The following is a 72,089-nucleotide window of genomic DNA, read 5'->3' as shown; positions in this document are numbered from 1 at the left end:
ACTTAAATCCGTAACGTCCTCGTTAGGGCCCACTTTGTGGGGTAGTGTCTCTGAGCCCACACGGGATTACCGGGCCGGCTCTGATACCAACACTGTCATGACCCAAATCCATGGAACATGAATTTAGATGCATGACTAACCTGCTAAACTTATCTAACTCCATAAACATAATTAATCCAAAATAAATTAAAACTCCAAAGAAACAATACTCTTAAATAAAACCTCTTACAAAAATCCAAACTCCACAAATGGAAAATTAATCTCCACCATAACAAAAACATGAATTACAAAATAAGGGTAACTAAAATCCTTTAAGGCTCCAAGTAATACTAACGTTGCCTAAAACTCCCACGCTCTACCTTGTACCTTACGAAGCAATCCAAAGGTTTTGATCCCCCAACTAAACTTTAATCTGAAAATTGTAATTGATGGGGTGAGCCACACATCCAGTAAGCAATTATACACAGTATACAACAGAATAGAGTCAAGCAAAGCACGAGTTTGATTTCACAATTTCACTCAAAATATTCGATATAGTTTTCCAAACATATAAAGAACCACTAAACACACACACACACACACACACATATATATATATATAATCAAATCTTAAAGTTATTCAAAAACACATACAGATAATTGATTAGAGCACAGTGTCACATATACACATCACATATTCTCACATACAATCCTGTGAGCGGATACCAACATCTAACCCCTGTTGGTGAGGGATCAACACATATTCTCACATACAATCCTGTGAGCGGATTTACACACATATCTGATATATCTGATCAATTCTAAAAACACTTATTTTAAGTCACATATCACGAAGCAAAGTTTATACAAAATAAAATAATTTACTTGATATTAACAATTTATTTTCAAATACAGAGGCATATCAAAGATCACAATATTGAATAGAATATAAATCAAAGGATGCTTGACTCTCTTGGGAAACAAATAGCGACTGAGGAGTTTAAGTAAATATATTACAATTCTTTAGTAAATATGAAAATTAAATTTGCTAAAAGAAACATTTTAAATACCATTTGGAGAATAGGAATATAACCTTAAAATCACTTGGTTTTAACAAATTTCAAGAACAAACACCATTTTGGAAACTTACATTGAAACTCAATTATTTTCTAAAAAGAGTTTAGTTTAGAAATCATCTTTTAAATGAGATTTGGACATTCAAAACATTAATTAAAATTCGAAATTTCTCTTTTAATGATATAAAAATGCTTTCAATAAACTTTAGGAAACTTTAACTTAAAAATATGACTTTTGAAAAACCTTGACATCTAAGAACCTAAATGACAAAACTTGTACATATTTTGCATAATTACTTACAGCACTTGAATCTCTCTGAAAGTCCAGCTGAAACACCCTCCCATTGTCTCAAAATACTCTTAGATAGGACCTAGAATCAATCATGGAAATTACTTAATATCCTCCATAAAATATAAATCTTATTAAACTGTACAAACTGACTCACTAGTAAAATACTTTGCTGAACTAAATGATAGTACTAATGCAAAGCATCTCTACCCAAAAGTGTGTTTCCTCATATTTATCAAAACTAAGAGGCAATAGCCAATACTTAAAGGATTTAATATATAACTCCAACGAAAACTGTGGGCCGAATCTAATATGACTTTGTTCATGGACTTAATATCATTGACCCTAATGGATTTAATATAACAATATTTTGGGATGCAATAACAATTCGGATAAAAATCAAGTCTGTCAATATCCTTCAATACAATTGTAGTAGTGTTGAAACTGACTGGTTCATTTTGTTTGGACTAGTCAAAGTTTAGGCAAAAACTAACAAGGCCATTAATCATCCATAAGAGGACTTGGACTTTGACAAGATGAGATTACATGTGTGGGGTCGGTTGCAATTTCTCCAGCAATTCATAATTAACCCTACGGCATAGATCAATAGCCCAAAAGTTTCTATAGACCTTAAAGCCCTTATAGTCATACAAAATGATGCAGCCTTATTCATGCTTTAATTAATTTCGGCTGTTCTTTTAGACTCCGAACAGTGGCATTCTAAGATACAAGAATAATTGAAACAGTGTAAAAAAATCGTAATCTAAGAAATTACCAATCTCACAGTCTACACATCACTAAAGTTTTCCATGATTAAAAATTCTAACTCTTTAATTCTTGTTTCTAACGGTGAGAAATCATACCTTAAACAATCTGATTGATTCTTCAATTGTATGTGCTCTAAACTCCAAGGGAAAAGTACACCTCCTAGTAGGGGTGTGCATGGGTCGGGTTGGGTCGGGTTGAGGGAATTTTTTGACCCAACCCACCATGGTGGGTCAAAAAAAATTCAACCCAACCCAACCCATCACATAAATTCAACCCAACCCAACCCAACCCACGTGGGTCGGGTTGGGTCGGGTTGAATCCATGGGTTTGACAATTTTTTATTTATTATTAAATTGAGTAGAAAAAAAAATATAAATATTAATATATTAAAAAAACCTAAAGATTAGTATCAATGTAACTCATTGAAGGCTCAACACTAATGACTAAACAACAATAGGAATTTATTAGAATTTGTGTAAACTAATTGGCTTTTATATAGGATAGGAAAAATTGGTTATTTAAAAAAATTTATTAATTATATAATATATTATATATATATATATATATTAAATTAGTATTAGTAGAAGGAATTGAGGAAATACAAATTATTAAATATATAATATATATTTAAATATATATGTGTATATATATATATATAAATAAAAGTGCCCTACAATTGATTTTTTTTTTTTAAAAAATTATTAAATATAAAATATATTTTAAATATATATTAAATATGGGTGGGTCGGGTCGGGTTTGACGGGTTTGTAATTTTATGACCCAAACCCAACCCGACCCACTATAATAATTTTTTTGGTAACCCGACCCAACCCACCAAGCCTTAAAAACCGACCCAACCCGGTGGGTCGGGTTGGGTTGGGTCGGGTTTGGCGGGTCGGTGGGTTTTCTGCACACCCCTACCTCCTAGCTTCCTAAGCGATGAAATCCTTTCTATGAAAAACCCTAATTTATCTCTTCATTTACCTTATATTTGACGCATATGAGATGTGGGCTTAGTGGGGTAGTGGGCTGTAGATTAAAACCCACTTAAACTTATCTCTTTAGTCTCCAAGAGGCCCATAAAACATCTTCCTCTTTTCTTTTTATTTATTTATTTTAATTGCCTCACTAAATTGTATGCACTAAAACTTTAATTTTCTCATCTATTTGTAGCACCACAAAATTGTCTACTCCCATCTTACTATGCACACACATATAGTACCTCAACTCTATATTAAAATTGACAAGGTACAGTGATAATCATAAAAACAAAATTTGGGGTATTACATATATCCTCGGATGATTACTTCCTACACGGCATCGAGCATTTAGCCATCATCTCGTTCAAGTTTGGGGTATACAACCCATTTTCAGGTCGGTCTTATTGTACGCGATACCTCCAATAAGTTCATAATAACATCTTTTTTCTTAGTAAGGGATTTCGACCCTAAGTATTGTTTTCTCAGTTTGGCGTTATTATGCCAGACAGCTCTAGTAAGCTCATCATAATATCTTTTTCTTTTCTTCTTAGTAAGGATTTCTGCCCTAAATATCGTTTGTTCAAATCTGCATTATTATGCCAGATAGTTTCAATAAGCACAGAGCAAGGTCTTTTTATTAACTGGGATTTCGGCCCTAAGTATTGTTCATAGTATAAAAATAAAAAAGAAGTCACAGGGTAGTACGTTTATTCACGGCATAACCATTTCAAAAAGAAGAGATAGAATATACGAAGTAAAGCAATGATGACTTTTATTAATATAAAAAGGTATTACAACGTACAATGAAGGGCTTAAACAAGCCTATATAGAAAACGAATTACAAAAACAATAAAAAACAAAACAAACAAACAGCCAGAAATCTTTTTAAGCTCTGCTCCCAAGTCTTTCCAAATTCTGCCACAGTAGCATCCATATTGAGAGGAGGACCTTCCTTGGTGGAAGAGGAGAAGAAGAGGAAAAAGGAAAAGCACCAGGATGAATCTGGTGATGGGAAAGAAGAAGAAGGGGAGGCAAAAGGAGGCACCAGTGAAGGAAGAGAGGAAGAAGCAGGGATACTTTGTCCCTGCGTTAGTCTTGACTCCTAACACGCTGGTGTCATGTTAGCTGTACTCATAAGAGAGCGGCTGGTACTGATAATGGGTGACCCCAGCTCAGTCGCACCAAAAGTTTGACGCGACGAGCCCCTGCTTCGAATTTTGGCTGAAGGAAGGATGAGAAGTATCTTGAGTCTCTGCCATCCCTGCCTTGACTGAGCCATTTTGAGCTTCAGAAGAACATGGCATCTTTGGGAAGGGTATGGTCCCTTCATTCCCGCTCCTATCTCGAACATATCATAATTCAAGGTGTAAACTAGCAAATAAAGGAAATTCTGGGGGAGGCTAAGGGTTTCAGACTTTAATAGGATTAAAATGCCTTTGTATAAGAGAGGTAACCTCTTACCTTTCTTCTTATATGAAGAGCAAAACGGGAGGCATTTAATCTATCCAAATTTCCAAGAAAATCTGTAAACAAGAGTATACCCACTCCACTTCCCCACGCCGTCAATAACCGTCGAATTTAAATGGTCTCGTAAAGGGAAATCATTAAAGGCGCGTTTCGGATAATGAAACGGCAGGAACGCAGCGTGAATGAATTCAGAAGAATGTCTCGTGGTCCGGTGTGTTTCTTGGATAGATGAAGAGTCACCCACATTGATGAAGGGCAGATCTAAGCAGACCGCAATAAAGACGTGGCATCACCCAAAACCCTCCTCTCCGACCAAGAGGTCGGACAGCAGGATTTTGAGGGGCTATTGTGGGGCCAGAGAGTTTGTGACCCCAGCCCATTTCATGTTAAGGCCCAAGGCCTGCGCCGATGACAGGGCCGAGTACGCATCATAAGAGTCATGGACGGCCTAAGGAAATGGCCGAGGACGAACTCCTGCTCGGCATGCCATAAATGCCCCTAAAAGGAAAAGTGATCACAGTGCGGGAACAACACAAGTAAAAGGTTGCCAGAACTGCAATAAAGCATTCTGCACCTGACAGAGCCATGCTCTTCAACTTTTACAACCACTCCCAACCACTTTGGGTATGGGCTGATGGGACAAGTATTAGTCTTGGAAAAGTCGATCCTACATGTGGACGAAGGATAAAGAATACAGGCTAATATAAAAGAAGGGACAAGCAATCTGGGAGAGGGAGCTGGGAAAAATGGCCAAAAACCAGAGCCTCCCAGCCCGCCTCCAGGAGAAAGACACCTCGAGCGAACACGATTTAATTCTGTATGAACACCACGACAAACCACTGTCTAGTGACCAAGGCTTAGCCTTTCAAACCCACACTCTATAAATGATATTGTTTGGGCCTCTTCACGTACGAACCCAATATTATCTTGGGGTTGTTACAAATTGTATCCTTACAATATCTTATATAAAAAATGTCAATAAATTAAATTTATAATCCGTTACCATATAAAGCCATTACTTTGTACTCAACTATTTACTTCATGCCTTTTTTTTTTTCTTCATAAAACTTTTTTTCAAAATTCACATGATTCAACCGTTTACCAACCCTATGGCCTATTGACATCATATTGGAAAGCACATTAATTAATGTAATAAGATAAACATCCTCACATGGTAAATATTTACTATAAAAGAAATTACTAAAGTACTTAATTATAAACACCATGCCAAGTATTAAAATTTAAAAATTTTGTAGGCCCGTCTTTTGTTTGGATTTTCGCCACTGCAACCTCTCTTTCTTTGATGTCTTCTTTAATTTTCGTTTTAATTTCTCTTTCTCAATTGCAAATCAAGTAAAATAAGGAAAACTCAAAATATAAAACGAGCCCAGTCCATCTTGGATAATAGAGAACTTGAGATAGAGAATTAGAGATGGACCCTTCTGCATTATAAAACGAGGTCCATTTTGTAAAACTAGACCAAACTGTGAGTTACACAATTAACATATCTTGGAACACAAACAAAATCCCAGCAAAGAATTCATTTGCAAACACAAGCAATGAATCAAATTCTTGAGCTGATAACGAGGTGATGACCAAAAAAAGAGACATCTTTCATGACAGGTTCTGCATTAGTTAATAGTTACAAGTCTTTTTAGTTCAAATGCATGTTGGGCAAGAAAGTTAGCTTGTTAAAAAATGAAAAAGCTTCGCAGTGCCTTAGTTTTCATTGGACGGTTACACCTCTAGACTTTTGGGCCCTTTTCCAGATCTCATTCGTCAAGTTACTTTATTGGTTTTATTTTTCTATTATGTACGAGATGCAAGGTCTTGTTATTTATTTATATATTTTCTAGTTCTTTAAATATTTATTTATGCATGGACTTGAAGAATTGAAGATGCATTCTCTTATCAATTAACTAGTACTATTAGTATCATTAAAATCTTACTTTATCATTGGCTTTTGAAGTTAAACGATTCCACTTCAGACTTGTGTCCATATTAGAGCAACCGTCACCTAGATGACAAGTAAGGTATTATGTATCCTTCCATCGTAGAATATTGATTAAGAGTAACCCCATACCCTGAAACTGAACTTGCATAATAACCTTGCCCACATGATTAATCAAACTTGCAAAAATATTCTAGTCATTCAATGACTAGAATGACCTCTCAAGTTTCTTACATCTTGCTAAGTTAACAATATTGGACCATGTGAAGTTTAGTTGTATTTGATCTGAATTAAAACCCGTCCTAATATAAAAATGCTACGATTTTAATGAGATTTTTTATGAGGCTTAGTCTATAGAACGGAGGCTTAGGCCAATAGACTCAAGCATGTTAATAGATAAAAATACTGTATTGCTACATCTTGTAATTTTCTTTGTGAATAGTGAAATTACTATAACTCTGTGAATGTAGACAAACTACCAAACAACATAAATATTTTCTTGTGTAATTGTTTTTTTTGGCGCATATTTTTCTCTATTTTTGCATCTCATAGCGCTGGGAATTTCATGTATATTCCCTACAAACACACCATTTGAAAAGATTTGTGTTGATCTCACAAGACCCCAACCCCCCACCCCCATTTACTTTTCTGGTGGGGGAACCATTCTCACAATAAGGAAAATTTTCTTCTTTATGCCTGTCTATGACCCAACTGATCCTAACTCTGTTCTTAAGTTTAACTCACATAATTTTTGTCGACTTAGTTAAAGGAGAAAGGAGCATACATTCAGTACCCATACAAACATTAAACCTGAAGGATCTTATACATTTTGACAAGCTGATATACCCAAAAAATAGTTTCATAATTATTACTACCTGATGCTCTAACAAAACATGCATCTGGAAGTTCAAACAAAATGCCAATGGATTTCCAATACCCTCAGTTCTCTTTCTTCTCCTCTTGGTCCACATCATATTCATCATCATCGTCGTCATCGTCATCTTCATCAAAGTCGTCATCATCATATATGCTGCTCCGTGTAAATTTGCTGAGCTCACCTTTCCCATCATCTTCACTTAGAAATTCCAGCCCATATTTTGTATCTCGGTGTTTAACCAAAAGCCAACGCAGCAACCTGTCTTCCTTGTTTAGGTAATGCAGCTCTTTGTTGATGTTGGGCGTAGCCATCATTGTCATCTGCATTAATTGGCCCTGTAGCATGTAGAAAAGCAAAGTATGTTTATTGTTTTTTCATAAAAATGGTTCTGATTTTTTTGGTAGGTAATAAATAAAATAATTCTAATTTAGATGCCAAGAGGCAAGAGCCTTGTAACTCAGCTGGCATCTCTTAGTGTTTCTAATAAAGATGTTCAAGGTTCAAATCCCCCCTCCACCATTGTAACTATCAAATAAAAAAATGCTTCTAATTTAGACAATCTTCCCCTTGTTAAAAAAAGGGACTATAAAGTTCAAGGATACATTTGAGAATATAAAGATATGGATTGCAAAAACCCCTACCTAGAATGGGGGAAATGTACAGAAAGAAAACTAGCTAAACATATAAACAAAATTTCTGCATTGATACACCCCCATGAAAAACATCATGCTCAAAAGTTCCAAGAGATTATAGAATAAGGTGCAAACAACCAATGTATAATGATTAGATGAGTATACCATTGAAGTAATTCTAAGACATATGGCCCCTCAATGATTTTAATGAAAGATGCTAAAGATTACAGCCATCGATTCCCTTTAAACCATTTCTCAGAAGAGTGTTTTAAAAAAACAAAACCAGCTTAACAGGGGCAAAGAGTTTAGCCAATTAAGCAGCAAAATTATTAACTCAAGTTTTCATCCATTCTGATGTTTTTCTTTTCACGAAGCTGAAAAGATTCAAGACTAGTCAATTTAGTCCTTGAACTTCACTCCAGTCTGTCTACCTTGTAAATATAGGTCTGGTCAAATACTTAGAATAAGAGTTATAAGACCATGTCCTGGAAAATAGCTTTCAAGATTAGTTTATTAACATGAAAAATTTAGTCAGCAATGATCTATACAAACTTTCCTACATCATGAAAAAGTGCAAATAAAATCTCCAGTAACTCAATTATTAGCAAAGAATATTTTCTTCTCAACCTTCTGAAAGAGAAAGTAAGGAAGCCCATTCCAGGACTCCTAAGAAGATGCACGAGATGTATACTCGAAATCTAGAATCATAATGACACGACAGTAACAAAGAAAATCAATGTGTCTAGATTCTGAATTTAAAAGCTTTTTTCCCAATGTTCCCATACATTTAAAAGAAATAGAACACAAACCATACATTCAACCAAGCATGCACATCCCAGATCTGTTCTGCTAGTTGTATTTGGTCAAGGACTCAATAAATATACTCTATTTTTTGAAAAAAGAGAAAAGAGGGGGGGGGGGGGGGGGGGGGGGGGGGGGCATGCACATCCCAAATAGAACCAAATGCTTCGACATGAAGAAAATGTAAGTCCAACCAAAAAAAGGATAAAAAAACCCTAGAAGATGTTAGTCGTGCTAATTTGAAAGAATTGGAGCTTCAAGGTGCATCAAGCCCCTGGAGGGTTGTCATTCCTTCAGATTTGGGAAGGGCATTGTTTATTCTTCATAATTTTTGGGGGGAAAGCATGTGATGCAGATATTTCATAGCACCTACAAATGCTCCAGACAATGTCTATACAAATTTTGAACCTTTTGTCATGAGGATTGGCTCCCTTACCCTCTATAGGGCCAACCAACTAGCATTTCAGAAGTCCAACCAGTTAGAATATTAAGTTCACAGAACATAAGTTCCACACCATATAAAAAAAATCAGACAATAAAAAGGTCAGAGTAGTGTAAATTCACCTGGTAGTATCTCCCATCAAGCTTTTTAATGCCATAACCCAATTGAACCATTCCAAATGACTTCATATCAGCAAGAACCCCATTTCTTCTGTAAACGTGTTTTCCTATTCGGGCAACCAGTTCCATTAAAGCCTCCTTCTTCACATGGGGCTTCAACAGAAGCATACAATCATAAAGAGGCATGTTTCTCTTGTGCTCTCGTGCACCTGAACCGGTAATAAATTAAATGTAAATAGACGAATACTTTTTTGAAATATAAAAAAGTCCTCTCAATTTGCATTCGAATCATCTTAAAAATGGTTTCATTCTTCATAGACTAAAACCAAATTTACCCACAAGATACTGAAGCTGCAATAATAAGCTAGACCTTAATACTTTTTTTCATTTTGATTGGTAAGTTACTCACACGCCTAGTACATCTTGAACCCACGACCTCACTCTCCATCCCATTATTATGGAAGAGGGAAGTGTCAGTCAAGCTCATTGGCTAGACCTAAATACTTTAGACTAAAATACTTCAAATCTGTAAAACTTGAAGTAAAAGAAATTGGGCATATTAAACAAATTCCCCCAAGTTTTAGACTTGTTTTAAACCCTGGGTTATCTAACTAGGAAGCACTGATAATCTGATACTATTATGGGAAAAATATATGATATGATATGGACATAGCAATATATTAATTCTTGAAAATTTAGGTTTTTTTTTTTTTTTTTAATTTTATTTTATTTTATTTGATAGTTACATTAACAAGGGAGGGGGGATTTGAACCCTGGTCTCCTCATAAAGGAGTGCAGGCAATGCCACTGAGCTACAAGGGTCCTGGCTTAAAATTTTAGGTTACGGTATGGCACAAACACTTTAAATGATTAATATATAAATAAATATTTCAAGTATGTAACTATATATCACACTAATTTTTACTCTAAAGGATAAACAAAAAATGAAAAAAAGCGCAGAACATGTCTAATAATAAATCTAATCAAGAAACTATTAGCTTCAGAGAGAGAGAGAGAGATTATAGAAATATCATGTGGTATCTAAGAGCATCCGTATTGGAAACATATCCAACATGGATATGGCTACTAGTTTGAAGTATATTTGCTTCTTAGTTTCTAATTGTTGCAACTAAACCCTATCATTTCAAAGATGCTACAAATTCCCATTTCCATTAGTATCCTATCAGTTTTAGAGTGCTTTGAAATTAAACCCTGGGTTTCTAATTGATGCAGCTAAAAGCCTATAACTACAAGGATGGAACAGTTTTCCTTTCCATTATTCCCAGTTAATCTTAAGCTAATAGAGAGCACGTAAACTGAAATTTTCACAGGCACCTTTCAAACCCTTTTCTAGTTCTTCAGCTGAGTGCTCCTATTGTTAAAAAAAATTCTAAGAGAACTTTTCACAAACACCTTTCGTACACATTTCACAATGAACCCACATCAAACAGATACAAGCAATTATCAAATTTTTACTCAGTTTTCTCGGCAATCAAACAGGTGTCAAATCGAGAGAAATTTAGAGAGAGGGAGATTTTGAAAATTAAAACACACAATACTCCTCTGTTTGGATGCCAAGAAAACGAAGGGAAAAAGTAACAGAGACCAAACGAATTGCATTGCAAGAGAAGCTTACAGTAGATTGATGATGATTCTCGTTTTCAAGGCGTGAAGCAATTCCTCCGTTGTCTAGAGGAGAAGTTGACTGCCGGAAATCCTGCGTGTACTAAAGGAGGACGACGTGGAGATGAGAGCTTGAGATTTAGAAATGAGCTCGGTTGAGAGAGACTGAGGCGGGTTGAATAGGGTTTTTGGGGTTTTTCTTTTCTTTTCTTTTTTCTTCCCTTTTAGATTTATCATATATATTAAAGTTAACCGATATCCAAAAGTGCAGTTTAGAAAATACTTACAAATTGTTTATGTCAAAAATAAATTAATTTGTTTGACACAAAATGTATCAAAACTTTCTTAAAATATTTATCATCCAACGTCTAAGGCACCCGTTAAGTGAACATTATTTTTTAGTTTTATTCTTATTTTAAAAAAATAAAACTTATTTACTATTAGTGCAGCATTTGGATGAGACAATGATTAGGTTCAATACTCATGTGCACTTGACTCGATTAGTGTTTGACACATTCACATCCTAGCAATTTTAATACATTATTACATAATAAGCACAAAATCAAGTTGGTTTTGGTTCGAGTAATACTAATTCTTGATCCACAGGTCCTAGGCACCAAAAGGAAAGCCTCGATCACCTGATCTCCTAACAGGTCAAGTTCTAGTTCGCAAATGACTTTTTACCAACCCTACTTTGATTAATTCAAGGACATTGTATAGTTTGTTGACTTGTTCTCGTTAACATGAATTCCATTAAGAGCAAAAGTTCAAAGGATCTATCTTGATTGAAAAATACATGAATCATTAACCAATTTTGTGAAGAAGTATACCCAAAAAAAAAAAAAAAAATTTGTAAAGAACAAAAAAATTGAAACCACAGAGGATTAGTGTGCGTTTGGGTCCAACTGATGCGTTTGCATTTGCATTTTTTTGTTTTGTTTTGTTTGTTATTTTTTTTTTATTTTTTTTTTCACGCGTTTTGGAACAAATTTTACTGTTACAACTACTATTCATGCACTGTTCATGAACAGTAGCCGCAAAGTTTGACTTGTCAAACAATTTTCAACCAATCAGTGCACACCGTACACAATTTACGGACTCATAAATTTCACTTTTCAGCAATTTTTTCATTAAAAATGGATCACATGGTACTATTCACATATTTAAAAATTATTTTGCTATAGTGTTTTTCAGTTTTCAGCTGTATCCAAACGGACCCTTAGTCATTTTAGGGAGAAGACAAGTTAGATTTTTTAAGTCCATGGGTACCACATAATACCAATGTTAGGGCATCTTCAGCAGATTCTTCAAATTTTTGTACTGTTTGGAGAATGAACAGTGATTTTTACATTTTAGTTACTTACTTTTTCTATCACATTCTCTATCTCATTTAAATATTATTTCTTCATTTATTCATTATTATTTTTTTATAATCATTTATTCTTCCTATATTCATTCCCAACAATTATATTTTTCCAATGAAAAGTGTTTTATCCACAATATTTTTCGCAATACTTTCACAAGAATCACATCAAAATCTTATGTAAAAAGTTGTTACTAGTTCTAATTTGAACTCACTGCTGAAATTATTTTTTTACTGACCAATATTAGCTAATAACAATCTATTACTTAAAATTTATTGTGAAAATATTATGATAGTATTTTTTAATTGTAATTTCTTATTTTTTATATTATTTTTCCCTTCACACCATCTGTCATCCATACATTTTTTTTTCTCTTGATTTTTTCTCCACCGCACACGTATCCCACTTCTTTCCTCTATCTACCTTCTTTTCTTTTTCTAGTTCTTTCTAGTCATTTCTTCAGCAATCTCCCATCTCTCTCTCTCTCTCTCTCTCTTTCTCTAGCTCTCTCTCTTTTTACTTTTTCTATTTCTACTTGATTCTAGAACACTCTCTCCCTCTATCTCACACAAACAAATTCTCTCTCATACGCACATAGATCACCGGCAGAGATGGAGATCGGCGTTCTACATGGTTTTTTTTTTTTTTTTTGATTAGTTTTATTTTATTGTTTAGATTTCATTAGGCTTATGAGAAAGATTGTTTTTGTGTTTCAAATCTTTCGATTGGGTTTTGTGTTTTTGTTTTGATTGTGGTATATTACCGTTGAGATAGAGAAGCACGAGAGAGAAAGAATTTTTTTTTTATTCAACCGGCCATTATTTTAAGGGGGAATATTGTTTAGAGACGCTACAGTAATTGCTACAGTATTCTTTATTTGTAGAGAAGCACTGTACCAACTTCAAAATAAATTTAGAAAAGTTTTGTGTTTGGAGAATTGGCTGGAGTGTGAACAGTAGCATTTTATCTTGTAAAAATAGAGATACAGTAACTGTTGAAGATGCTCTTAGAATAGTAAAAGCTAAAAAAGACATACAATTGAGACTCTTGAAATCTTAAGTGCTGCTCAAAACCCTTGTTGCTATCTTATACTCATCAACTAATAAACTTCATTCTCTCCATTTTCACAGTTTTTCCGCTTTAAAAAAATATTAGAAAAAGTGAGATATAATTTTGATATCAAGTTAGAATAAGAAAATATAATGGAGAAGTAGAGAGAACAAGGGTATACTTTTTATAACGAAAAGTTTCAAAGCTCTTTGTAGTTTGTATGTTACAAAGAACCCATCAAGTAAGATTAAGATTTATAGTATATATAATGCAAAATTCTTCAAGCTTTCACTTGAATTTAGAAGGAAATCATGATTTATGATTTTCTAGTACAATTTTTTATTTTATTTTTTATAATGAAAAACTTGTAAATTTATTAAGAAGAAGATAAATTTAATACATTATGAGTAATAGTTAACTCAATTAGCGGTAGATTTTCCTCTATTCAAGTTATATAACTATCAATGTTGTCTATTTCTTTGGCATGTTTTGCTAATAAATGTACGAGTTTATTGCCTTGTCACTTTACATGGGAGACTTGAACTGACCTAAAATTTATGGGCTACACTGGTCATAATATTGGACATGATCATAGGCGGGATACATATACCCAATAGAGTATTAGACACAGTCTTGGAATCACTTTCAACATCCCAAGCAAAAAAGCACTCCAATTTCCATAGTTTTTGCCTCAATTTCCAGCAAGCCCAAAGGTTGAAAAATAACAAACTTGGACCAAGATAAATGAATGAATATTAATTAAAATGATACGATGTGTTTGGTCTTAACTTTTTTAACATCATCCCTCAAACTTATATTGGAATATTGAGCCTAAAAGGAATGCCTACAATAAAATTCTAGTACATAACTTCAACTTTTAGTAAAACAATTTTCAATTATCATCTTATTAGAATATTGATATTGGTTGCAATTGCGTTCAAAAAAGAATATTGAAATGGGCGTATCCAAAAAAAAAAAAAAAATCAAAAAGTGTTGCAGATTACTTAAGGGAGAAGAAAATATTTTAATATTTTATGTTATTTTCTCAAACTTATATTGGAATATTGAGCCTAAAAGGAATGCCTACAATAAAATTCTAGTACATAACTTCAACTTTTAGTAAAACAATTTTCAATTATCATCTGATTAGAATATTGACATGATTAGAATATTGATATTGGTTGCAATTGCATTCAAAAAAGAATATTGAAATGGGCGTATCCCAAAAAAAAAATCAAAAAGTGTTGCAGATTACTTAAGGGAGAAGAAAATATTTTAATATTTTATGTTATTTTCTCAATTCTATTGAAATTATAATTTATTTTCTTTTTCAAGTTGAGTTAAAATTATTTTCCTAGTTGAATTAAGATTTTTACCTTTTTTCTTTTCCTAGTTAATCTGTTTTTATTTTCTCAAGTAAAAGTAGGTTTATTATTTATTTTCCTAAAATAAGTATAATAAATTCTATTCCTATATTATCATGATGTGTTTATTAATAAAAGTTCGTTAGAGAAGTTTTCTCTATTATTTTGCTAAGTAGCTTACTCTTTTTGTAAAACTTAAAGTTTCGTGAAAGAGTTGTAATAATTGTGTGTTACTGTTTCAACACGCTTACACTGTTTTGATACCAACTTATACTAACTGTGAGAGTTATGAAAAATAGATGAGTGTGCAGACAACCAATCACAGCTATCACGTATAATAATTGTGGTAAAGCGTGTCTCTATTTGAAGAACAACATTCTAGACATTAGATACACCCAAATAACATAAAGTCATTTACTTTGAATTTCAAATAAACTGTCCTAATAGTAAGTATTAACGACAATGAGTATGCAGATAACAAATTCTCTCTTTGGAGAACAACATTCTAGACACTAGACACACCCAAATAACATAAAGTCATTTACTTTGAATTTCAAATAAACTGTCCTAATAGTAAGTATTAACGACAATGAGTATGCAGATAACCAATTCTCTCTTTGGAGAACAACATTCTAGACACTAGACACACCCAAATAACATAAAGTCATTTACTTTGAATTTCAGAAAAACTGTCCTAATACTAACGACAACAAGTATGCAAATAACCAATCACAGCTACACATAAAATAATTGTGGTGAAGGCTGTCTGTCTCTCATTGGAAAACAACATTCTAAACAATACACACCCAACTAACGTCAAAATCGTTTACTTTGAATTTCCGAGAGACAGTCTTAACACTAACGACGTCCGGTTGATGCCAAGTTGCCAACATTAAACCGTGTAGTAGGATTCCTCGGTTTCATTATCATTGAGAAACCAAACCGCCCAAACAGAGTAATGACGTGTCGATAAGATCAACAATGACACCCATACAAGTCAAGACGCGTGGACCATATCTTTCACAACAATTAAGGTTTCCTTGCACCCTCACAATTACATCGTTGCCCATCATATCATCCACAAAATTACAACATACCCCTTACACCCCTTTGTAGAACACTCTCGCAGATCGTAAATTAAACCGACGTCAAAGTGCAACAACTTCGTAACAAGCACATTAACCGCGTCACACGCTAGGTCAATTGTCCAATCAAATCATGCCGTGACCGCACTCCATCACCATAGCCCGTAATCCTATCTTACCCCACTCTAGGGGCGTTCCAAATTCCAATCCTCACGTGTAAAGCAAAATCCCCATCTATAAATGCACATTTGCTCCCATCATATTCTCCACATTACAAGCTGTTACAACCTCGGAAAACGTGTTAGAGTTTCTCCGAATAGAGAAAGAGAATATATTTTCCTTTTCCTTCCTTTTATTTTTCTCTCCGAAATTTGTTTTCCCTGGAAAGATGGGAACTGAAATCCTTCACTCCCACGATTGCCTTCAAGATAGGTTTCGTAAGGAAGCCCTAACCCTAACCCCTACTTTCAAAACTCATCGAAACGCTAACCCTAACCCTAACCCTAACGGCGCTAACTCTAGCCGCCGGAAGCGTAGTCCGATGAAGATCCAGTCGAGTAAAGATCGGAGTGAGAGGTCCATGGTGGCCAAGTCTCCCTCCCAAAACCTCGTCATGGGGGAGGTCAAGATCCTCAAGCGCGGCGAGGCGTTGACTCAGCCGAAGACGAAGACTGACTTTGGCTTAACCCTCGCCGGCGCTGATAATCGGAAGCCGAAATTGAAGAGCAAAGGTGGAGATGTGGTGGTTTCGGATCTGGGTTTAGGATCCACGGACCGTTTGGGTCCGGATCCGGAAACCGTCCAGAAGCAGATTAGGGTTGCGGAATTCAACGCCGTCGACGGAATCTACGCCGGTTCGGCTTTCGTAACGTCTCCGCCTCCGAGTTCTCTGCCCGTGCCGGGCTTCTTAGGGAAGAACAGCCCCGCCACCAGCGACTTGCGCCGGTTGTTGGGTCTCGACTAGTACCTCTGCATAATTTAGTAACTTTCTGAGATTTGCTCTCATCTTTTGATTTTTCGCGTTGGCTCATGAAGTCTTCCTCGAAATTTTTGACCGGAGGATATGGCTTTGGAGTGCGAGCAAAAAAAAAAAAAAAGGGTAAAAGCAAAAAAACGAAGCCTTTCGCCGTTGATTGCTTATTTAGTTTTTTAAGTTTAGAGTAAGTCTATGTTTGTTTGTTAATTTTAGGTACAGGTTAATTTATGTTTCTGTATATAAACTTAGCCTGCTAAAGAGTGAGGACTGTGAGAGTGGTATTTTCTTCTATTAAAGGGTGTGTGCGTTTTGGGTTGGGTTTATTTTTTACTTAAATGGGGTTTAGGTTTGCTATTTACTTGTTAATCTAAGTGGTGGTGATATTAGGGGTAGTATCAGTTCGTTGGTACTTGTAGTACTAAATACTGATGTTTCTCTTCAAATTATGTAATAAAATATCATATTAGTAGTAAACAATTTCCTTTATATTTGTATGTATATTTTGTTGTTGTGACTTTTTCTATAGCATGGTTGGTGAACTCATGCTTTTTTTGATTTTGGGAAGTGGGCATTTTACCCATGAATGCATAAGAAGAATTATGGTCCATAATGGTTACATCATTACATGAATGATTCTGGTTGTATGTATGAAGTTGTTAATATCTGTGCATTTTCAGATACCCAACCCGCGGCTTTATTTTTATTGATTTTGGGGATCCCCTGATTGGCTAGGTATTGAGAATGAATTTTATTAATTTCTTCCTTTCTTTCTTCGGACTCATGAAATCTTGTCACTCCTCTCTGCTTCTCTCTTTTCTTTCCCTCTGTTTGCAGAATGTTGTCCCGTCTTAATTGTCACCCATCTTAATGTTTGAGGCTTTCAATTGAAGGCTAAATGAAACGGTGTAACATTCCTTGCGGGAGTCACTAACATAATACATTTCAACAGTTTTATATATGATTTCGTGTCTCTATCTCAGTCCTTCCTTTCTCCTTTAAACCAATTTGCATCGAGTATGGATTCTTTGTGCTTCCTCTCCTCTTCCCGGATCTCCCTTCAACTCAGCCACTCTCCATCAATTTGAATCGTGTTACTCTAAATCCCAGCCTTTCTGATAATGGGTATGTCTATCACAAATAGGGCAGTTTTTCTTCTGAAGAAGCATGTTGGGTGGCTTTGATTTCACCTGCTAATTCTAATTCAGGGTAAGATAAGAAATTTGCAGTGTTCTATGTGTGTTATTTTGTTATTATTACTTCTTGTTTTTGAATACCATATGATCAATGAAATTCCTGTTAGACGTGATATGTGATCTTTTGATTTTTTTTTTTTTTCCCGCATCCTGTTATAAATTTGCATGACTGAGCCGTCTGATTAGGAATGATTTAATTGCAAAGTGCGTAGTTATCTGAAGTGATTTGCAAAGCTTTGAAATGTACAAGTTGAGTACTTAATTTGCCAATTAGCCAAATACCTGATATCAAGAGATGATACATAACATATGGGTGTTTAGGACATACACTTTGTTAGTTTAGTCAACTAGAAAAGGCTTTATGGGTTACAGATTTACGGTACAAAATGTATACTAAACTTGAATCTTTTGACTCACTCAATGGCATACAAATGATACAATGATAAAATAATTTGATTTAGCGTTAATGAAAAAAAACTATTAAAATCGAACACTATAAATTATCAATCCTAGATCTCCTCTTCTTAAAGAAAGTTCAATCCAGTGGTGTACTTTAATACCTTATCCTTTGTGTTGGATGTCTGACTTCTACTAGCCCACAAGATGGACAAGTCCTATATGTTCGTGGTTATTTTAGCTGTGATCCAATTGTTATGTGGAACATTTTGTGGAACATTTGAGGGGACGTATCATCTCCAAAAAATCCAGTTCTCATATTAGGGTGAGAATTGCTTTCTTCAAATTGAGCTACATGTTAATTATGATGGTACTTAAACCCCACAAGTCAAGAAAATAGATATTTTTGGTTAATTTTTTGCTGGAATTTCATTGTGGGTTTAATTTACATAAATAAACTAAAATGAGAAAACTTTATTAGCAAATCCTAAATCCTAAAACATAAGAATTAATCTTATCTTAAAACATAGGAATCAAATTGAATACAAGTAAATAACAATACTTATCGTTGGTATTTTATTCAAATAAAGATATATTATTAAGTCTAAATTTAAATACTTTCAAATTAATTCAAATAACAATTTAACTAAGTTTAAATATAGATACTTTTAAATAAATTTAAATAACAGTTTATCTATTTTCAAGATGAATCTTGTTCTCAAGATTCCAAGACATGGAAATAACAGTTTATCTCTTTTGAAGTGTTGTTGATGGATAAGGAAAAGATCATGGATATTTGCACCAGTTCTTCAACCACTTCTACGAGCAATAGAAACAAAAATTCTTGTTTTCTACGTCCTTGAACTTATTGGGAATGACAAATTCAATGCATGAAATTAGAGCAGGCTTATTTGAATTCACGAGAAGATCTTTTTGATCTGTTTTTTCAACTTCATTTTTTCTTTGATCTTTAAATGCAATTTTTGTCACATCTGCACCCTCTAACATATTACTTTATGGAATTGTTGGTGATTCCTGGTGTAGGACATGATTTTTCAAAATTTCATAGGATACTTGTACTTTTAATTGTTTTATATCTCTAAAATTTCATTGGATTATTTATCTAAGATCTCTATCATTTGAAACCATGAATCTTGCATCCTTACTATTCTTTTGGACATGTCCCTGGTAACATCTAACATTTGGTTGACAATTTTCGACATGCTCTCTATTCTTTATTTGTTGGGATTGATGCTCTTGATAGGTAGATGTGATTTGGTAATATCTTGCAAATGTGATCCAATTATTATGTGAAACATTTGAGGGGATGTATCATCTCCAAAAAATCCCATTCTTATGTTCGGGTGAGAGTTGCTTTCTTCAAATGTGGGTTAGAGCTACACATTAATTATGATGGTAGTTGAAATCCACAAGTTGAGAAAATAGATATTTTTGGTTAATTTTATGCTTGAATCTCGTTAGTCATTATGCATTCAACTTACATATACAAACTAAAATGAGAGAATCTCATCAGCAAATCCTAAAACACAGGAACTAATCCAATAATCTTATACTAAAACATAGGAATCTATTTGAATATAGCAAATAACAATACTAATCTACTGCTACATTATTTAGATAAAGATTTATCGCTAAACCTAAATTTAAATATTTTTAATTCAAATAACAATTTTTCATTTTGAGTCAACACATTGCCACATCAATTTACAAGTTTTATGCAGTACTTGTAACACTTCTTATTTAAGTTTCCAAAGGACTTAGACACTAGTGTGTTTGACACTTGATGGGTTATTGCTAATCCACAAAATAGTATTTGGCATAACATTCCTCCCCCATAAAATCGGTCCTTATCCTCAGGAGATTGTTATAGGATATGCACTCAAAGTCTCAAACAAATTTTGTAGCCTAAGATGAAAGGTTTAGGTGGCGTTTACTTATATTTAAATAATATTTATTATTAAAAATTTTTATTTAAAAACTATATTTTTTTTACCTTTTGAGATACAAAATTACTAATTAAGTTTTTGTATTCAAAGTTCGCTAACATTTCTTTTTCGATTGACCATTATTATGACTATTTTCATTATTATCTTCTTGTTGTATAATTTCACTATCTTCTAACTTTTTTTGATGAATTTCTTGTTCATTTATTATAGTTTCACTCATATTTTCTGTTGTGTTTTGTTTAATACTAGTGTGGGGCCCGGCCCAAAATAATGGGCTAGTTAAATACAGGCCCATCCGAGAAGCATCGTGTCCGAGGAGAAGTCATAGGCAAAATATTATTCAAGCCCAACTGCGGTAAAAGAAACCTGTCCGAGGAGTAACACCTCCTCGGACACCACTAAGTCCAGATCAAAAAGCTCGCCCTAACCACTGCAGCTCATCCTCCAATCATATAAAAAAGAATAAAACCCAAAATATCTCACGGAAAGCTGCTACCACCACATTAAATGTATCACAACCACCCTTTTGGCCGCATTAATGAGGAAAAGACCCTTGAACAGTACTACCTTGGCCACTGCAACTCACAAGGGAGTGATAAAGGTGTTTGATAGGACAGGTGCTCAAGTGGGGGCTTAGATGATCAACAAGTGTAAGGTTCAGATAAGAATGAGAGAGCTATATAATGTAAGGGAGTCCCTCAAAGAAAGGGGACGGAAAAAATGTATTCAGCACTCAGGAAATAGAATCTTCTTTGGAGTATCCATTCTGGTGTCTTTATTCCTGCAACAACATTTTCCATACCTCAGACCAACTAAGCTCACTGAGGCTAAGTTCTTTGACCCATCCTCTACAAGTATTTATTGTGTGTTGCGCCTTGGGCCAGGGCCTGCTCAATAGGGTTTGGGCCAGGAAAATCGTGCAACTACAATTGGCGCCGTCTGTGGGAAGAACTAGAGCATCAGCCGGCACAACGGTCGAGTATGGTAGAACTAGGCCCACACCAGGAGAATCCTCACCAGGCAAACTCCCACCAGGCAAACTCCCAACAAACACAACCCGCCGAGTCCCAGAGGCAAAATAACCCCACCAACCCAGGCGGCAGGGGGAATCGTGAGGGAAGTGTGCATACTATCCGGACGAGCCAGAGTTACACTCAGACAGGTAGTCATGTGTCCCAGAGGCGAAATAGTCATCAGGCCATGCAGCGGGAAATAGACGACCTGAAAAGGGAGTTACGACGTGTGCGGCGAAAACGATCCCCCTCTGACTCAGACGAGTCTTCTAGTGCGGAGGATGCGAGTTACTGACGGAGGTCAAGGACCCCCCCAAGTGAAACCTTTTCCTACGAAAGGGAACCACGCCCTGTACGGAAATATGAGAACCTATCCAGTAAGGGTTCAGGGAACGATGTTATGAAGAAGGCGCTGGACCAGGTTTCGAGATCACCTTTCACGTATAGAATTGAAGGGGCTAAGCTGCCTCGGCGCTTCAACCAACTGGCGTTCGCCATCTATAATGGCCGAGCAGACCCGGTAGAGCATGTGAGCCAGTTTAACCAGAAAATGACAATCTACTCCCAAAATGAAGCCCTAATGTGCAAAATCTTCCCATCTAGCTTGGGATCAATGGCGATGAGGTGGTTTAACAGCTTGAAGACAAATTCCATAGGCTCCTACAAGCAGCTCACTCAGGCTTTCTGCTCCCGTTTTATCACAAACACCAGAGTCCCTCGACCCCTTAGTTCATTATTGTCCTTATCCATGCACGAAGGAGAAACCTTGAAAGCATATTCGGATAGATATTGAGAGGTGTATAATGACTTAGATGACAACCATGATGATGTTGCTATCAGCACGTTCAAAAACGGCCTCCCCACCGAGCATGGCTTGAGGAAATCCCTCACTGGTAAACCAGTTGCCGACGTTCATCAGCTGATGGATAGGATCGACAAGTACAAAAGGGTGGAGGAAGATCAGCTGCAAGGAAGGGGAAAGGAGAAGGTCATTCCCCCAAAAGCAAATGACTTTAGGTCGGAACGGTATAACCCTAGCCAGCCGAGGAAAGATTTCTCGCGACAGGCTGGACAGAGCCACCCGCAAACAGTGAATGCCGTGTTTAGGGAGCCAGTACAACAGATGCTAGAGAAAGTAAGGAACGAGCCCTATTTTAGATGGCCGGAGACCCTTCCAAACGTAACCAGGACCTATACTGTCACTACCATCAGGACCATGGGCATACCACTGAGGATTGCAGGAATCTATGGAATCACCTAAATCAGTTGGTCCGAGAAGGGAAGTTACGTCACCTTCTGCACCCCTCGAGCGGACATCCTGGTCAAGCAATACCAGAGTCTCGAAAGGATGTGTCCTTAAGATCCCCTACTGGAACGATACATGTCATCCTTGCTGCACCAGGAAGAACTGGGCCACCCATCCCCAAGGTACTGGCTGTAGATCGGCTCCACTCCGAGGACAGGAATAGGGAACCCAAAAGGTCGAAAAAGCGAAGCTCTTTGATACTGGGATTCTCGGACGAAGATAAGAGGGGAACTATTCAACCTCACGATGACGCCTTGGTGGTTACGTTAAGAATTGGAGGCTTCGATGTGAGAAGGGTGTTAGTAGACTCAGGAAGTGCGGTAGAAATAATGTACCCTGATCTATACAAGGGGCTGAACCTGAAGCCGGAAGATTTGGCAGCCTATGATTCCCCCCTTCTCAGTTTCGAAGGGAGGATTGTTACACCGAAAGGGCAGATCCGGCTACCCGTGCAGACTGGGTCGGAGGTGGTGGAGGTAAATTTTATCGTGGTCGACACTTACTCCCCCTACACCGCAATAGTTGCCAGGCCATGGATCCACGCCCTAGAAGTCGTATCCTCCACACTCCACCAAAAAGTAAAATACCCATCCAGAGGACAAGTAGAAGAAATCCGAGGAGATCAGGCCATAGCCAGGAAGTGTATGGTTGCCGCCATCTTACATCGACCTGTTGCCGAGTCCTCGGCCCCACAGAGCTCATAGCAACCAGCCTCCTCGGCCGGGCAAGGAGATGGGCTAGCCGAGGAGATAAGGTGTGAAAGTTTAGATAAGATCGCTGTCAACAACGACCTGGACAAGTTTTTTCAGGTCGGCTCTGAGTTGCCTTCTCAAGAAAAAGAGGAACTGGTCAGATTTCTCAGAGGAAATGTCGACGTGTTTGCATGGGACGCCTACGACACCTCGGGAGTTGATCCTAGCCTTATTTGTCACCACCTGAATGTCAACCCCTCTTCCACTCCGAAGAAGCAGCCACCTCGACGCCCTTCAAAGGAACACGCTAGTGCCGTGAGAGACGAGGTGGCAAAACTGAAAAAAGCAGGGGCTATTAAAGAGGTCTTTTACCCCGAATGGTTGGCAAACACGGTGGTGGTAAGGAAGAAGACAGGGAAGTGGAGGGTCTGTGTGGACTTCACGGACCTGAACAAGGCGTGCCCAAAGGACCCATTCCCCCTACCCCGAATCGACAGGTTGGTGGATGCAACTGTGGGTCATCCTCGGATGAGCTTCCTGGACGCCTTCCAGGGCTATCATCAGATCCCCCTTGCGCCAGAAGACCAGGAGAAGACGGCTTTCATGACGCCCATCGGAAATTATCACTATAAGGTGATGCCGTTTGGGTTGAAGAACACAGGCTCAACCTACCAAAGGATGATGACCCGGATGTTCGAATCACAACTGGGCAAGATCATAGAGGTTTACATAGACGATATGGTTGTAAAAAGTAAAAGGGTGTCCGAGCACGTGAAAGACCTCGAAAAAATCTTCGCTATCTTAAGGGAACACCGGTTGCGGTTGAACGCTTCCAAATGTTCATTCGGGGTCGGGTCGGGTCGGGGAGATTTTTAAGGTACTTGGTAACCCATAGGGGAATAGAAGTGAGCCCCGATCAAATCAAAGCAATAAACAGCCTACAGGCTCCTTGGAACCCGAAGGAAGTACAGAAGCTCACTGGTATGATTGCAGCATTAAACCGGTTCATATCGCGGTCAGCGGATCGATGCCGACTTTTTTACCTCCTGATAAATAAGTGGAAAGGGTTTGAATGGTTGGAGGATTGTGTTCGGGCTTTCCAGCAGCTTAAGGAATATTTGTCACGACCCCCCATCATGTCCAGCCCTGAGGCAGACGAGGTATTGTTTGCGTACATCGCTGTAACTCCCCATGCCGTAAGCTTGGTACTGATACGGGATAATAATGGGGTGCAGCGACCGGTGTACTATGTGAGCAAATCATTACATGAGGCCGAGGTACGATACCTACCTCTAGAAAAGGCAATTCTGGCGGTAGTACAGGCCACCCGGAAGCTCCCTCATTATTTTCAGGCGCATACGGTCATCGTTCTAACTCAGCTTCCCCTCCGAGCAGTGCTTTGAAGCGCTGACTACACAGGAAGGATCGCCATGTGGAGTGCGCTTTTGGGAGCCTTTGATATTAAATATATGCCCAGATCCTCCATTAAAGGTCAGGTCCTCGCAGACCTGGTAGCAGAGTTTGCTGAACCCTCTATAGAAACAATAACCGAGAAGAAAGACATGGATGGAAAATCGGTTGGCGTAATTTCGGCAGGGGGGACCTTGCAATGGAAGGTCTACGTGAATGGCGCGGCCAACCAGAGAGGATCTGGAGTTGGGATAGTTTTAATATCACCAAACGGTGTTGCCATTGAAAAATCGCTGAGGCTCGGATTTTCGGTTACGAACAATGAAGCCGAATACGAGGCCTTACTTCAAGGGATGACAATGGTTCAAAAATTGGGCGGAAGAGTAATAGAAGCTTTCTCGGACTCCAGGTTGGTCGTCGGACAAGTGATGGGTGAGCTGGAAGCCAGAGATGCTAGGATGCAAGAGTATCTAGGACAAGTTAAACGCCTGCAGACGAGTTTTGAGTCATTCAATCTGACGCATGTTTCCAGAAGTGTAAACACTTATGCAGACTCGCTGGCCACTCTTGCCACGTCCTCGGCGCGTAATCTGCCACGAATGATCCTTGTAGAAGATCTAATCAGGGCGAGTCCCATCAGCGGAAACCCGGCCCAAGTCCATCAGATCAGAAAGAGTCCCAGCTGGATGGACCCCATAAAGAAATTCCTCCAAGACGATATCTTACCGGAAGAAAAACTAGAGGCAGAGAAGGTACGTAGAAATGCTCCTCGGTTCTGGCTATCAAACGACCACAAACTATATCGGCGCTCCTACTCTGGACCGTACCTACTCTGCGTACATCCAGAAGAATCCGAGTCTCTACTCGAGGAGTTACACGAGGGAATTTGCGGAAGTCACACCGGAGGAAGGTCGCTGGCGCACAGGGCACTCACCCAAGGATATTGGTGGCCGAACATGCAAAGAGAGGCTCAAGAATACGCTAAAAAGTGCGATCAGTGCCAAAGATTTGCCCTGAATATCCACCAACCCGGAGGGGTTCTCAACCCATTCTCTAGCCCATGGCCGTTCGCATAATGGGGTCTTGATATTGTCGGATCTTTCCCTAAAGCTGTGGGGAACAAGCGATACATAATAGTCGGAACCGATTACTTCACTAAATGGGTGGAAGCTGAACCTTTGGCCAACATTAGGGACGTGGATGCCCAGAAATTCATCTGGAAGAACATTATCACCCGCTTCGGAACTCCACGTACACTCATTTCCGACAATGGTCTTTAGTTCGACAGTAAGAGCTTTAGGGAGTATTGCCGCGAGTTTGGGATTATTAATCGATATTCCACCCCCGCATACCCCCAAGGAAATGGGCAAGTCGAGGCCGTGAACAAGGTCATAGTGAACGGACTGAAGAAAAGACTGGATGAGGCAAAGGGAAGATGGGTAGAAGAGCTCCCGCACGTCTTATGGACCTATCGGATAACGCCGCGACGTTCAACCGGTGAGACCCCCTTTTCGATGACTTATGGGGTAGAGGCCGTGCTCCCAATCGAGAACAACTTCCCCACACTGAGGTCTAGCTCGTTTACCCCAAGCGGTAACGACGAGTTATTGGGAAGAAGTCTAGACCTAGCCGAGGAAAGAAGGGAAAAAGCCACGATTCATATGGCCTATTATCACCAGAAGCTGAGACAAGGGTATGATGCCAATGTTAAGCTGCGACCTCTAGGTCCAGGTGATCTCGTGATGAGAAAGATTCTCGGCAGCGCGAAAAACCCCTCTTGGGGCAAGTTGGGGCCCAATTGGGAAGGACCATACCGTGTCACATCCGTGGCTGGGATAGGCGCTTACTACCTAGAAGATCTGGATGAAAAAACCGTAACTCGACCATGGAATGTAAATAACCTCAGAAGATATTGTTATTAATGAAAATGGTTTCGCCCATGTTTTGTTTCGTGATTATCCTCTGCCTGCTAATCTATTTACGACTGTTCATAGTTTTAAATAGAACCTAAGTCCTGCATGGCTCCTCGGACCACAGACTTAGGGGAAATTATTACTCATGACAATTTATTCATAGTTTTAAACAGAACCTAAGTCCTGCATGGATCCTCGGACCACAGACTTAGGGGAAATTATTACTCATGACAATTTATTCATAGTTTTAAACAGAACCTAAGTCCTACATGGATCCTCGGACCACAGACTTAGGGGAAATTATTACTCATGACAATTTATTCATAGTTTTAAACAGAACCTAAGTCCTGCATGGCTCTTCGGACCACAGACTTATGGGAAATTATTACTTATGACAATTTATACAAGTTTTAAACAGAACCTAAGTCCTGCATGACTCCTCGGACCACAGACTTAGGGGAAATTATTACTCATGACAATTTATTCATAGTTTTAAACAGAACCTAAGTCCTGCATGGATCCTCGGACCACAGACTTAGGGGAAATTATTACTCATGACAATTTATTCATAGTTTTAAACAGAACCTAAGTCCTGCATGGCTCCTCGGACCACAGACTTAGGGGAAATTATTACTCATGAAAATTTATACAAGTTTTAAACAGAACCTAAGTCCTGCATGAATCCTCGGACCACAGACTTAGGGGAAATTATTATTTATGGCGACTATTCATAGTTTTAAATAGAACCTAAGTCCTGCATGGCTTCTTGGACCACAGACTTAGGGGAAATTATTACTCATGACAATTTATACAAGTTTTAAACAGAACCTAAGTCCTGCATGGATCCTCGGACCACAGACTTAGGGGAAATTATTACTTATGACGACTACTCATAGTTTTAAACAGAACCTAAGTCCTGCATGGATCCTCGGACCACAGACTTAGGGGAAATTATTACTCATGACAATTTGGGAAACTATTACCTAAGGGAAATCATTTTAAGGCGTGCGCGCAGTCTAGCACCGTTGCAACCCTCATTCAAATTCGCTACAAGACATCCTCTTCACCTTGACCGTTTATATCGTTATCAGCGTTAAATAAAGGGATGGTGCTAACATAAATCCATGAAAATGAAGGAAACATTCTATATTAATATTCCGAGATCAATACAAAAAGAGAGGTCCTTACAAAAGAGCGCAAAAGCAGGACGACTCTCGTTCAAAAAAAAAAAAAAATAATAATAATAAAGAGAGGAAGGAAATATAAAAATTAAAAAGCCTAAAAGCTAAGCCTCGACAGGAGGGTCTTCTTTCTGCTCTGACTGAGGAGGAGGAACCTCGATGGTAGGGTCCGCAGCCGGATCCTTCGAGTTGTCAGGCATGGGGACGGCATCTGGCACCGTCAAATCCTGCTCAGAAGCTGCTTGGACGCCGTCAGGATTCTCTCGGATCTCCTGAGGGTAGAAGACGTTCTCAGGCAGTCTTAGCACCGAATCTGCAGGAACTCCTGCAGCATCAAGGGCCTGAGCCCATGAGATGCTGCAGTAGTCCCTGCACACCTCGGGGATCTCCTCGGATAGCCTGGCCTCCGTTTCTTGGACCCCAAGCTGGCGAGCAGCATTCTTTTCAGCCTCCGTAGCCTCTCGGATCAGCTGAGCCTCCTCTTTGACCCGCCGCAGCTCACCCTCGACTTTTTGTAGAGCAGTCTTGAGATCCAGCACTGCCTGCTTCTTGGTGGCGAGGTTGATCTGGGTTGAATATAGCTCTTTGCGCTGGTCCTCCGCCTGGGTCTCGGCACTCTTCAGACCAGCCTCAGCACTTTTGCGCCGTTTCTCCGACTCCTTGAACTTCTCAGTGAGTTCAAGGTGATCGTGCTTGAGGGACCCCAAGGCTTTCTCCATCTCTGTCTGAGACTGAGCCTCAGCCTCAGCCTCAGCCCGACTTCGATTATCACGACAAAATTCCTCAGCCACAAATACCTGCTGAGTAATCTGCAAACGAAACAAAATCGGTTCAGAATTTAACAGGGTTAAATAAATTAATAAAACAGTAAAAGGATTACTTACCATCGCAAGATCCCTTTTAAGAGATAGGAAAATCTCGGGCTGAGAGAACCGCCTATAGGCCTCCATATCCCGAGGAAGCAGTAGGGGTTGCTCTAAGGCATCAGCCACGTACCCTGCTCGGCCCCGGTTGTACTCTTGGATTGACAAGTTGTAAGGGATAGCAACCCCATCCAACTTCAACTTAGGGCTCCACGTACGCGGGGTAGCGCGCACCTCAGCACGGTTCTCCTCGTCCCTGCTCTTAGAGGAGTTTGTCCTCTTACTCCTCTGCCCCTTTGTGGCCTTTTGCTGCTTAGAAGGTCGGGTAACCAGCTCACCCTCCTCAGGAATGTCAGCCTGCCTTTTCTTTTTTAGGTCGGGGATAGCCTTGAGGCCAGGATCAGTAGGGACCTGAGGGGCAATTGGAGGTGGGTCCTGGGTTTGTGCCTTGGCAGGCGCCTTCGAGGACTGACCCTTGCCTCGGCTGGACATCAACTCTAGCAGAGACTTTCCCATATCACCTCCTTCTCCGTCCGAGGAGTCGTCTGAGCAGGTTATTATGATTGGACCACCAGCCACGGAGTTGCGGTCCTGCTCTCCTTCAGGATCAGAAAGCTCAACCACGGGGTTTTGCTGAACTTCCTCCTCAAAATAAAACTCGTCTATTTCTTCCTTCAGGGAAAGACGAGATGATTCGATTTGCCCCTCAACTGGAACAGCAACACCAGGCTCTTCTGGCGGAGGTAGTTGCTCTGCTATATAGAGATGCTGAACGCCGGGTAGTACGACCGGTGGAAGATCACGTTGAGCTAGGAACCCGATCTTGGACACGTCAATCCTAGCCAACCTCGGACTGCCAGCCCTTATGGCGTGACCAATAGCTTGGAAAGAGCGGCTTAGAGGTTGATAGCCCAGAACCAGATGAGCCACACGTAGCTGTCCGTCCTCAGCAACGTAAATTTCCGACCTCAGAAGGTAGTTCAGCGCCGGCACATTCACGAAGTTTAGCCGAGGAGCGACGTGAACTTTATCTACAAACATCCAAGAAAAGTGGGATTAGTTCATGAAATTCTCCAAGTGTAAGGAAAGCAAGAAAAATAACCCCCCAATGCTAAACCCTTTCCCCAAAAGGATTGGCCCTAAAGACGCCGCACCTGGGATTCCTGCCCGAGTCGGACAATGAATACCATCGAACCACTCCCCCGAAGCAATAAGAAAATCATTCTTCACGGTCTTATTGGATACTGGAAGACAAGAGATCAATCTAACAACCTCGGATCGGGATTTAAGATAATACCCTCCACTCTCGAGGCGGTGACACTCATACAGATAAGCCACGTCGTGCCAAGTAAGACCTAGATTCATCCGTTCATCTAAGACATCTACACAGCCTAGTATCTTGAACATATTTGGGGCACACTGATGCGGCATCAACTTATGGTTGAACAGGTACTCCCTTGTAATCCTACGCATGGGAAGTGTCATCCCTCCCTCTATGAAAGCAATCATGGGGATAACAACTTCTTCCTCGCCTCTATTTGTCAATACTCCTTCAAGAGGACAATACTGCAGCCCCACACCCGGGGGAATGTGGTATTTTGCCCTAAAGGCCTCCATAGCGGCCGGAGTATTTACTAATTTTTCGAATCTACCCATCTGAGCTGTACTGGAAGAATGAAAATAAAGACCAAGGGAAAAACAAAGTCCGAGGAGGAAGTCGAAGCGACAAAGCGAACGGAACTTACAGGTATCTTCTCAAATGACCGATGAGGAAATCGGAAAGCTCTTCTATGAAGGGTGCCTCGCAGAAATGACTATGAAGATCTGAAGGAAGGATGTGCTCAAGGATTTCTGGGCGCTGGAGTTCTCTGGAGGTCTCTATTCTGATGTGCGGATAAAAAAAGAAAAAGGGAGCCTGTCTGACGTCTTATATAGCCGGGAAGAGAGAGAAAAGATCGACCTTGCCTAAAAAGTCGAGAAATAATGATGGCCGTTCGATCCACGTCTCACCGTTGGATGAAGGGGACAAGAAGCCTCCGGAAGTAAATGGCCGCGCTTCGTAAATTGTAGCGTGTCCAAAGTAACTGCCCGCACGCGCGCCCCAAGCCTTCCTTACTTCCATCCTCTCACTGACATCAAAACCCCGCTTTTCTTCTCGGAAGGAGATAAAAACCGGAGTTTTGAGGGGCTATTGTGGGGCCCGGCCCAAAATAATGGGCTAGTTAAATACAGGCCCGTCCAAGAAGCATCGTGTCCGAGGAGAAGTTATAGCCAAAATATTATTCAAGCCCAACTGTGGTAAAAGAAACCTGTCCGAGGAGTAACACCTCCTCGGACACCACTAAGTCCAGATCAAAAAACTCGCCCCAACCACTGCAGCTCATCCTCCAATCATATAAAAAAGAATAAGACCCAAAATATCTCACGGAAAGCTGCTACCACCACATTAAATGTATCACAACCGCCCTTTTGACCGCATTAATGAGGAAAAGACCCTGAACAGTATTACCTTGGCCATTGCAACTCACAAGGGAGTGATAAAGGTGTCTGATAGGACAGGTGCTCAAGTGGGGGCTTAGATGATCAACAAGTGTAAGGTTCAGATAAGAATGAGAGAACTATATAATGTAAGGGAGTCCCTCAAAGAAAGGGGATGGAAAAAATGTATTCAGCACTCAGGAAATAGAATCTTCTGTGGAGTATCCATTCTGGTGTCTTTATTCTTGCAACAACATTTTCCATACCTCAGACCAACTAAGCTCACTGAGGCTAAGTTCTTTGACCCATCCTCTACAAGTATTTATTGTGTGTTGCGCCTTGGGCCAGGGCCTGCTCAATAGGGTTTGGGCCAGGAAAATCGTGCAACTACAACTAGTAACAACTTTATCCATTGATCTTTTTGTGATTAAATTTTTCTCTCTCTCCCTCTCTCTTAGTTTTTCATTTTCATATTCAGTTGGACATTTTCTAATACACATTTTATAATTGATAAATATTTCTAAATAAACGAAACATGATTTTTAATAAAAAATTATAATTTAAATAAATAAAATTTAAAGTATAAAACAATAGAACATGATTTATCAAAAGAGAGGTGCTACGTTCATAGCATTTTTATAACAAATCATAAGTGGTTAGTTGTTATTGGTTCAAATTTGAACTTAACACTAAAATTACTTTTTTGCCCCAACAATAACAACCAGTAACAACCTGCCACATAGGATTTGTTGTAAAAATGTTGTGGACATATCATTTCTCTTTATCAAAAATAAGATTACAACTTTACTAAATGATTTGATCATTTTATATTCTAAATTTGCACAAAGAAAAATTTATTCATCACATAACTCAAGAAATTAGTACGAATACAAAGCAAATTATTATAAAAGGATAACTAATAAAAATATACCTAAAAAAATTAAATAAATAATTGGAAATATTAAAAAAAAAAAGAGTAAAAAGGGAAGCAACGAGATGGGAAAAGTCAAACTAATTATTATTATTTTTTTTTAACAAAGTAACAAATCAGTTGATGTGATGTGATAATGATATAAGAGTATTCGCACTCGCTTTTGTGAAAAATCGTGTCTATTTAGTATAAGAACTTATTTTTTCTATTTTATATAATTAATTTTCAAAAATACTCATATCAAATTATTTATTATATATTTTATTTTATTAAAATAATTATTTTTTATTCTTTGTTTATTATTATCTTGAGAGAGAGAGAGAGAGAGAGAGAGAGAGAGAGTTTGATAAGACAAGTGATGAGAGAAAAAAAAAAAACTACAGTAACCATGTAAAACTGAAGTAAATTTGCAAATTTATACATTAGCTTGACTTATTAAACGTGTAAAATTAAATACTTTTTTTTAATATTTTGTATTGTCTGATGCAAATGTTCAATCAACATATGCAAGACTATTATAGTCTAATATTAGTTTAAAAAGGGTATAGGCTATACTAGAGGTGTGTGTGTCAATATGTGTGTAAGTTGACGGTAGATAAATTAATAGGTTTTGTTCAAATTTCAAAATGATAGATAGTAAATGTGGGGTCTTTTTAATATACAATACATTCTTTTAGCCAACAAAAATGGGCCCTATTATTTATTTATTTATTTTTTTCTGGGCAAAGGAGCCTTAATTAAAATATACACATAAATATATTATATTATAGTATCTATATCAATATCTATATTTTATATAAAAAAGGACAGTTGGGATAGTTGTTTGACAAAACGGCTTTTGAAATGGTAAAACGGCAAGAAGTAGTTTGAAGCCTAGCAACAAAAAGTTTGAAGCCCAGCAGATTCTTTGAAACTCTAGAAACATCCACGTTTGATTGAAATTACTTAATTGGTCCTAACTTCATTTGTGAACTAAATAAAAATGGGCCTTTTTAGTCCTTTTGTTGTTATCTTAATGGTGTTGCCAGACATGTACAACTCAAGAGGGCTTGAATTACTTTGTTGCTCCTAAAGGTATGTCTGAGCTAAACAAATTTGGAGCCCTTTTTGGTCTTTTCCTCTTCAAATCAGGAGTAATCCCAGGCACTTTTGACTTTATCTTCATTCTATTGATAAACACAAACACAGCAGACGGTGAGAGGGATAGAGATAAGAAAAAGAAAGAAAAAATTACTGGATCCCGTCCTATTTCGGCAACCTCTCTGAAGGCCGTTTGTGTGTTTAAACAATAGTTTTTAATTTTTTTTTTAAATATTCGTAAGTGAAAAAGCATATAAAAATATGTATAATGCTTAAAAACTGAAAACATGTATTTGGATTCGCATACCAAACGGGGCCAAGTAACTCATTGTTCTCAATTGTTTGTTATGTTGCAGTTTCTTTAGTAATTGGATGCAATCAAATTGGAGTAATTTCAAGTGTTGAGAAAAAGCAAGAGTCTCATTTTCAGTGATAGACCCAAACAAAACTTGATGTACTGAGACATGCCTTTAGTGTTTTTGGCTCGGTCAATTTGGTGAGAAAAAACTCAGTTTCATGACATCTGGCCTCTTTTTTATTTTATTTTATTATTTTTTTTAACACCTACTCCCTCCGTCTCATTTTGTTTGTCCTGTTTGAAAAATCAAACTTTTTAAGGGAACATCATTTATTGTTTTGCCTACCTTTTAAAAATGTATAAGTTTCCAAAACTACCCTTAAATAAATTTATCAAAAAATTAAATTATTAATAAAATAGGGATATAATAGGAACATTAGTAAATTAATGATTTTTATTTTTAGAAACAGGACAATATTTTGGGTTATCCCAAAATGGAATAGAGGACAAACAAAGTGAGACGGAGGGAGTATATGTGTAGTGCTACAAATCACCTTTGAGTTCGGTTCGTTTTTGTTTTTTGTTTTTTGTTTTTTGTTTTTTTTTTTTTGTTTAAATATTTATAGCAGTGATACAGTGTTTTAATTGAGGAGTATAATATTTTTACAATTTTCAAGGTGTCAATTCTTTATAGGTCAAAATAAATCATACTAAGTCCAATCACAACTAAAAATAAAATTCCTGTTAAAAAATTATGACATTTTGGTGTCGTCACAATATCATACTAAGATGTGATCAACTTAAAATAAATGTATTGTGAAAATGTGACATTTTGTTGTTATAGTATTTTTACAATTAGGTGTATGAAACTTGTGAACAACTTAAGTTTCATAGAGCATTCGTATTAGCTCATGCAAAATGATATAAGAGACTATTTTGCCATTTAACACCAAAAATCATCCACGTTAACTTATGCATTTATTGTAGTACTTGTGCAAATATACATAGGCATTGTTGTTGTGAATTTCAGTTTTTATTATTTCTTTTTCGAGAATGAAGGAAGAAAGTGGATGATAGTTTTGTTATTATCACAATATTTTCACAATTGTGGAGTTATAGTTGCTTATAAATCAAGAATAAAATAATAAAATATTATACTAGGACCTACTACAACTTAAATTAAAGGTATTGTGAAAATGTGACATTTTGTTGTTATAACAATATTTCCATAATTGTTAAAGTGTAAGTTCTTTATAAGTCAAAATAAAATACAGTTATTATAAAAATATTATGATATTTTGTTGAGATTAAATTCTATAAGGATGGAGTGTAAAACTCATGTTTTACATCATCCAATAAGTGATTGTCACGTCAGCATTTTACTTAAAATTTAATACGTCCAACCACACCTAATAGCATCTTGATAGATTCCCAATTTGGTTGGTTTTATATATGGGTATTAGAATTGATTAAGTGTGATTGTGTTTATTCTTAAATATGTGATAAGATGATATGACATGTTGGGATTAGAGGGGTAAAACATGGGTTTTACACCATGTCCTTATAGAATTTAGTCTCTATTTTGTTATGTCTCTAAACATTTTTGGTTTAGTCTATTTTTGTGAACCAAAAATCACTATTGACTATCTCTATCTTAAATTTATCACTCCTCTCTGTTTCTCTCTTTTCTTTCCCTTAACCCACAAAACACACACCAACCCCTTTGAAATTTCTGTTATTCTTGTCATTTGATCAGTCTTATGTTTTGGACTTTTGCTAATTAATGCTTCCCTAAACTCCATTATAAAAGGATAAGCACATCAGCCCACAAAACACACACCAACCTCTCTGAAATTTCTGTTATTCTTGTCACTTTGCTTGCAGTTTAACTCTCCCCAACTCATAAATCATTCCTCTTAGCCCGGACTCTCTTAGCCTCAGACATTCCCTTTCCTTTTCTTCACATTCTAAGCCCACAAATGCTTCCTAATCAGTTATAAACAACCCTTTACTCATTAAAGACTTAGTTTCAGCATTAACTCTATCATACTATCACAAGTTTACATACTCACTCATTCAAAACAGCCTATACTACCCCATTCACGCCTCACATATATATTCCAAGAATCTTAGTTCAATATTTGCTGCACTGAGCTGGAATCTCTCTCTCCCTTCACACCATGCCAAATAACCCCTTTCTTCTCACCATGGAACCATTAATTTTTACTTTTTGTTTTACTATTGAAGGATATAATGTATTTGTAACAATGAAATTCTTCCCTCGTATTGATGTAATGATGGCTGAAAGTACAATAGACCTCTCTGACCAGGACACACAAGGACTTCCAAAAGTGAACACTTTCTTAAATCTATTTAATAATTGACTGCAAAACTTAGGTTTAATTTCATCCTACTGCTAGAGAATTTATTTTTCTTGTATTATCAAAACAAGACCACTAATGTACTAATTAATTATTGTGAAGTATTTTTATTGGGTTTTGTTGCTGTTTTGTCAAGGTGCAGCCTTTATTTCTTGCTTGGATAGGCTTATCACCACACTGAAAACCTTTGGGCATCATCTCAAGAGCCCATCGTTGAGTTTCAGCTTGACTTTCCCATATTTTATTCAAAGGCATCAATTTTCCCCTCAATATCACCTATTTGATTATTTTTGTTTAGCTAACCTTTACTTTTCTCTAAATAAATGGCATTATGGAGTACTTCTAATACAACTATTAAAAATACTTTATCCACCACAAATGATTAAAAAATTAACAAAAATTAGTAAAGTCTTATAGTTGAACATCTAAATTGAGCACTAAAAAAAATCATGCTATGTAATATAATAAATACCAAATTATCCAAATCATAATATGTAATAGAATAATATTATATTTTTATATGCTATGTTTAATTCTTTAGAACGCAATATCCATACAGCTTATGGCTCTGTATGGATAAATGTGGCTGAGGCACTACATGCATCCCGGCTGCTTATATCCATACGGCTTATGGCTCTGTAACGTTCTCATCTAGCTCCACTGAATTGCTTATTTCGCCTTCCCCTTTGGTAGGCACTAACTTCTTCCAGAACCAGTGCTTCTTCCATATGAATTTCATCTCTTCAATGGGAACTCCCTTCGTTTCCGGTAGGAAGAAATAAACAAAAATGGTCATGATGGTAATCCAGCCAGCAAAGAAGAGGAAGATTCCAAACTTGAATGCACAAAGAATGGCAAGGAAAGCCTGGGCTATTATGAACGTGAATAGAAGGTTTACAGCTACTGTTATGCTTTGTCCAGCTGATCGAATTTCTAACGGGAATATCTCACTTGGCACTGTCCAGCCAAGGGGACCCCATGACCATCCAAAAGCTAGAACAAAGAGGCAAATCATGACCACCACCAATACTGAGTAACCTTTTGATAGTTCTTGCTGGTTGCCAAACTTTACCCCCAAGATTATAGCAACTATGACCTGTTTCAGATACACAAAGAATGATTAATTTGATAGAATCAAGGAACTCCAGAACTCAGACATCAACTATGGTATTACTTTTTGGATACTTTGTGAATTGGTGTAATTATTTCATTAAGTTTTAGTGTATTTCCAGGAAAACAAATCTTTTTTGGTGTTAAGAAAGGGCTTTAGCTTCTCTCACTAGAGCTGCTGAATTAAAGCATATTACAAACTTTAGGGGAATGTTGCAAATTCCGTGTTCTGTGAAGTAACATAAGTATGACTGTGCTTAGAATCTACGGTACTAGTTTCAATTTTACTTCTCCTGGAAGTATTATTATGTCACAACCTAATTTAGTGTTGAAGTTTTTACCTGGCATGTAATCATTTGAATCCCGCCACTTATAAGTAAAGCCCTTCGACCCAATTTATCAACTGTTGCAATAGAGATGAATGTAGATGAAGCAAGAACTGCTCCAGTCAAAGCTGAGGCGTAGAGAGAGGCATTGCCACCAAACCCCATACTTTGAAACAGTACAGGAGCATAGAAGAGAATTGAATTTATGCCTGTGAGTATCTGGAACATTGGCATGCAGATTGCCATTACTAATTCTGGTCTGTTCCTCTTCTCAAGGATGTTTCGAAAGGGATTCTTTACTAAGTTTGAAAGCTCACTTGCATCCACCATGTCTTCAAACTCTGCATCAACATTTTTGGTTCCTCTGAGCTTTTCAAGGATTTCTCTCCCTTTCTCTTTTTTTCCTTGCTCAATTAAGCTGTTAGGTGTCTCAGGAAGAAGTATTCCTCCCACTGTCATTAACAAAGCTGGAACAGCAGCCAATCCTAGAGAGAGCCTCCATCCCCAATTAAGCTTTTGTGTTCCAAAGTTGATCATGTTTGCTATAAAGATACCAAATGTAGTTGCTACCTGAAACATCATGTTAAGACCACCTCGAAGATGTGTTGGCGCTATCTCTGATAAATATAGTGGAACTGCCTTTAAAACAAACAAGAGGGAAGATTAAGTCATGTGTTCTTAAATATAGAAAAACTATAATGGATCATATCCTGATTTATCTAACACTTGAAAAGGTACGCGAAACGGGATATACCTGATTTGCAAATCCAATGCCAACACCAAGCATGATCCGACCCAAAAGAAGCATTGCCATATTCATGGCAGAAGCATTTATTGTTGCCCCAGTAAGAAAACTTAGCCCACCACAGATTATACTTGTTCGACGTCCAAACTTTCTTGTAACAGGAGAAGCCATCAGAGAAGCAACCAAACCAGCAAGGTATAAAGAAGATGTAAATGCTGCAAGCCCTTGGTTTTCGTACTTGCAATAATTGCTTTCACGTGCTTGCGTCTTCTTTACAAAAACAGCAGGGAAGAATTTTTCAAGAAATGTATCCATGGATGTCACTCCTCCTATTAATCAAAAAGCAGCATTTAGTAACTTGTAAAAACATGAATGCTCTCTCTATGCCTCAGACATGTATGCATGACAAGCACAAGTGCATCATCTGACTAACAAAAAAGTATTAGAATAATGGTTACATTCACTATTTCCTAACTCTTTAAACTTTTCGGACTAATGTTAATTTATCAATTTTCACCGTGTCACAGCGGATTTCCACAATTATGAAATAGAGTGCTTTCAAAATCTGATCTTTTGGATACCGAATACCTCTTTGTTTCATAGCATCCTGCACTTTATGTTGGTTGTATTTTTTTTTTTGTGTAAAATCTGTTCAATTCATATCTTAAAAAAGGAGAGCACTCATCATTAAATTCAGTTAGAGATAAACCATGGCTGTGATCTGTACTATTAGGCAAAGTATAGAATTAGATTCCAAGATTATTTTTTTTCTTGTCTCAAATTGACCAGAAGATTAAGATTTGGATAGTTAGTTCATTGATTTTCTGAAAAAGAAGCAACACGAAGACCTCCCCTTTTTCTGCGACAATTTTATGATATAATTTTCCTCGTAGCACCAAATAAAGGATGAAGTAGACGCTTGAGAAATTTTTCATTGGTATACTGAATTTAAGTTGGGTTCCAAATTTCAATGGACAAATAATAATAATACAAATACAGAGGAAGGAAAATTGGAAGACCACTGGTGTTTTGAGATAATTAACTACAGGATTCAGTATTTCTTGAAGATGTCAGAGCCTTTATGTTGGCTGGTGCATTAGAAGAGATTTCAGGTATGAATTGGAAAGACTACTAATTTATTTGCACTTTGTTTCATAATTTCATCATAGTCATAGAAAAGGTCTAACTCCTACTTGTACAAAACAGAATTTCCCTTCCTCTTGGAAATTCTGATTCTGTTCTGTCCATATATGCACACATGCAAAGTCCATGTGACGTCTGAACTTTTCACTGTTCACTTTTTAGCTCATCATTTCCAGATACCAAAAAAGTTGTTACTATTATTATTTTTTTTATGACAATATTTGGTAGATTCTTCACCACAGTAATCATCGAAAAAGCCAGAACTATAATAATAAACATGTGAAGATTCGGATTCATGAAAGTGAAGTACCTGAAATTCCAACATCATAGCCAAAAATTGCGCCGCCAACAGCAGCAACAGTGCAGGCAATGATCACATAAGAGGTGAGTCTTCCTTTGTACTGTTGTGCTCTCTCTTTGGCCACACCTGCCGGGCCAAAAGATCCACCTGCCATCTTCAAAGACCTTCTCTTCCTCTCAGTTTCAGGCCTCACAAAATATTATGGGTAAGAGATAACTTAACACAAACCAACCCTTCTCTCTCTTCAAGAATAAGTATTTGCCAAACTCTGCTTCAGTTCTTACAATAAAGGAGCTTGCAACTGGGTGGGACACAAACAACCTCCCTACTTTAACTCTGTCAATAAAAAGACCACTGCTTCTTTTCCAATAAAAGGACCACGTTAAGGAGAAAAGTATTAAACTATTTAATGCTTTAAAAAAAAAAAGTATTATTAGACTATTAAGTAAGTACACCATATCTAAAAAAAAAAACGTGTTAGTAAGAATACATGAATTAATATATGGCAACTACCACAAAAAAGGGAAAAAACTTTTAGCATTAAACTTGGTGCAGCATAGATAACATTTGGGTGACCGACAAAAAGAAGGAAAAAAAAGGAACTTTGATATTGCCAAAGTATACCAATATGTTTCACACCCCCTACAAGATAGTATTTGAATGTTGAAGCATTTTTATTTATTTGATAAAGGAATTCATACTCCATTCGGAATGTCATTATGAGGGAGAAAATATCATTCAGTCTACAGTAAATGAATCTTGGCATCTCTCTAAAAAAAAAAAAAAAAATCTTGGCAAGTGCTTTAACTTGGGTGAGAAAAATATCTTTGTATTGGATGGCAAACATGCAAACGAATGATAATTTTGTAAGAACACGTATGTACATATGTACTATGGATAAGTTTGATTTTTTTTTTTTTTAATGGATAAGGACTGTACTTTTTCTTAAAATGAACCGACAAGTTGCAAACCATTATTACAAGATAAGTTCTATTAATATATTTTCAGATGAAATTTAAATTTCGTTAATAAGTCTGTCTACTCTACTTCTTCTTATAATGAGAATCTTTAGTATTCTAATAGTTACAACAGGGGGCGAGGATTCGAACTCTCAATAGTTGTTGGAAACATTAGAGGTACCATTTAAGCTACAACCAAACATCAAGTTCCTCACCAAGGCAAAAAAACAAGTTAATATACTAGTAATTTCAATGTTATATAAAAACTATCAATTATGCACACTAATAAAAATTCTACCAATATTTTGAATTGTAACTCAAGATTTATAGGAAGATTTTCCATGGTAACTTCGATATGGTTTTACTGTTAACAATTTTGCTCAATAATATTACTATTAGTTCTAGCGCAAGAGGTGTCTTAAAAAAAAAAAATTTAATCAACCGCAATATTTTTTAAGAATGCATATAAAAATTATGCTTTTCTTAAAGGAACAACCTAATTGGCTAGGTGTTGAGAATGAATTTTATTAATTTCTTCCTTTCTTTCTTCGGACTCATGAAATCTTGTCACTCCTCTCTGTTTCCCTCTTTTCTTTCCCTCTGTTTGCAGAATGTTATCCCGTCTTAATTGTCATCCATCCCCCTTCAACTCAGCCTCTCTCCATCAATTCGAATCGTGTTACTCCAAATCCCAGCCTTTCTGATAATGGGTATGTCTATCACAAATAGGGGAGTTTTTCTTCTGAAGAAAGCATGTTGGGTGGCTTTGATTTCACCTGCTAATTCTAATTCAGAGTAGGACAAGAAATTTGCAGTGTTCTATATGTGTTATTTTATTATTATTATCACTTCTTGTTTTTGAATACCATATGGTCAATGAAATTCCTGTTAGACGTGATATGTGATATTTTGATTCAATGAAATTCCTGTTAGACATGATATGTGATCTTTTGATTTTTTTTCCCGCATCCTGTTATAAATTTGCACGACTGAGCAGTCTGATGCACAAATCATTAGGAAAAGAACAAGTTGAGTACGTAATTTGCCAATTAGCCAGATACCTGATATCATGAGATGGAGAAATTATACATAACATAATATATGGGTGTTTAGGACATGTACTTTGTTAGTTTAGTCAACTAGAAAAGGCTTTATGGGTTACAGACTTACGGTACAAAATGTATACTAAAGAATCTTTTGGCTCACTCAATTGCATACAATGATAAAATAACTTGATTTAGTGTTAATGAAAAAAAAAAAAAAAAAACTATTAAAATCGAACACTATAAATTATCAATCCTAGATCTCCTCTTCTTAAAGAAAGTTCAATCCAGTGGTGTACTTTAATACCCTTATCGTTGGTGTTGGATGTCTGGCTTCTTCTAGCCTACAAGATAGACTAGTCCTATATGTTCGTCGTTATTTTAGCTGTGATATCTTGCAAATGTGATCCAATTACGATGGAAGTTGAAATCCACAGGTCAAGAAAGTTGATATTTTTGGTTAATTTTATGCTGGAATTTCATTATAGGTTCACCTTACATAAAAAAACTAAAATGAAAAAATCTCATCAGCAAATCCTAAAACATAAGAACTAATCCTATCCTAAAACATAGGATTCAAATTGAATACAAGCAAGTAACAATACTTATCTACTAGAATTTTATTCAAATAAAGATCTATTATTAAGTCTAAATTTAAATACTTTCAAATTAATTCTGTAGGCTCCAAAGACGGCTTGTTGGGCCAAACCATTATTTTGGGCTCACAATCTATTTGTGTGGTGGGTCTAAGTATCCTACCTTGGGTTGTTCTAGGCTTAGGGACCCAATGGGAGCACTTCCCTCTCTTTCTCTAAGTTTTCTTCTACTCAAACCCTCTCTTTCTCTCTCCTTTCTTTTCCCAAAATTCCATCCCCTTCCCATTCATTCGTTTCTCCTATTTATAGCCCTTGTTAATGGGGTGATCATCATTATCTTCTCCTTTAGTGCAAAGAAAGGTCCAATGTCGATAAACTTAAGCGGATTTTTAGGTACGAGTGGCTTTGGGAACGGTTCCCACTGCAACAAATGTGTTCGGCAGTGGAGTTTCCTAAGGTTTTGCCAAGCACTTAAATGGCGATGTGACTGGGCACGTGTATAGAGCTCGGAAATGATTTTCCAGGCAGCATGCGAGCGAGGTGTCCGCTGTCCGCCTTCCAAGTATTCGGACAACACCCAGTTTAGACTAGTAATTATTGTGGGTTTGGGCCGGGGCTTTTGTTGGTGAGAAGGTTGGACCCTCGGCCCATATCATTAATTCATGGCCCAAGGCCCAAATGAACTTGGACGCTAGGTGCCGTACAAATTCAAATAAAAATTTAACTAAGCTTAAATATAAATACTTTTAAATTAATTTAAATAACAATATATCTCTTTTCAAGATGAATCTTGTCCTCACGATTCCAAGACATGGAAATCCATGCTTGCTCACTCCGTAACTTTCTCCTTCGATCTGAGAATACTCATCCTAAAATTTTGCAGTGTTGATGGATAAGGATTTTGATCATGGATATTTACACTAGTTCTTCAACCACTTCTATAAGCGCTAGAAACAAAAAAGTCTTGTTTACCACATCCTTGAACTTATCAGGAATGACAAATTCAATGCATGAAATTAGGGTAGGCTTATTTGAATTCATGAGAAGATCTTTTTGATTTGTCTTTTCAACTGCACCCTCCAACATATTACTCAATGAAATTGTTGGTGATTCCTCGTGTAGGACATTATGATTTTTTGAAATTTCATAGGATACTTGTACTTATGATTGTTTTTGATCTCCAAAATTTTATTGCATTATTTATCTAAGACCTCTATCATTTGAAACCATGAATCTTTCATCCTTACTATTGTTTTGGACATGTCCTTGGTAATATCTAAGATTTGGTTGACAATCTTCGACATGCTCTCTATTCTTTATTTGTTGGGATTGACGCTCTTGATAGGTAGATGTGGTTTGGTAACATCTTGCAAATGTGATCCAATTATTATGTGAAACATTTGAGGGGATGTATCATCTCTAAAAAAATCCCGTTCTCATGTTAGGGTGAGAGTTGCTTTCTTCAAATGTGGGTTATAGCTACACGTTAATTATGATGGTAGTTGAAATCCACAAGTTGGGAAAATAGATATTTTTGGTTAATTTTTTGCTTGAATCTCATTAGTCATTATGCGTTCAACTTACATATAAAAACTAAAATGAGACAATCTCATCAACAAATCCTAAAACATAGGAACTAATCTAGTAATCTTATACTAAAACATAGGAATCAATTTTGTTAGAAATACTGAATGGTTGTATTGTATTTCTCAAATAATAGAATATACATAAGTGCCTTTATATAGGAGGCAGAGTGTGCAGTACAAGTAAGTGTGCTATACAAGTAAACAAGGTGGGCCTAAAGCCCACATACCCTAATACACGTTAACAGCCCCCCTCAAACTCAAGGTGGATGTGAGATCAACTTGAGGTTGTCAACCAAAGTGCGAAGACGTCCTTTAGGATGTGACTTGGTGAAGATATCTGCAAGTTGATCTTTAGAAGAAACTGAGATCAGCTTGAGAGCACCATGGACAAGATGATAACAGATAAAATGACAATCGATCTTGATGTGTTTAGTCCGTTCATGGAAGACATCATTGTGAGCAATATGAATGGCACTCTGGTTGTCACAATATAGAGGAGTAGCAAAGGATGTGGATACACTTAAGTCTTTGAGAAGCCACCGTAGTCAAAGGAGCTCAGATGTGGTATCAGCAAGGGCACGATATTCTGCTTCAGTATTGGAGCGGGCCACATGAGTTTGTTTCTTACTTCGCCAAGAAATTAGAGAAGAACCAAGAAGAAAGCAATAGCCAGTGGTGGACCTGCGATCAGTGGGATCTCCTGCCCAATCAGCATCAGAAAATGCACGGAGAACAAGAGGAGACCGAGCAGAGTAGAAAAGACCATGGAAGAGAGTGCCCTTTAGGTATCGAAGTATGCGCAGAACAACAGCATAGTGAGTCGATCATGGAGCAGACAGATACTGACTCACCTGGTGAACAGCATAGGAAATGTCTGGACGAGTAACAGTGAGATAAACTAGGCTGCCAACCAAGTGTTTGTAAAGAGAGGGATTAGACAACGGTTTTCCCCCTGACGGAGTCAGATGCGCATTAAGCTCAACTGGAGTGTCAACAGTCTTGCTATCAGTGAGTCCAGCTCGAGACAAGAGTTCAGAGGCATACTTGGCTTGAGTAATATAAAGTCCATCTGTAGAATGAGTGATTTCAAGACCCAAGAAGTAGCTGAGATGTCCAAGATCTTTCATCTCAAACTGCTGATTGAGAAAACCCTGGAGTTCTTGAATGCCACTAAGGTCATCACCCGTTATGATCATATCATCCACATACAGGAGAAATAAAATAGTACCTTTGTCAGTGCGATGAAGAAATAAGGCAGAATCATAATGACTGGCCATGTAACCTAAGCGAGAGATGGTAGAGCTGAATTTGGCAAACCAAGCTCGTGGAGCTTGTTTAAGGCCATAAAGAGCACGCCGAAGGTAACAAACCTTATTTGATTCAACAGAGAGACTAGGAGGAGGTTGCATATAAACTTCTTCACTTAAATCCCCATTAAGGAATGCATTTTTGACATCCATCTGAAAAAGGTCCCATTTTCTGGCAGCAGCAACAGCTAAGAGAGCTCGAACAGATGAGATATGAGCAACCGGAGCAAAGGTCTCTTCATAATCAATCCCATACTCTAGTGTAAAACCTTTTGCAACAAGACGAGCTTTGTAGCGCTCAATGGACCCATCAGAGCGAGTCTTAATCCTGTAGATCCACTTATAACTAACCACAGATTTCCCAGGGGGGAGAGTCACCAAATCTCAAGTATGATTTTTAGATAATGCATCAAGTTCCTCTTTCATTGCAATCTGCCACAAAGGGTCAGTGGAAGTCTCACGATAGGTGTGAGACTCATGCAGTGTAGCAAGAGTAGTGTAACAATGATAATCAAGTAAATGTGTAGGAATGGATCTTATCCAAGTTGAGTGACGAGGTGGAATTTCTTGTGCAAGATCTTCAGGCGGAGCAGGAGCAGGGGACCCAAGCTCAGGGTTGGGTAGCTCGTCTTCAACCTGTGCATCTTCCACCTGTTCATTAAAAGGTGAACTAGGAAAGGGATCAAAGGTATCTGGTGGTTGGACAGAAAAGTCTATAGGAGGATCAGGAGCAACTACAGGAGGATTAGGAGCAGTTACAGAAGGAATATGTGCCTCATCTGGAAAAAGATCTAAAACAGAGGAGGAAGATAGGGAGGCACGGAAGTGAGAGAGCTTGACAAAGGAGCGATGTTCCCAAAAGACAACATTGCGGGAGATACGAAGACGATGAGAGATAGGATTATAACACCGATACTCCTTTTGAGTTTCGCCGTAGCCAAGAAAACAACAAAGTCTTGACTGAGGCTCAAGTTTGTTATGCTCATGTGGCTGAAGAAGAACGAAACAAGCAGAATCGAAGGAGCGAAGGTGGTGATAGTCTAGAGGTGACCCAAAAAGGCGCTCATATGAAGTTTGATTTTGAATAACAGGACTTGGAATGCGATTAATAGCATGAATAGCATGAAGGGCAGCTTCACCCCAAAAAGGAGCAGGGACTTTGGCAGAGAGAAGAAGAGCACGAACAGTGTCAAGAATATGACGAAGTTTTCGTTCAGCTCTACCATTTTGCTGAGAGGTACCTGGACAAGTTAGTTGATGAACAGTGCCATAGGAATGCAAAACAGCTTGAAAAGCATATTGAGTGTACTCAAGAGCATTATCAGATCGAAAAATTTTGATACGTTTGGAAAATTGAGTTTCAACCATTTTTGCAAAATTAGAATATACTTGCAATAACTCAGAACGATGTTTCATATTAAAAATCCAGCTATAGCGAGAGTAATCATCAACAAAGACAACAAAATATCGAGATCCACCAATACTAGAGACAGAGGAAGGCCCCCAAACATCAGAATGAATAAGGTCAAAGATATCAATGGATATTGATTCACTAGTATTGAAAGGCAAAGCTGGTTGTTTTCCTAACTGACATGAAACACAATCAAAATTTTATGTAGACACTGAACCTAACAAACCTCTAGAAGCCAATTGTTGTACTCAAGAGGAAGATGCATGACCAAGTCGAGCATGCCAAAGTGCAAGGGAAGAAGTAGAAGAAACTGCAGTAGCTACAACAACAGAAACAGGAGCAACAAGTGGAAGATGAAGGTTGTCCACGGGAAACATACGCCCAACTCTAGGACCGGTCCCAAGCTCCTGTCCCGTCCTTGGATCCTGCACAATACACCCAGAATAATCAAAGATAACGCGATAACCTAACTCAGCTAATTGTCCCACAGAAAATAAATTGTAAGAAAGGTCAGGAACATTAAAGACACCAGGAACCGAGAGATTGGAGGTCGAAATAGAACCTATATTATGACCAGACATAGTGGAACCATTTGCTATGTGAATATTAAGAGGGTGTGGTGTAGGTTTAAGTTCAGAAAATAAGGACGAGTGAGGAGTCATGTGATTACAATAAGCAGAATCCATAAGCCAAGAGGAAGGAGACATACCAGATAAAGCTGAGAGAGAAGAGGAATAAGATGCATTACCAACCATACGAATGACATTGGCGATAATATTTTTAAGGTCATCTGTGGACATGGTGAAAGTGCGTCCTGAAGACTTAGACTGTGCAGAGATAGGAGCCATTGGTTGGACACTCTCAGTGTTAGCAACAGTAGCAGTGGAAATTGACACAACTGATTTGTTGCGATGATAGCAAGTCTCAATATTGTGGCCAAAACGTTTGCAAAAATTGCAAAAACATTTGCTGGATTGTCGGCGACGATTATTGCAATAAGAAGAAGACCTGTCCTTATTTTTCATTTCGAAGCAAAATATGCAGAAATGGACTGCAAAAATGAAATCTACGCGAAAAATTGGGTAAGGAGCACCTGGACTGCAAAAAGTCAACCTTGAGAAAAGTCAACGGTCAAGGTCAAAGTCAAAGTCAACGGTCAACTACTATGATGACGTCAGCAGGATGACGTAAGCTGAAGACCTCAGCTAGGGCTGACGTGGATGATGACGTCAGCGATGACGTCAGTAGCTGCACAACGGCGCGTGAAGCGCGTGAGTCAATTTGACCAGAACTTTGGTCGGCGCGTGAGAGCGCGTGAGGATTCCGATCAGGCCGATTTTTCTTCGGTTATGTAGATCGGAGAAAGACGATTCCGATGAAGGCGACGGTGAGTTGATCAGAGCAACACTGGTGGCACGTGAGGCACGTGGACAAGTTGCGGAATCTTTGTCCGGCGCGTGGAAGCGCGTGAATGGTCAGATGGTGGTGATTTTGGTGGCCTTGTGTAGATCGGTTGAAGATCTACCCGATGATAGGTCTTATGTCTTAATCGGAGATCCGGTGTGGAAGATCCGATGGAAGCAGTGATCTTGGTGGCGGTGATCGAGCTTCTGGCGGTGAAGATTCAACCTTTGCACCTCTGACGATGATGGAACAGTTAGGAGAGGGCACAGAAAAGGTTTACTGACCGATGAAGTCGAGGCAGCGGAAAATACCAACGAAGACAGGACTGCAAGACACAAGAAAATTAGAGCAATGACTCTGATACCATGTTAGAAATACTGAATGATTGTATTGTATTTCTTAAGTAATAGAATATACATAAGTGCCTTTATATAGGAGGCAGAGTGTGCAGTACAAGTAAATGTACTATACAAGTAAACAAGGTGGACCTAAAGCCCACATACCCTAATACACGTTAACAAATTTGAATTTAGCAAATAACAATACTAATCTACTGCTACCTTATTTAGATAAAGATCTATCGCTAAGCTTAAATTTAAATACTTTTAATTCAAATAACAAATTTTCATTCCGAATCATAACACATTGCCACATCAATTTACAAGTTTTATTTACTCCTACTTTTAACACTTTTCATTTAAGTTTTCCAAGGACTTAAACACTAGTGTGTTTGACACTAGACGTGTTATTGGCTTATTGCTAATCCACAAAATTGTATTTTTTTTATTTTTTTGAGAAGGCACAAAATTGTATTTGGCATTACATTCCTCCCCCATAAAAATCGGTCCTTATCCTCAAGATATTGCTATAGGATATGCACTCAAACAAATTTTGTAGCCTAAGATGAAAGGTTTAGGTGGCCTTTACTTATTTAAATATTAATTAAATAATATTTATTTATTTTAAAAAATATTTTTACCTTTTGAAATGCAAAATTACTAATTAAGTTTTTGTATTCAAAGTTCGCTAACATTTCTTATTCGATTGAACATTATTATAACTATTTTCATTATTATCTTTTTGTTGTATAATTTCGCTATCTTCTAACTCTTTTTGATGAATTTCTTGTTCATTTATTATATTTTCCCTCATATTTTTATTGCGTTTTGCTTAATACTAGTAACAACTTTATCCATGGATTCTTTTGGAGATTAAATCTATCTCTCTCTCTCTCTCTCTCTCTCTCTCTCTCTCTCTCTCTTAGTTTTTCATATCCAGTTGGACATTTTCTAGTACACATTTATAATTGATAAATATTTCTAAATAAATGAAACATGATTTATAATAAAAAATTATACTTTAAATATTATAAAATTGAAAGTATAAAACAATAGAACATGATTTATCAAAAACAAGATTGCAACTTTACTAAATGATGTGATCATTTTAACCAAACTAGTGGTACTCTTTCTCATTGGTTCATGCCTTATAAGGTAGAGAGAGGAAAGCTATCTTTCCAATATGGGACAAAAAGGATTCAAGGCAAGGCAAGGCAAGGCAATCAAGCCAAAAAGCCAAAGCCAAAGCCAAGAATTCTTGAGTACCTACAATGACATTAGAGCATTCGACTAGCTCAAAATTCTTGTATATTTAGTATAAGATCTTATTTTTTCTATTTTATACAACAATTTTTAAAAAATACCCACATTAAATTATTTATTCTAGATTCTGTTTTATTAAAATAATCATTTTATATTCTTTGTTTATTATTATCTTCTGAGAGAGAGAGAGAGAGAGAGAGAGAGAGAGAGAGAGAGAGAGAGGGAGTAATGATATATAAAAGTAAAACTATAGTAATCATGTAAAACTGCATCAACTTTACAAATTTATACACTACCGTGTAGAATTGAGCATTTATTATTATTATTATTATTAGGATTAATATTATTTTATTTTGCATCGTCTGATGCAAATGCTCAATTAATGGATGCAAGACTAATAGTCTAATGTTAGTTAAAAAAGGGTACACACTAGACTTTAGACATCTGTATGTAGGCGTGTAAGTTTTTTTTTTGAGAACCCAGACCAAAATGGCCGGGGGAGAAATAACCATTACTTAAGAAATATCAAACAAAAGAAGAGGGGCAATGTCCTCTGGCACCTCTTCGAGCCAAACAGCTAAGCTTCGAGAGTTTTTAGCTTTCTTAGCGAGGGCATCCGCAACAACATTACAATTGCGTTTAACATGACTAAACTGAATAAAATCAAAATCTGCAACTATTATCTTGATGTCTTCAACGATGTGTCCATACTCTGCTAGTTCTGAGTTGCCATGGGTAACGGCTTGAATGACCATGGCAGAATCACCTTCGAAGACCACTTGTCTCAGACCGATTTCTTTGGCAAAGAGGAGAGCTCTACGGCAAGCTAACGCTTCCAAGACAGCAACTGAATTGGATAGAGGGATTGGCATAGATAATGCACCAACAGCTTCGCTCCTGTTGTCGTGAATGATTACACCAATCCCTGCCGAGGAGCTTTGTCTGAAAACTGCTGCATCGAAATTGGCTTTGTAGTACGGGAACTCCGGAGGATGCCATTGGTGATAAACAGCAACTGTGGGGACCTCGGTCGGTCTGTCTTGAGCAGCCAAGAACTCCTGAAGTAGAGCTCTAGCTCTTGGGACGATGTGTCCATTGAAAACGTCGGGTGGCCAAACTTCACAGCATTTTGGCGATTCCAGATAGTCCAGACCACCATTATGAAAATTTCCTTCCTGAAGTCCTCCTGTACCTGCAAGAAACAGTCCAATAAATCGTTAAAGCTCAGTGGGCGAGCATGAGTGGCAACTTGTGTCTAGGACAGCATGTTCTAGACAACTTTGAGCTTACTACACGCCCACAGAGCATGAAGAGTGTCCTCAGGGGCTGTCTTGCACAGCTCGCAAACATCAGATGGGCTAATGTTCCTGTGAGCAAGATTAGCCATGGTGGGGAGAGCATTGTTGCATGCATGCCAAGCGAAGTGTTTCACTTTTTTTGGCACCCTTAAGCTCCATAACTTCTTCCAAAAATTGCACTAAGAGTCAGAATTAGAGCTTCCTACAACACCATTATTATCCAAGGCAACAATCAGTTTGTATGCACTTTTGGTTGAAAAATCACCATTTGGAGTTAGGCCCCAACTAATACTGTCATGTGGCAACCTATTACTCAAAGGAATTCCTAAAATCATGGCTACTTCATGAGGGAGGAAAAGCCTTTCCACCATCTCTGTTTTCCACACTCCAAGCTCATGGTTTATCAAAGAGCCCACCTTAGTCTCGGGTTGGACAGTTGTGAGGGGGGAAATCACCTTGCTATTAGCTTTAACTGGAAGCCAGTTATCTTCTTTAATTCTCATTGATTGTCCATTCCCTATCCTCCATGCCATACCCTTACGGATCACATCCCTAGCACTAAGGATACTCTTCCAAGCGTAGGAGCCAACAGTTGAATCTTTAGCCTCTAAAATAGAGCAATCTGGGAAAAAAAGGAGCTTTGAACACACGATGGCATAGAGAATTAGGATTATTTATCATACGCCACACCCCAAATGCTACCCACTGGTTGACCATTCAAAAGGACAGCATAAGAGACTGAAGACATACATGACCTAATTATTTTAATCAATCTGTCAGCAAACACCAAATGCTTCATAACTTTCTCCAAAAAAATCCATTCCACCCGGTCATAAGCTTTACTCATATCAAGGTTAAAAGCCATAAAACCTAGTTTCCCTTGGGTCTTTCTTTTAAGGTAATGGAGGGTCTCAAAAGCTACTAGCACATTGTCTGTAATTAACCTCCCCGATAAGAAGACACTTTGAGAATCAGAGACAATATTGGGGAGCACAAGTTTCAGACGATTGACCAAAACCTTTGAAATAAGTTTATAAATCACATTGCAAAGACTAATAGGTTTGAAATTAGAAACCTTTTTTGGACTTTTAACCTTAGGAATGAGGGAAATAAAAGTGGAATTAAGAGATTCATGAACAACCCCAGAATTAAGAGCATTAAGGACAATACTGGTGACATCATTACCCTCAATATGCCAAAAAGATTTATAGAATATAGGTGACATACCATCAGGCCAGGGAGCAGTGGTGGGGGCCATCTGTTTCAATGCCTGATGTACTTCCTTTGTAGTAAACTCCTGGGTAAGGTCCTCGTTCATGTCATTAGTGACCGATGGTTGAATTCCACATAAAATTTCATCAAAGCCTAAAGGATTTGATGAAGTGAACAAAGCACCGAAGTACTCCTCAATTAGTTTTGCCATTTGGCCTTCCTCCTCAAACCATGCACCTGTATGATCCTCCAAACCTGCAATAAAATTTCTTTTATTATGTTGGTTAGCTCTACAATAGAAATACTTTGTGTTTTGGTTCCCCTCTTTCAACCAATCAGTTTTGGATCTTTGCTTCCACATGCATTCTTCCCTCTTTTTAAATTTCTCAATACGAGATCAGAGATCCTGAATAAGCCTAGGATTAGTGTGGTACCCATCAGACTCCTCAGCATGTTTCAACTCTTTGAGGCCGCGCTGCAAAGTGTTCTTAGCATGCCCAAAAGTGTTATGGTTCCACACCTTAAGCCCTTCCTGACACAAAATAATGTTCCGGTTAAAATTCCCCACCAAGGCCGACCCTCAATCTTCTTCCATGAATTTTGAATAATACCCTCACAGGAACTATCCTTAAGCCACATGGCTTCAAATTGAAAGGGACGCCCCTTCCTATAGAAACGATTCAAATCAGAATCCAAACCTAGAAAGATGGGTTTGTGATCTGAATGAAAACAATCCAAATGGTGGGCTCTGATAGTGGGAAAACGAAGAATCCAATCAACAGTAGCAACCCCCCTGTAAAGCCGAATCCAAACATTCTGATTACCCGGTCTCCTATTACACTATGTGAAGGGAAAGCCATGAAACCCCAAGTCCTTCAGTCTACAGAAATCCAAAGCATCTCTAAAGTTTTGCATCTGTTGTTCAGATCGGTCCAATCCTCCTTGTTTCTCCTCTGCCAACAATATTTCACTAAAGTCCCCCAGAACCACCCATGGGTAATTACTTCTTTGACTCAAAACTCTAAGCAAGGACCAGGAGTCTTCCTGGTTGGCGGTGTCAGGGTCTCCGTAGAAACCTGTAAACTGCCAGGCGTCATCAACTCCATGGTTTATGAAAGAATCAATATGCCGATCAGAATATGTTTGGACATCCAAAGAGATATCATCTCTCCACAACAAAGCTAAACCACCTCCTCTGTTAACCCGTGGAACCAAAAAATTTTATGAAATTGCATCCTATGACCAATTCTCTCCATTGAAGTTTTCTCAAGTTTTGTTTCCATTAAGAAAACAATTTTGGGAGTTTTGTAGGCGCGTAAGTTGATTGTAGATAAATTTCAAATTTCAAAATGACCGATAGTAAATGTAGGATTTAAAAAAAAAAAATACAATGCATTCTTTTAGCGAACAAAAAGGGCCCTATTATTATTTTTTCTTGGGCAAAGGGGCCTTAATTAAAATATACACATAAATATATTAGGCAAAAATGGCCCATTACCATCAATTTTGGAAATAATTTGCCCAGAAACACTGTTTCTGAACTATATAGCAATGTGCCACTTTTTCTGGTACTCGAGCTTGGTGAGCTTGAGTACCATCTTTTCATTGGTCAAACATCTTCTAAAAAAAAACGCCGCTATAGGGCCCGCAAACGTCACTATAGGGCTTAAAAACGCCACTATAGGGCCCCTTGAACCTGTTATGGGGACTTATAAAATTTTTTTTGCAAGAAAACGCCGCTATAGGGCCTAAAAACGTCACTATAGGGCTTAAAAACGCCACTATAGGGCCCCTTGAACCTGTTATGGGAACTTATAAAATTTTTTTGCAGGAAAACGCCGCTATAGGGCCTGAAAACGCCGCTATAGGGCCCGAAAACATCACTATAGGGCCCGAAAACGCCACTATAGGGGTTAAAAACGCCACTATAGGGCTCCTTGAGTATGGGGCGACAGTGGATTAAAAAAACATGGTACTCGAGCTCACCAAGCTCGAGTACCAGAAAAAGTGGTACATTGCTATATAGTTCAGAAACAGTGTTTCTGGGCAAATTATTTCCAAAATTGATGGTAATGGGCCATTTTTGCCAATATATTATATTATAGTAGTATTAGTTACAAGAGGAGGCTTTTCTTTATTTGGGGCATGCCTATATGCTGAAGCCGGCCTGGGCTTTGCAAAAATGTATGCAACCTAATTTATAGAATAAGTCAAGACCCAGTGATGTGTAATGACCCATCAATTTTCGGCCTTATGGGGCCTGAGATAACACCTTCCTATAGTTTTTTTTTGGGTCAAAACACCTTCCTATAGTTGAACATGCGGTTATAGCCTCAGCTTGAGCAAAGTCATCAATTTATATTATATGCCTTTATGGCCTTGTGGGGGCTGAGATAACACCTTCCTATGGTTGAACATGAGGTTATGGCCTCAGCTTGAGTAAAGTCATCAATTTATGGTCTTGTGGGGGCTGAGATAACACCTTCCTATAGTTGAACATACAGTTCCAACGATGATTCACTGGTTTTAAAAAAAAGTGACCTTAGCCTGTAACAAGTCAAACTTTTGTCATAAATTACAGAGTTACATCAATTACAGCATGCTCGCGAGAGCCTTTGTAGGCATTGCCTTGTTTCATTTTTTTGGATAATTAGGTTCAAATACTTTTGCCAATTAACACCCCCAATCTGGCTGAGGCACTACACGCACTTGTATATCCCAGCTGCTTATATCCATTCAGCTTATGGCTCTGTAACGTTCTCATCTAGCTCCACTGAATTACTTATTTCGCTTTCCCCTTTGGTAGGCACTAACTTCTTCCAGAACCAGTGCTTCTTCCATATGAATATCATCTCTTCAATGGGAACTCCCTTCGTTTCTGGTAGGAAGAAAGAAACAAAAATGGTCATGATGGTAATCCAGCCAGCGAAGAAGAGGAAGATTCCAAACTTGAATGCACAAAGAAGGGCAAGGAAAGCCTGGGCTATTATGAACGTGAATAGAAGGTTAACAGCTACTGTAATGCTTTGTCCAGCTGATCGAATTTCTAACGGGAATATCTCACTTGGCACTGTCCAGCCAAGGGGACCCCATGACCATCCAAAAGCTAGAACAAAGAGGCAAATCATGATCACCACCAAAATTGAGAAACCTTTTGATAGTTCTTGCTGGTTGCCAAACTTTACCCCCAAGATTATAGCAACTATAACCTGTTTCAGATACACAAAGAATGATTAATTTGATAGAATCAAGGAACTCCAGAACCCAGACATCAACTATGGTATTACTTTTTGGATAATTTGTGAATTGGTGTCATTATTTCATTAAGTTATAGTGTATTTCCAGGAAAACAAGATCTTTTTTGGTGTTAAGAAAGGGCTTTTGCTTCTCTCACTAGAGCTGCTGAATTAAAGCATATTACAAACTTTAGGGGAATGTTGCAAATTCCGTGTTCAGTGAAGTAACATAAATATGATTGCGCTTAGAATCTATGGTATTAGTTTTGATTTTACTTCTCCTGGAAGTATTATTATGTCACAACCTGATTTAGTGTTGAAGTTTTTACCTGGCATGTAATCATTTGAATCCCGCCACTTATAAGTAAAGCCCTTCGACCCAATTTATCAACTGTTGCAATAGAAATGAATGTAGATGAAGCAAGAACTGCTCCAGTCAAAGCTGAGGAGTAGAGAGAAGCATTGCCACCAAACCCCATACTTTGAAACAGTACAGGAGCATAGAAGAGAATTGAATTTATGCCTGTGAGTATCTGGAACATTGGCATGCAGATTGCCATTACTAATTCTGGTCTGTTCCTCTTCTCAAGGATGTTTCGAAAGGGATTCTTTATTAAGTTTGAAAGCTCACTTGCTTCGATCATGTCTTCAAACTCTGCATCAACATTTTTGGTTCCTCTGAGCTTTTCAAGGATTTCTCTCCCTTTCTCTTTTTTTCCTTGCTCAATTAAGCTGTTAGGTGTCTCAGGGAGAAGTATTCCTCCCACTGTCATTAACAAAGCTGGAGCAGCAGCCAATCCCAGAGAGAGCCTCCATCCCCAATTAAGCTTTTGTGTTCCAAAGTTGATCATGTTTGCTATAAAGATGCCAAATGTAGTTGCTACCTGAAACATCATGTTAAGACCACCTCGAAGATGTGTTGGCGCTATCTCTGATAAATATAGTGGAACTGCCTTTAAAACAAACAAGAAGGAAGATTAAGTCATGTGTTCTTAAATATAGAAAAAATATAATTGATCATATCCTGATTTATCTAACACTTGAAAAGGTACGTGAAATGGGATATACCTGATTTCCAAATCCAATGCCAACACCAAGCATAATCCGACCCAAAAGAAGCATTGCCATATTCATGGCAGCAGCATTTAGTGTTGCCCCAGTAAGAAAACTTAGCCCACCACAGATTATACTTGTTCGGCGTCCAAACTTTCTTGTAACAGGAGAAGCCATCAGAGAAGCAACCAAACCGGCAAGGTATAAAGAAGATGTAAATGCTGCAAGCCCTTGGTTATCATACTTGCAATAATTGCTTTCATGTGCTTGCGACTTCTTTACAAAAACAGTAGGGAAGAATTTTTCAAGAAATGTATCCATGGATGTCACTCCTCCTATTAATCAAAAAGCAGCATTTAGTAACTGGTAAAACCAAGAATGCTCTCTCTATGCCTCAGACATGTATGCATGACAAGCACAAGTGCATCATCGGAGGAATGTTAATTTATCAATTTTCACCGTGTCACAGCAGATTTCCACACTTATGAAATAAATTACTTTCAAAATTTGATGTTTTGTATACCAAATACCTCTTTCTTTCATAGCATCCTGCACTTTATGTTGGTTGTGTGTTTTTTTTTTTTTTGGTAAAATCTGTTCAATTTTATATTAAAAAAGAGAGCACTCATCACTAAATTCAGTTAGAGATAAACCATGGCTGTGATCTATACTATTAGGCAAAGTATAGAATTAGATTCCAAGATTATTTTTTTCTTGTCTCAAATTGATCAGAAGATTAAGATTTGGATAGTTAGTTCATTGATTTTCTGAAAAAGAAGCAACATGAAGACTTCCCCTTTTTCTGCGACAATTTTATGATATAATTTTCCTCGTAGCACCAAATAATGGATGAAGTAGAGGCTTAAGAAATTTTTCACTGGTTTACTGAATTTACTTGGGTTCCAAATTTTCAATGGACAAATAATAATAATAATAAAAATACAGAGGAAGGAAAATTGGAAGACCACTGGTGTGTTGAGATAATTAACTATAGGATTCAGTATTTCTTGAAGATGTCAGAGCCTTTATGTTGGCTGATGCATTAGAAGAGATTTCAGGTATGAATTGGAAAGACTACTAATTTATTTGCACTTTGTTTCATAATTTCATCATAGTCATAGAAAAGGTCTAACTCCTACTTGTATGGTACCAAACAGAATTTCACTTCCTCTTGGCAATTCTGATTCTGTTCTGTCCATATATGCACACATGCAAAGTCCGTGTGACATCTGAACTTTTCACTGTGCACTTTTTAGCTCATCATTTTCAGATACCCAAGAAGTTGTTACTATTATTATATTTGGTAGATTCTCCACCACAGTAATCATCGAAAAAGCCAGAACTATAATAATAAACAAGTGAAGATTCGGATTCATGAAAGTGAAGTACCTGAAATTCCAATATCATAGCCAAAAATTGAGCCACCAACAGCAGCAACAGTGCAGGCAATGATCACATAAGAGGTGAGTCTGCCTTTGTACTGTTGTGCTCTCTCTTTGGCCACACCGGCCGGGCCAAAAGATCCACCTGCCATCTTAGAAGACCTTCTCTTCCTCTCAGTTTCAGACCTCACAAAATATTATAGGTAAGAGATAACTTAACACAAACCAACCCTTCACTCTCTTCGAGAATAAGTATTTGCCAAACTCTGCTTCAGTTCTTACAATAAAGGAGCTTGCAGTTGGGTTAGACACAAACAACCCCCCTACTGAAACCCTGTCAATAAAAGGACCATGTTAAGTGCCTCTTTTCCAATGCCTAAAGGAGGAGAAAAGTATTAAACTATTTAGTGCTTAAAAAGAAAGGTATTATTATTAGATTATTAAGTAAGTACACCATATTAAAAAAAAAAACATGTTAGGAAGTATACATAAATTAATATGAGTAATATTTAGGTAGTACTCTCTTCTCTTATATTCATGATGAGATTTATTTATTAAATTCATGGTAGGGTTTATCATGGATGTAAGAAAAATGAGTACCATTTTTTCGTGCTTTGAAAGTAATTAAGAATTTTCCAATTAATATATAGCAACTACAAAAAAAAAAAAAAAAAAAAAAAGGAAAAAAACTTTTAGCATTAAACTTGGTTTAGCATAGATAACATTTGGGTGGATATTGCTAAAGTATACCAATATGATTCACACCCCCTTGAAGATAGTACCTGAAAGTTGAAACATTTTTATTTATTTGATAAAGGAACTCATACCCCATATGGAATGTCATTATGAGGGAGAAAATGTCATTTAGTCTACAATAAATGAATCTTGGCATCTCTCTAAAAAAAAAAAAAAAAAAAAAAGAATATTGGCAAGTGCTTTAACTTGGGTGAGAAAAATGGATTCAGATTCTCTAGATTTTCTAGGGTACTTTACTAAATAGATTTCCTTAAATTTTAACAATTCTTTAATGATTCAAGGGTCTAGATTTTGCAATGTTAGCATTCTCCTAACAATAATTTTAATTGTTTTGTTTGCAATAACATTATATTATTTTAAAAGTATTGTTAGTGGAATCCTAATATGGCAAAATCTAGACTTTTAAATCATAAAAGAATGGTTAGGATTTAAGGAAATCTATTGATAGAGTACCTTAGGAAATTTAGAGGAGATGGCAAACATGCAAACGAATGATAATTTTGTAAGAACATATATATGTATGGATAAGTTTTTTATTTTTTATTTTTAATGGATAAGGACAATACTTTTCTTAAAATGAACCAACAAGTTGCAAACCATTATTACAAGATAAGTTCTATTAATATATTTTCAGATGAAGTTTTAATTTCGTTAATAAATATCAAGTTCCTCACCAAGGCAAAAAAACAAGTTAATATACTAATTTCAATGTCATATAACAAATATCAATTATGCACACTAATTGAGAATGGAAATTTTAGTTTCTTGGCCAACTCAAGTTGTAAATAACTCGAGTCAGGAATTTCTCCTAGTGGTGGGTGCAAATTATTAAAATAAAAATTCGACCAATATTTTTAATTGTAACTCAAGATTTATAGGAAGATTTTCCATGGTAACTTCGATATGCTTTTACTGTTAATAATTTTGCTCAATAATATTACTATTAGTTCTAGCGCAAGAGGTGTCTTAAAAAAAAAAAAATTTAATCAACCGCAATATTTTTTAAGAATGCATATAAAATTATGCTTTTCTTAAAGGAACAGCCTAATATAAATTCCGTATGATTTATTATAGAACTTAACTGAGCTTGTTAATCTTTGGACCTTGAATTTCATTAATTTTTTTTAAATGATCAATTTTAGTTCTCTATAATAAGTTATTAATTTTAATTAAAATATATTTTTTGAGTGAAAGTTTCTAAATTATTATAATATTCAATATAAATAAGTAAGTTGCAAAGGGTTTTAAAACTCAATTGGCACTTTTTGGTGTTTCCATTTGAGACATTTAGAATTCAAACCCTTACTCTAATTATGTATCAACAAAATATGGTCATTTCACAAATAGAAGTTCTTGTGAGGTGGGTGAGATAAGAGCCGAGGTTTAAGTTTCCAAGAAAGAGTTTCACGCACATGCACTTAGATTAGGCTAAAGTAGAATTTTATCTCATATAAAAAAACAAAAGAAAAAAAAGTAAGTCAATGGATGCTATAAACATGTAATCTTTGTTGGTTAAATGATCAAATAAATGCAATTTGATTTAAGATCACATTTAGGAATTTTTTTTTTACATACCTCAATAATCTTCTCTCTCGTCCTTCTTCATATTGTCTTAATGTGTGTCTCTCTTTCCTCCTTATTCTCTCTTATTTGAATCTTACGAGGGAGAAAGGGAAAGATGGGTGTGTTCCCTTCATGGACGGGACAGAGAGAATTGTCATTTTTTTGGGAGGTTAGGGACAACTCTTGAGAGAAGTATATAAATTTATATTATTCATTATCTTTTATTGGTAAATTACACAAATCTCTCTTGAAATTTTAGGAAATAATACTTCATTCTAAAGGGATATAATTTTCTCGAGATTCGAGGAAATTATCATATTAGTCCTTCCATTAATAATAATAAGAAAATTTAAATTTTAAAAAGATTCCATTGATTAAACCTTAACCATGGTTTGGTGACAAGTAACAATATTTAACCCAAAAAAAAAAAAAAACTAACTATGGTTAAAGTTTGGTCAATGAAATATTTTCAAATTTTAGAATATTATGTTACTGTTATTAAGGAAAAAGCTAATTTGTTGATTTCCTCAAACTTCAAGGGAGGAAGGTCATATTCCTTAAGCTTTGGGCTGAAGTTTCATTATCTCAAATTTCAAGAGAGATTTGTATAATTTACCTTCTTTTATTTAATTCATTGTACGTTTTTTAAATTGCAAAAAGGTCATACTTTCCGGTAAAAAAAAAAAAAGAAGCTGAATTGGGTGGTTGGGTGTAAACATATTTAAAAAAAAAAATATATATATATATATATATATATATCATACACAAGTTCGATCATTTTCTTTGTCTAAGAAGGTAAAATGAGATTTATTATAGTAAAATGAAAATTTGGTAAGAAACAGCTAGTAATTAAATATTCTCAACCTAAACTTATTTCTCTTTGCTTTGGTTCTTTTTGGAGTTTGGACATGTACAGGATTATAATTTTGTTGTATTTCACCCCTCAGAGCATTAGTATTAGGAATTTAGGAGTGTAAAATCTCTCAAATTGCCACTAATATTAGGCACGGTGGGATGTTTGTTGTGCTGCAATAATAATTGCTTGATTATCAAAAAAAGAAAAGAAAAAGGGATTTCCCTTTCTTAAATCGAGAATATTCACTAATATCTATTATGCAAATAAATTCGCATCCTTGCAGGATAAAACAAACAGTAGGCATCCAATATACAGATGGACATCCCTTTACATAGTATTTTTGGTTAGATTTACATGGGTTTCACTTTTAACTTTTGGAAACTTCGACAAATATGGAAAATGACACACCACTTTACTTTGTTTTGTTTTTTGACCGAACTTTTTCAAAAAGTGAGCCATCTGGAAATTCCGAAACGCCACATCCCATTGACAGCAATCACCACGAGGGGTATATAATTAGCAAAAATTTTAAGACTATATTATGGGTTTGTTTGGATCTGTTTATTTTATTGAAACTGAAATTTTTTTATTGAAAGTATTGTAAATAAAGGTAAAAGTTAACTGAAATTGTATAGTGAGACCTAAAGTGCAGTGAGACTCATAAATAGTACTAAAAATAAACTGAATAGTAAAATAAATTGATAAAATTAATCATGTTAAACATACATTATATATCACAACTTTGGCTATGACTATCCATATGGCAGATTATAAGTGATAAAAAAAGTAGTAAGTCCATATGAAAGTAACATATAACTAATTACAATCTGTTACCTAAGAGAGTTGTGATAAAAATTGTAAAGTTTTATGTATTGCTATCTTATATAATTAGTGGCACATAATAGTCCAATAGTTGGCTCTATCAATAGCTAAAAAAGCTGGCTCTATCTCCTCACTTACAGCATACGTTTGTCATTTAAATTGGAAGATATTTTTTTTTTAGAGAAGATAATTAGATGAGGTAAAAAAAGGAGATAATGAATGTATTTTTTTTTTCTATTTTTATGAGAAGATATATTTTTTTTTTTGGAGAATCTTTATGAGAAGATAATGAATGAATTTTGACACAACTGAATCTGTTTTTCCCATGTGGTATTTTTTGCTAAGTAAAGTGATGTGATTATTTATATAAATATATTTTTTAGCTGTATTTAGGATTTCTCATGAGTCACATTTGATTATTTTTATTTACTACTTGGATAAAGCCTTTCTTTTGGGGGGGAGGGATGAATAAGTCAATGACATTATCCTAATCCTATTCAGGCAACAAATTCTTTTAACTTTGTGTGTGGGTTTCGAACTTCGATTGTATTATCAGTATATGCTACAAGTCAATGGTTAATATGGATTGAGTGTTTGACTCACCCATGCTAGCCTAGAGATCCGTGGTTCAAGGATCGGTGGTGGACACACAGAAATGTCAACGATTAATCAGATTGGGATTTGGGAGTGTCATCAATCATCATCCTCTGTCTTATTAGAATTTTCATACCACAAATTTTTTAAAGCACAAATTAGATAACTGTCAAAAAATAAAATTATGGAAAGTATTACTATATCTTTAACTATTAACCAAAAAAGAAATGTTAGATTCATAATAAATTTATAAAAAATTCTAAGTAGTGTGTTGCTACTTTTTGTTACCGGTGAACAAGAAAGAAATTTTAGTGATGAGATTCAAATTAAAACGAGTAACAACCTGCCAACTATGATTTTTTGTAAAAGTGTTGTGAAAATATTGTAGACATAACATTTCTCTAACCAAAAGCATTGTTAATGGTTTTTATTTTTTTATATATAGAAAATAAGTTTTTTTTTTTTTTTTTTTTTTTTTTTTTTTTTTTTGTTGAGAATACTAAGTATTTTAACACACACACACAAGGGGAGAGAGGAGAAAATACATCATGAGATGACACATATTTTATGAAAATTAGATTTTCCTCCATCTAAGTTACAAAATCAGCAATACCTAAAGCATACTTTTGCTAGTAATTAGTAAGTTGTCCTTACAATGCACAGATAATGTTTTAATATTTTATATAAAATAATTTTGGAGAATATATTATGACATAATTGTTATAAAACTTTGTTAGTAATGAGTTCATCATAAAAAGAAATTATAAATTACACACATATCCATTATAATTATTCCGTTCAAGTAATTAATGAGAAATAAAAAAAAAAACTTTTGGAGGAATATTATAGAATAAAGGTTGATATAAAATGTGTCTTTCTCTCATTAATTTTAAACAAAATACACATCCCAATAGGGACAAAGCCAAGATTCCTAGTTAGGGGGGCATAAGTTTAAACCAAAAAAAAATTAAAAATTAAAATCCAAATAACCATCTATTTAGTATTAATAAATAAAATTATCAATTCTTATACATTATATTTTAATCATATATGAAAAGGGAACTAGAAATTCTTTCAAATCTAAAAAATACCAATGATTGAATCCCACAGAACGAGTAATTATAATTAGTTAATTACTAAGTAAAGATGAATATAAGAATTTGAACAATATGCATAACACATTAATTTTAAATTTTTTACTTTTCTAAAGATATAAATTCATTACAGTTTTGTTGTTTGGGTCATTTTAAGGTTGAGTTTGGGGCAAATCTGTGTTGTTTGAGTATTTTTTTTGGTTTAAAGGGCCAAGATTTTGGAAAGGGGGTAGGTTTAATTTTTCTTGGGCCTAAATTTTAATTCAATTCTATTATATATATAAATTTTTTTTTCCAAATCAGGGTTAAGCCATTGTCCCCAAGGTCAAACTATAGCTCCATCTCTGCATTCCTAACACTTACAGTCAATCACAACCTTTACAAAACCGACAAGTCTACAATGTCAAACCTTAACATCAAAATCATAATTGCCGCTATCACTCAATATAAAATGCAAGCCTCCCTCCTTGGTTGTAGCCAACTCAAATGAAACAAAAGGTTAATATTTAATTTGTTCTTAAATCTGATGTAGCACTTAAGAATATTTCAATTCTCTTTGCAAAAAATGTGCTACTTGATAGAATCTCATGCTTTCCACATAAGGTCTTAAACTATATATATATACACACACATATATAAATTTGTTAAGGTTTAATCTCCTAAAAAAAGATTATTTAAGGTTTAAATGTTGGAATAAATATTAATTATTTAACTTAGATATATAACAAGTTAAGGAATATTAAATAATCAATTATTAGCTGTTACATTTGTTTTTTTATAAAGAAAAAGTAGGGGGGTATTTTCTGTAGCAGTCTATTGGTATAAGTTGGGTGAGAACAAATTATTTAATGTAGGTCGTATGTGTGTCTCTTTTTCTTAATACTAACCAATATCCGGTACGAGTTGCGTGTACGTCATTAGTTTATTTTGAAAATTATTATTAGGTTGCACTCTTAGGTAGTGATTGGTTTGGGTATGGTTAATGTGTGTCCTAAGGATAGAGGTAAAGGATTCATAAATTCTTAATTATGAGCTGTAGTGTAATGCACAAATTATGATTCATTGACTTACTATACAAATCCATTTGGTGTTGTGTGTGTGTTTTGGATTTATTCATACCAAATTATTTAATAAAGGCTCACCCATGCATGCATTATGTAGGGAATGGTTTAAGTATCATACTCATGCAATGCATGAAATTAGGGCCCATTTGTTATTGTTGTTTAAATAATAGTTTTTAGTGTCTAAACAATAGTACATATATTTTCATACACTTTTTTACCCACATATATTTCCAAAAAATATCAATAATGTTATTAGAACAACATTACCAAACGGATCCTTAATTAAAAATTATTTGTAAATAAATTGAAACATATTAACAATTGGTGACAGTGGTGGCTTCAAGAATATTGTTTAGGGGAGCCATTCAAATTCATGTAAAAGAGGTTGGCAAAGACCTCTTTGTAATAATATTTTCTTATTTCATCTTGATCATTAGGATAATAAGATAAGATCTTTCACAACTATAATTTGAAGTAATATTATTCAAGTCAATGCAAGTTTTTTTAGTTAATAAATCTTAAGTAGAAGATGAATCTTGCAGTATATGTGATTCCTTTATCAAAAATTTATCCATAGTAAAGCAAGAGAATAAAGGATAAATTATAAGTTCATTGAGCATACTATTTCTCAACATATTGAAGATTAGTGTTGCTAAAATTAAATCTTAGAAATCATCTATTGTCTCATATTATAATAAAGTTACTAATTATTATTATTAAGTGAACTTTAATTATTATTCCTTACAATATTATAATTTATTATTTTTTTTATCTTTTCAATTATTTTATTTAACAATTCAACTCAACTTTGACAGCTAATTAGTCTTTATAATTATAATTTTTTTTTTTTTTTGCATTATTCTATCAAAAATTCAACACAATAATACAATCATTAAAAAAAAAATTGTTTTCACTTCCTAGTTCCCATTGTCCCACATCCCACTTCTATTACCTCACTTAATTGTCTTTTAGTGTTATTTGTTTACTGCCAAATTTTTTTTTTTTTTTTTTTTTTTTGAGATTTAAGATCAAAAAATTAGTGAATTACTAATTTTTGTTGTTGGGCTTACTATTTTTTATATAAGATTTTAGATCAAATTGGTTTTTTTTTTTTTTTTTTTTTTTTTTTTTTTTTTTTTTTTTTTTTTTTAAAGCTAAGATAAATGTTGGTGTTGAATTGATTTGTTATTGGGTTTCTTTCCCCATGGGGGGAGGGGGGGGGGGGTGTTCAAAATTTCAATTTGGGGTGGTCAAAACAAAAACTTTAAAAATATTATATCTAAAAAAAAAAATCCCAAAGTCAGGAGGTTCATTGAACCCCTTGAGTAATATGTGGTGCCGCCACTGATTGGTGAGCCACATGACACAAACTCATTAATCCTACAATGTGTAATACATATATATTAAGTTATTTTGTGCAAACATCATTTGTGGTGTGTAAATTTTATTATGTAACATAAAATAATGATTCTAATTAAAATAAATATTAAATTTATTTTAAATTATTTGAAACTTTTGGTAATAAATTTTCAATTAATTGAAGTAGAATTTTAAATTTCTTGTAATTTTGGCATTTGAGTTTTATATCGAGTAAACTATTGGTAATAGAGTTTAATTTATGGTAAACCATTTTAATAATTAATTGGGGCGTCGACACTTGTTGTAAAATGAAAATAGCTACTTGACGCAACCGCAACTTATATGATAAGATATTGACTTATTCAGTTGAGGTTCACTCACACATACATTATGACCAAAGTGGTTCAATGAGTATCCCATAGTTTTCGGTATCTATTTGACAAGTGTGAAACAAAAAGATAAAAATTAACTTTTTATTTTATTTTTTTTATATACAAAAGAAAAAAAAAAAAAAAAACTTGTTTTGAGGTTTTTTCAAAATAAAACTTAGACAAAAAGAAAAAAGTAAAAAAAAAAAAAAAAAAAAAGCCCAAACAAAAAAAGGGTTAAAAAGTGAGAAAAGAAGCTATTGAGTTGGAGCTCAAATGTTGTGCATGCGCAAGCCTAAGCCTAGCAAGAAAATAGAATACAACTTGAAAAAGTTATTGAGTAATGCTAAAATGGTAGTAAAACAAAAACTATTTTACAAGCTTTTAAAAACAGTTGATATGATAAATTTTTATTGGTTCTCATTTAAATTCATTACTAACATCACTTTTTAACTTATTTATCAATAATCACTCATCTTATCAGTTCATAAAAAAAAAATTGCAAAATAATTTATAACTAACATTTTTCAAAGTGATTTAAATCTGAAACTAACTCCCATATCCAATAGCAAAAATAATAAGCAATATTATCTTACTGTTGAAACTTAAACCATATCTATGTTGTATTTGCTTAAACAAGTCTCTGTGTATTGAGAGAGAGGTCCCAAAAAGTTTTGCTTTGCCTGAGTTGTACCTATCAAACAAAACAAAAAAAAGAAGGCGGAAATCACATTTTCGTCCTTACATTTTCAAGCGATTCCCACTTTGGTTCCTAGATTTTATTTTTACCTCTTTTAGTTCCTATCCTGAAAAATGCTTCTCGTTTTGGTCCCTGCAGTTACATTAGAGACGGAAAATGCACACGTGGCAAACGGCAAAATTAAAAAAATATTAAAAATATTTTATTTTATTTTAAAATAAAATAAAATTTTAGTTATCAATAATTTTAAAATAAAAATATTAAAAATTTTAGTTAAAAATAAGTTCTTCATGTTCTTCCCCCAAGAACATGATTGCCCAGAAAAAAAAAAAAATACACAGTTAGATAAAAAAAATAAAAAATACCAACACTCAAAGCCAATCCTCATCAATAATTTACACCAAAACACAATTATGAGCTAGTCAGATCAAACCACGGTGACCATCAAACCACGGTGACCATCTGGGTTGAGAGAGAGAAGATCAGATCTCAGAAAGAACGTTGGCAACTGATGTTCTGTTTGGACTTTGAAGCAAGTGTTGACAAATAGACTTGATTTGAAGCTAGTTGTAATGAGTGCTACTCTTGAGGCTGAAAAATTTCAGAGTTATTTTGATGCACCACTTACGAAAGTTCTTGGGAGGCTCTCTCTCTCTCTCTCTCTCTCATAAATCACCATCACCCTCACTGTCGTGGGTTTAAATCTAGTAGACAGCGGTGTATTTACCATTGTGGGTTGCTTTGGTTCCGATTTGTTGTGTTTTGGGTTTGAACTTGTGGCTTTCAATAGATGTTGATTCAGTGATTTTGGGTTTGAATTAGTGGTGGTCTAGATTGATTTCGGTGGTGCTGAGTTGGTTTCGGTGGCTGGGACTTGCTTGAATCGGTGGTGAGTTGATTTGAATCGATGTGGTTTAGCTTGATTTCGGTGGTGCTGGGTTAGTTTCGATGGTTGGGGCTTGTTCAGCTTTGAATCAGTGTGGGTTTTCAGTGGTGCTATGTTGTTTAAGTGGCTGGAGCTTCTTTGAATTGGTGTGGGTTGGTTGTTTCAGTGGTGCTGGAATGTGTACGGTGGCTGGGGCTTCTTTGAATCGGCGTGGGACCTATTAAAGTAGTGCCTTTGTATTCTTCTCTTTCTCTGGCTATGCAGCAAAAGATGTTTGAACCGGCTCCATCTCCCGTGAAAGAGAGTGAATGTTGTGTTTTGGGTTTTGTTAGTTGATTGTGTTAGAGTATCTGAGTTTGATTATGATTTTGTATATGTTTTTGCTTGTTTAGATGCTAAGAAAATGAAATAAAAGAGAAGATTATTTTGAATTTCTTATTTTCTGGGCAACTATGTTCTTGGGGGAAGAACATGAAGAACTTATTTTTAACTAAAATTTTTAATATTTTTATTTTAAAATTATTGATAATTAAAATTTTATTTTATTTTAAAATAAAATAAAATATTTTAAATATTTTTTTTAATTCTGCCGTTTGCCACGTGTGCATTTTCCATCTCTGATGTAATCGCAGGGACCAAAACAAGAAACGTTTTTCAGGACAGGAACTAAAAGCGATAAAAATAAAATCTAGGGACCAAAGTGGGAATCGCTTGAAAATGTAAGGACAAAAATGTGATTTTTGCCAAAAAAGAAAGTCTTGACCTTGGAGTTGTAAAATCAACTTGGTGTGTAGGGTTTATAATTGTAAGGACTCGATTTGAAAAAGCTAGCCCATAATGTGGACAGACTTTGGCCCAAGAGGCCCAAAACAATGAATTTGTAGAGAAATGGGCCGAAACACTGGGCTTTAGTTAATCAGACAATGACAAGGATAGGCTTCATAATGAAAAGATAAAAATGAACTCTTATGAAATGAAGAAGGAACGTCCTCGGCTTGGTCCGAGGACAATAGTTCTAATATAATGTTCTTAAAAAGTGTTACAAGTTTGATTGTGGATTGCTACAGTGTTTTTTCTTTCTAATTTCCGATCCCCCATATTGTTCTTTCTCCTCTTCTTTTATACTCTCTTCTCCCTTCACCTCAACCGTCCACCTGTATGCTAGATGGTTAGGGTTGATACTTGTCCCATCAGTTCTTCTCATAAGTCTTCAAGCAGTAGCTATAAGGCTGAAATACACTGTTTAGGCATCACTTCCACATTAATGCGGTCAGGGGATTAGCTGCAGTGCATTTAATGTGGAAGCAGCAGCTTTCTTTCCAGATATTTTGGGGTTCATCCTTATCTCATATCTCTACCGTGCTTGTCCACCCCAAATGAATTTTAGGGATTGCCATCTTTGCTGTCAATCCATTTCCCAGGACCTCGGCCAAGCTCAACCGAGGAAGTTTTCGTCCTCGGCAAACTTTCCGGAGCCTTTAGGACTAAACCCCACCATTTATTCATCAATGTAATTTCTACTGACGAAGACATCTCATCCTCGAGCGGATCTTTGTCCTCGGCTTGAGCCATAGGCCCAACATATGAATAGATAATGCACTTCTGGGCCCAGGGACCCTACAATAATTATTAGGCGCATGTGTTTGTTTCATACGTGATTCTGATTCTCAGTTAACATCCAAATTTTATCTGCATTAGATTAGAATGATTATGAGGCTTGCGAAAAGGTTGTAAGAAGGAATGGCTTTTTTGCTATGACGTTGATTTTAATAAGATAACACCAAAACAAAGATAGGCTAGTGAGTAGTGTCCAAACCCAAGATTAAAAAAAAAAAAAAAATGAGAGAGAAAAAAAAAAAAGAAGATAACTGGTCAAAGCTAGTATGTGTTCAGTAGATTTTTTTGGTTAAAACTTAGAAATAGTATGTGTTTGTTCCCTGCAATTCCTAGATCAGGAAAGATTGATCATTTACTGCTCTTGTTTGGTTGAATTTCTTGTTGTGATTCCTCCCCCACCTATATAAAAAGAAATGCTATGTTTTACAAGTCCCCCATCTCAATTTAGAGTGCTAAATATAATTATGGGTCTAGTTAATGAGTGTTTTAATGCATTAGTTAAGATTGAATTATAACATAAATTGCCTTTTTACGAGAGTCTTTCAGTTTAAATAAAGGACAAAATTTAACTACAAAACTAGTTGTAGTATAAGGTTACAACCTTATTCAATAAAATAAACATTATTACATATTTTAAAAATCTAACAACTAAATTGCATGATTTTTACGTTTTTAATACACATGTCAAAATTTGTGTCAATCAGATATCATTTACTACATGATTTATAAGCTTATATTTTATGCATAATTTTTACTTACAAAAACTAGTAATTTAAACAATTTATTAATGACATAGTTATTGATCTTTAATTTTTTAGAAATTTTATAAGCATGAAGGATATAAGAAAAAGATGTAATTCAATGATGGATTTATTAAAATTTACCTCTAATAAAAAAATATTGAGTAAGGTTGTAGCTAAATTTTGTCTTTAAATAAATATTTGTTTATTAACTTTCGCTACTTCTGAATGCAGATGAAGTTTGTTTTTAACCCCTTAATGAGTGCATAAGGACAGCCAATGACATACCTCATAATTAAATTGTTTGTTTGGGTTTAAAATTGAGAGACGTGGGTTACTTGATTGCCATATTGGTATGTGGTACATGTTCTTCAATTGTGACACACATATCATCCATAATAATGGGTTTTGAGACTTTTTGAGTTTTGGCATAATTGCCTTAATTTTCCTCTACCATTTAAAGCATCCTGAAAAGTTTTCAAGTGTATGGAATGGGACTCGTCATATTTACAGGACATACAAAATCAAAACCATTGTGTCACACTTGAAAACCAATTGTTGAATTTGTTTGATGACCACTAATTCGATCATGGATGATTAAGCCAGTTAGTGGTCACTGATTTGATCATGTATGAGTTTAATACTTCTTTAAACAATGTGACTAGGTGATTAAGAATTTTCTTCTGGCAAAATGGTGTTCCTCTCTTATGCAAGTGATTGTGAGATGGTTACTGTCTCTCCTAGCCCTTGGGGTAGAAGTAGAAAAGTTTCTTTATGTCAAATCTTTCTGACTAGGTAAGTAAGGATATCAATATTTATCCCATCATCACCCCGTTAAAATCATTTATATATATATATATATATATTTATATAAAAGTTGAGTTTAGGTTACATCTAGTGTAACTTTAAATGATGTTGCATCACTCAATATTTTTTAATTGGATGCGGATATTGACAACTCTACCGTTAAATTACATTATCTTCATATATTCTCCATGCTTACAAAATTTCAAGGTGATCAAAGATTAATAACCATGTCATCGATCATGTTAAATATTAGCATTGATACACCATGTTGAATATGCTAGTATGGATGCGGAAGCGAAAGCATAAAATATAGAACACAGTAACACACGAGAGTTACGTGGTTCAGCCTAACGGCTTACATCCACGGACGAAACCCTAAAGGGCTACATCAATAATATATTAGAGTATAGTACAAATCCTGTGTTATAATGAATCATAACATGTGTATATATAGTAGATTAAACCCTAGACTAATAGACTTCTAGTACAAGTAGGAGACTTGGCTTGCACACAAAGTAGAATTAGGCTTGGGCTTATACTAATGGGCTAATATATCTCTAACACCCCCTCTCAAACTCAAGATGGAAGCTTGATGAAATCTTGAGATTTGATAAGGTTGAGAAGATCCCTTGAATAAAGTTTGGCTCTGTGACGGTAGTTTGAGGAAGGCAATGGTCTTGCAGTGTTGATGCGACTTCTAACGGTGGCTTGACTATACCGGAGAGTTTTGACGGCAGTAGTAGGAAGCCAAAGAATATGAACGCAGCGAAGAAAAACACCGAGGAAGACAAAGATTGCTCTTAAATATACCGTAAGGACAGAAAACCATGGCCACAAGAAGGTGGCTCTGATACCATGTTAAATATTAGCATTGATACACCATGTTGAATATGCTAGTATGGATGCGGAAGCGAAAGCATAAAATATAGAACACAGTAACACACGAGAGTTACGTGGTTCAGCCTAACGGCTTACATCCACGGACGAAACCCTAAAGGGCTACATCAATAATATATTAGAGTATAGTACAAATCCTGTGTTATAATGAATCATAACATGTGTATATATAGTAGATTAAACCCTAGACTAATAGACTTCTAGTACAAGTAGGAGACTTGGCTTGCACACAAAGTAGAATTAGGCTTGGGCTTATACTAATGGGCTAATATATCTCTAACAGATCAATTATTAAAATTCAAGTTTTT

The 72,089-nt window shown here is 36.2% G+C and overlaps 4 protein-coding genes across 4 annotated transcripts; 1 reads left to right on the top strand and 3 right to left on the bottom strand.

The window, feature by feature from the left end:
* Positions 1-7,244: 7,244 nt before the first annotated feature.
* LOC126715536 (uncharacterized) lies at positions 7,245-11,221 on the bottom strand. Its single transcript, XM_050416176.1, has 3 exons — positions 11,018-11,221; positions 9,385-9,590; positions 7,245-7,722 (listed from the first exon to the last, which is right to left on the bottom strand). Exons 2-3 carry the CDS (start codon positions 9,565-9,567, stop codon positions 7,450-7,452), a joined length of 456 nt encoding a protein of 151 aa, XP_050272133.1. The 5' UTR covers positions 9,568-9,590; positions 11,018-11,221; the 3' UTR covers positions 7,245-7,449.
* Positions 11,222-16,127: 4,906 nt separating this feature from the next.
* Positions 16,128-17,341, top strand: LOC126715535 (uncharacterized). The gene has a single exon (XM_050416175.1). The coding sequence runs from the start codon at positions 16,256-16,258 to the stop codon at positions 16,829-16,831; it is 576 nt and encodes a 191-aa protein (XP_050272132.1). The 5' UTR covers positions 16,128-16,255; the 3' UTR covers positions 16,832-17,341.
* A 19,034-nt stretch (positions 17,342-36,375) lies between these two features.
* On the bottom strand, positions 36,376-39,982 carry LOC126715533 (sugar transport protein 7-like). The gene is made up of 4 exons (XM_050416173.1): positions 39,580-39,982; positions 38,136-38,455; positions 37,397-38,020; positions 36,376-37,041 (listed from the first exon to the last, which is right to left on the bottom strand). The coding sequence occupies exons 1-4, from the start codon at positions 39,722-39,724 to the stop codon at positions 36,574-36,576; spliced, it is 1,557 nt and encodes a 518-aa protein (XP_050272130.1). The 5' UTR covers positions 39,725-39,982; the 3' UTR covers positions 36,376-36,573.
* Positions 39,983-54,529: 14,547 nt separating this feature from the next.
* LOC126715534 (sugar transport protein 7-like) lies at positions 54,530-58,022 on the bottom strand. The gene is made up of 4 exons (XM_050416174.1): positions 57,666-58,022; positions 56,292-56,611; positions 55,553-56,176; positions 54,530-55,196 (listed from the first exon to the last, which is right to left on the bottom strand). Exons 1-4 carry the CDS (start codon positions 57,808-57,810, stop codon positions 54,729-54,731), a joined length of 1,557 nt encoding a protein of 518 aa, XP_050272131.1. The 5' UTR covers positions 57,811-58,022; the 3' UTR covers positions 54,530-54,728.
* Positions 58,023-72,089: the final 14,067 nt, after the last annotated feature.

The sequence above is a fragment of the Quercus robur genome, chromosome 2 (assembly GCF_932294415.1).
Source record: "Quercus robur chromosome 2, dhQueRobu3.1, whole genome shotgun sequence".
In the NCBI taxonomy this organism is placed as follows: Eukaryota; Viridiplantae; Streptophyta; class Magnoliopsida; order Fagales; family Fagaceae; genus Quercus; species Quercus robur.
Note: the sequence above shows the minus strand (reverse complement) of the source record. Positions and strands in the feature narration are given on the sequence as shown.

Excerpts from the sequence above, each read along its gene's own strand:
- LOC126715536 (XM_050416176.1), bottom strand. The coding sequence starts at position 9,567 with ATGCCTCTTTATGATTGTATGCTTCTGTTGAAGCCCCATGTGAAGAAG. Across the intron at positions 7,723-9,384 it reads TTGATGGGAGATACTACCAG|GGCCAATTAATGCAGATGAC; the intron begins GTGAATTTACAC and ends TACATGCTACAG.
- LOC126715535 (XM_050416175.1), top strand. The coding sequence starts at position 16,256 with ATGGGAACTGAAATCCTTCACTCCCACGATTGCCTTCAAGATAGGTTT.
- LOC126715533 (XM_050416173.1), bottom strand. The coding sequence starts at position 39,724 with ATGGCAGGTGGATCTTTTGGCCCGGCAGGTGTGGCCAAAGAGAGAGCA. Across the intron at positions 38,456-39,579 it reads CTATGATGTTGGAATTTCAG|GAGGAGTGACATCCATGGAT; the intron begins GTACTTCACTTT and ends TTTGATTAATAG. Across the intron at positions 38,021-38,135 it reads GCATTGGATTTGCAAATCAG|GCAGTTCCACTATATTTATC; the intron begins GTATATCCCGTT and ends TTTGTTTTAAAG.
- LOC126715534 (XM_050416174.1), bottom strand. The coding sequence starts at position 57,810 with ATGGCAGGTGGATCTTTTGGCCCGGCCGGTGTGGCCAAAGAGAGAGCA. Across the intron at positions 56,612-57,665 it reads CTATGATATTGGAATTTCAG|GAGGAGTGACATCCATGGAT; the intron begins GTACTTCACTTT and ends TTTGATTAATAG. Across the intron at positions 55,197-55,552 it reads TTCAAATGATTACATGCCAG|GTTATAGTTGCTATAATCTT; the intron begins GTAAAAACTTCA and ends TATCTGAAACAG.